This window comes from Tasmannia lanceolata, unplaced genomic scaffold (genome assembly GCF_043159265.1).
Source record: "Tasmannia lanceolata isolate RefF3 unplaced genomic scaffold, GAP_Taslan_0.1 ptg000012l, whole genome shotgun sequence".
NCBI classification, from domain to species: Eukaryota; Viridiplantae; Streptophyta; class Magnoliopsida; order Canellales; family Winteraceae; genus Tasmannia; species Tasmannia lanceolata.
In genome coordinates this window covers 52,903,553-52,975,641 of record NW_027518689.1, presented here as the reverse complement: position 1 = coordinate 52,975,641, position 72,089 = coordinate 52,903,553, and the positions used below count along the sequence as shown (strand labels likewise).

At 41.6% G+C, this 72,089-nt stretch overlaps 2 protein-coding genes across 3 annotated transcripts in view; one reads left to right on the top strand and one right to left on the bottom strand.

The window, feature by feature from the left end:
* Positions 1-45,970: 45,970 nt before the first annotated feature.
* Positions 45,971-58,911, top strand: LOC143888453 (calmodulin). The gene is made up of 2 exons (XM_077392899.1): positions 45,971-46,188; positions 58,174-58,911. Exons 1-2 carry the CDS (start codon positions 46,113-46,115, stop codon positions 58,545-58,547), a joined length of 450 nt encoding a protein of 149 aa, XP_077249014.1. The 5' UTR covers positions 45,971-46,112; the 3' UTR covers positions 58,548-58,911.
* A 3,985-nt stretch (positions 58,912-62,896) lies between these two features.
* The window catches only part of LOC143888452 (ubiquitin-conjugating enzyme E2 22-like), a 24,396-nt gene continuing 15,203 nt past the window's right edge, over positions 62,897-72,089 (bottom strand). For both annotated transcript variants that reach the window (XM_077392897.1, XM_077392898.1), the window contains exons 3-7: positions 71,592-71,736; positions 71,417-71,494; positions 71,183-71,295; positions 64,388-64,491; positions 62,897-63,397 (exon numbers count right to left, since the gene is read on the bottom strand). In XM_077392897.1, coding sequence (XP_077249012.1) covers positions 63,064-63,397; positions 64,388-64,491; positions 71,183-71,295; positions 71,417-71,494; positions 71,592-71,736 — 774 coding nt within the window. In that variant the 3' untranslated portion in view covers positions 62,897-63,063. The remainder of the gene's footprint in view (positions 63,398-64,387; positions 64,492-71,182; positions 71,296-71,416; positions 71,495-71,591; positions 71,737-72,089) is intronic.

The following is a 72,089-nucleotide window of genomic DNA, read 5'->3' as shown; positions in this document are numbered from 1 at the left end:
TTTGCTTCCCTCAATCTTAGCTGGAATTTGCAGCAAATATACATCGTATCCTGTGGTGACGTTCTCATATTATCTTATAGGCCATGCCATCCCGATCTGTATTGATGATCTCGAGTAGTTTGGGAGGGAATAAGAGAGGGGGAAGATCCCATCCTTTGCAGGAGGTGTCTCTCTTCGAAAGGAAGTCTGAAACTCCATTGCCTTCATGCCATATATGTGATATACGACATGATTTAAAATTTTTAAGAGTAGCTCTAGTTTGGTTAACCACATGAACTTTGCTCCACCGGGGGGTCACCTTTTCCCAACATTACATCCACAGCGAATGTTGAATCTGATTCGATCCAGAGGTTTTGGATTTTGGATGAGTTAGCAAGATTTACACCATGGACGATCGCATTGATTTCAAGCTCAAATATTTGTTCTTGGGAAACTTGAATGGAATATGCCTTGACCACTGATGGGGTATGAAAAGCAACGACCAATTAGCTGTCGACACGTGGCCCTTAGAGGGCCCACCATGAATTTGGCACCTGCCCAGGGGTAGTCTGGTAATCTGCCAAGAGCATGTAAACCTAAACCCACAAATGGGCCGACACCGGTCCTCGGGTAGGTAATTCAACCACCCCAGGGCCCTCTCTATAAAAAGCCTCCTAAGGCTCAAAGAAGGGGCTAATAACTTCTGAACTACCACTATTAAAGTTTTGGCTCTGCACTTCTGCTCATACTGACTTGAGTGTCGAAGGGCCCGTTCGGAGCAACGACTCCGGGTTTCTTCTGACCTAGTGCTCTCTTGTACAGGGCTTAGTTCCTTCAGCTCAGTCCCTTGGGCCTGCCAGATCAGCACTTTCGTCACTGCCGTATCTGTTACCGATTTTGGGCATAACAGATTGGCGCCATCTGTGGGACTCGAACTAAAAGATGTTCAAATCCCCCTTTATAAAATGGTAGGACGGAGGAGTGCCCGGGTACCAACTGCCCGGACAGTCCGAGCCGAAGCGCCACGCAGGATTCGAAGCGAACGAATGGCCTCACAGATAGTGGCTCCTTCAGCAATAGCAGAACAGAGTCCGGCTCATTCGGAACATCTGAACCCTGCTCCTACTCCTGAACAAATCCAAACTCTCTTTCAACAGATGACTACTCTTGTTGATCAATACCAAAACCTCATCCAAGCGCCTCCCCAGAAGCTCCGCGACCTGTGCCCACAGGAGGGAACCAGCACTTTCCAGCAGGGACCAGACCCACCACTCCACAAGGCGAGTACATCATTCGAGAACCAGGCATGCCCATACAGAGCCTCACCACTGCCGGAGGTCACGATCTTGCTCCGTGCAAAGGCACCGACCCAAGGAGGACCGTGCGCCGCGGAAAAGATCCCGGCATCGTCGAAGGAGTTCGGAAAGTCACTCTAGCTCTGCGGCGAGCCCCTCAATGGAGAAAAATAGGTCCGCAGGCCGAGTAGACAAGGTGGCCGATCCGATGCTGAGAAGGATCGAAGAAATAGACCACCGAATAGAAGAACTGGAGAAAAATAAAGGCAGGCCTACTTCAAAGACATTCTCGAGCAGACTACCGTTCACAGATAATGTTATGAGCGCGCCGGCGCCCAAAGGGTTCAAAATGCTACCGGCTCCTCAATATGATGGAACCACTGACCCTGTAAACCATTTGGAGACGTTCAGAACGATGATGCTCTTCCACGGCGCTTCCGATGGTTTCCTCTGCAGAGCCTTCCCCACCACCCTTACGGGTGCGGCGTGAGATTGGTACTCACGGATTAAGCCAAACTCCATCAGCAATTTTGATGACTTCGGGGACAATCTGGTCCTGCATTTCATGAGCAGTCGGAGGCCAAAGAAAACAACATCGTCCCTAATGGCCTTGCGACAGGAGGATAATGAACATCTAAAAGCATTCGTCAGCCGTTTCAACAGGGAGGCCCTCCAGGTGCCAAACTTGGATCCCTCAGCCGCAGCAAATGAGCTCCTCGCGGGCACTAAGTCTAACAATTTTCGGCGATCAGTAGCCCGCCAAAATCCGCACTCATTGGCAGATCTAATGGCAGGGGCCGAGGAGTAAATATTCGTGGAGGAGACACTCGCCGCCTTAGATTCAAACCAGAGGATAACCTCCGAAGAGAACAACCGTACCAAGCAGCGTAGGGAAGATAAAGCCTCGAGAAGAGAGAGAACCCCACAAAGGAGGGAAGAGAATTACACCCCCGTCAACACCTCCAGGAGACACATACTGGCCACAATCAAGGGAGAAGAATTCGTAAGATGGCCGACCAGGATGATCTCAAAAGGAAACAAGAAAGATAAGTTGAAGTATTGTCGGTTCCATAGGGACCACGGGCACGACACCAATGAGTGTTGGCACCTCAAAGAAGAAATCGAGCTGCTGATTAATCGGTGGTACTTAAAAAAGTATGTTAAAGATGACGACGACAGAAGAGAGCGCAGAGGGAGAAGCCAACTGGGCCAAAGCCCTCGACGACCCCCGCTGTCTCCTGTGCGGAACAAATCTCTTCCCCCGGTAAGCCCACGGCCCGAGTCAATGCCGTGCACACACACAGCAAACAGATGAAGACAGAGAATGAGATCTCCTTCTCAGATGCAGATCTTGACAACTTGATACTCCCCCATGACAACGCCCTGGTCATAACCATGTTCGTTGCGAACTGGGAGTTAAAGAAAATCCTCATCGACAACGGGAGTTCGGCCGACATTCTCTACTATCATGCATTTAAACAAATGATGATAGGAGACGATCACTTGAGGCCGGCGAACTCCGATCTGTTCGGTTTCTCGGGAGAAATTGTCAAAGTGGAAGGACAGATTGAACTCCTGGTCCTCGTCGGGGAACCGCCCTATCAAGCTTTCGCAATGGTCAACTTCCTGGCAGTGAGGGCCACGTCAGTCTACAACGCTATCTTGGGACGACCGGGCCAGAATCTCATCCCTGCTGTTGCCTCCGCGTACCATCAGAAAATGAAATTTATAACTCCAAATGGTGTGGGAGAAGTCAGAGGGGACCAACACAGTCCAGGGAGTGCTATGATATGGCACTCAAAGGAAAAAATGCGTCGGAATCATTGCCAATTGAACTACTTGATCTGAGAGACGAAGCCCAAGTAAATGAGCCCGCCGAAGACCTCATCTCTGTTCCTCTATACGAAGACGATAGCGAGAAGTTCATTCAAATCGGCTCCTCTTTGGACAGTAGCACCCTGCAGAATCTCACCCAGTTTCTTCTAGACAACGCAGACGTCTTCGCATGGGCTCCCGCAGACATGCGTGGCATAGATCTGGAGATCAGTACGCACAGACTCGGTGTTGACCCCACCTGCAAGCTCGTGAAACAAAAGAAGAGACACTTTGCCCTGGAAAGGCGGCAAGCGATCAAGGAAGAAGTGGAGAGGCTGTTGAGGGCAACTTCATTCGAGAAATTCAATATCCGGACTGGTTGGCAAATGTGGTCCTGGTAAAGAAAGCCAACGGAAAGTGGAGGACCTGCGTTGACTTCACCAATTTGAACAAAGCTTGCCCTAAGGACCGCTATCCGTTCCAAAAAATCGATCAACTGATAGATGCCACCGCAGGTCACGAACTACTGAGCTTCATGGACGCCTTCTCCAGGTACAACCAAATCAGAATGTATGGACCGGATGTACCAAAAACATCCTTCGTAACGGATCAGGGCACATACAGTTACCGCGTCATGCCTTTCGGTCTGAAGAATGCAGGAGCAACCTATCAGAGACTCGTAAACAAGCTCTTCAAAAAATAAATTGGCCGCAACATGGAGGTCTATGTAGATGACATGTTGGTCAAATGCCAGAGCGCGCAAGATCATGTCTCCGACCTGAAAGAGACATTCCACGTCCTAATGGAGCATTACATGAAGCTCAACCCCACCAAGTACACGTTCGGTGTTAGCTCAGAAAAATTCCTGGGATTTATGGTAAGCAAAAGAGGGATAGAAGCCAATCCGGAGAAGATCAAGGCTGTGGTGGAGCTCACTCCACCAAAGACCATTAGGGAAGTGCAGCTTTAACCGGAATGGTGGCCGCACTGGGGCGCTTCATCTCAAAATCTGTAGAGAGATGCCTGCCTTTCTTCAATGCTGTAAAGGGAATCAAAACAGCCCCATGGACATCGGATTGTCAAGTTGCATTCGAAGAGCTGAAGCAGTACTTGTCCTCTCCGCCATTGTTAACCAAACCAGAGCTCGGAGAAGAGCTATTTCTGTACTTGTCAGTCAGCCCCACGGCATTGGCGGCAGTACTGATTCGAGAAGAGCACAACCAGCAGAAACTAGTCTACTATGTCAGCAAGGTCCTACACGATGCTGAGACCAGATACCAGCGAGTGGAGAAGCTGGCATATGCTCTCATCATGGCGGTGTGGACCTCGATCCGAGAGAGGCGGGGGGACGTGCCCCCAAACGAGTCTCAGGATCATCCACGTGAAGGAGAGCTCCACCAAGGAACTCTCGAAAGAGTGCCTCTCACAGCATGAGCGGCGATGTAAAGTGAGATACCTCTCGATTCGGGGACTAGCCCGGATTTGAGGCGCACCTTAAACAAAGAAAGAGTCGCCATCCAAGGAAGTAGGCCCTGGATCCCTTGCTGTGCTCTGTCGCAACAGATAACCAGATATACAGAAGGTCCGTGCCTGATGATGAATGGGGAAGGGGTTAGGCGCCCCCAATTCGCCCAAGTGCAAGCACCTGGTCTCTTATGCCATTTATTATTAACTTTGAAGAGTTTTGGGCAAAAATCATGTGAAATGGGAACAATCATCCCCGAGAAAATGTCTATCTAAGCATGCATGACCCAGGGATGGGCAAAAAAAATGAACATCCAAATCCTAACTCATCGTATCTAATCCTAACTCATCACATCTAAGAAAGCAATAAACAATCGCATACATAGCTACAACTAAGCAGATAATGACAGATATAACGAGATAAGGAAAGCAAATATCTAAGCTTAGACAGATAATCAAACTAAGACGAATGGATAAACGCTATAGCTAAGCAATCAAAGCAGTAAAGTAAAAACATTAGCATGCGAGCCTATGCAAGAGATGAGACTAAGAAAATGGCAATCGATCGCACGCTAGAAGAACAAACAAACTAGAATGCATGAGAAATCTAAGATAAGCACACAGCAAGCTAAAAGGTGAAAGAAAAGAAAGAAATCAGAAAATCAACGGCATGTGAGAACCAAAAATGCCAGAGGAAAGAAGATGGAACACACGATAGGCTCAGAGGGCGATTCAAAAGGAATCAAGCCCAGCGATCCTAATCTGCTGAAGATCGGACAAGTCTCGCGATTGTCATGACCTATCGTTGGGCTCAGCGAGGACAATCCCTGTAAAGGGGCCACGCTACGTCATCGCCCGTCCCAAAACCCGATAAAACGTCAGAAAACCGATGGAAACCGAAAAATCACAATGAAAATCAGAAATGGAATGAAAAGAGGGCTCCGAGTGACCAGGCAATCACCATCCTTGCCCATTTTTGCTTTTGATTTGAAATGTTTGAAAACATTTATTAAAAAGGTTTGACTGAATTTGGGTGGACCCAAGCTACCTACGTACCCTGCGGAGAGAGATCAAGCCAACGTAGTTCGGACGAAAAGGTGAGAAATATTTGTAAAATGGTGAAAAAAAAGGGTGATGACTGGACTCAGGATGCCAGCTGCACGCCTGAGCTGCCTACGTACCCCTCAGCTAGGGATCAAGCCATCCGTAGTTTAGACCAAATTTCCTAACTACACTCCTAATGACTTAAGATTTTTGAGATTTTTGATTTTTCAGATGTTTTTTATGTTTTTGACTCAACATGACAGAATCCTATCATCATAAGGGTAGGACAGGCTCCTGATATCCCGCAAAGGTTGGACAACATCCTATACTTTGCGGGGAGAAATGAAGAGAATCATGACTCTGCAAGGGTTGGACATCATCCTATACCTTCCAGGCGCGGATACAAATCACATGACTTGATGAGAGGATGGACAGAATCCTAACCCCTATGATGATAGGACAGACTCCTGAAAGACTGAATGACTGACTCCTATGCTGAAGACTGACTCTGAAAGATGGAAGGACAGAATCCTAAACTCTATAAGGGTAGGACAGACTCCCAAACCCTAGGATGGTAGGACAGACTCCTAAACTCTCTATGACTGCCTCTAAAGAGGAAGAAATCCCTTAACCTGCGAAAACTCTAAGGCAGGAAGGGAAGGGGTTGGCTCAAGAAGCATTCTGTCATAGCCTAAACCCAAGAAAAATGACGAGGTGTTCCCAGAATCGATAGGGTCTTGAAATGAAATGAATATCCCAAGGAACGTGAAGAGAGTAGTCCCAAGAAGAAGACAAGGTGGAACCCCTGAATCCCATAAGAAATGGCGACCTCAGAAAGAAGGGAAAACTCCGATACCCTGTAAGAATCCCACGAAGGGAAAGAGGATGTGAAGGGCAAAGGGTTGGCTCAAGAATCATTCCGTCATCGCCTGGGTGTTACTCCAAATATTTTAGGCTAATCTTCACAAAAACAGTGAAACCATTCCAACTCAAATTACCAACTAGCCATTGGAATCATTTGAGGAAAAAAGTTGAGTGCTGCCTAAACCATGATTATCTGCTATGTATGACTTGTACCCTTTAATCTTAGACAAAGCAATCACAAATGTAAATGGAAAACTAAACACAAGGCCATATACTTTATGCTTTGATACATGAAACTCATAGCAAAGTGTACAGGAAATCAGGGGAGAATGGGACTTTTCTCTGGTTCCTTGTTGATCCTAAGGAACAACTAACTGATGTAACCAATCTGACTATACTTTTAAATAAATCTCTGTGATCCAAATACCAAGAAGAAGAAGAAAAGTAGAATAAAATGGGAATGGAATTCCGACCACTTCAAAGTAGTGAAGAAGAAAGTATACCCCAAAGCCACACAGATTACCTGATGGAAATTATTGCCGGAGCTAACGATGACGATCGGGGCTTTGAGAGTGGTAACCGGAGATGCAATCGCAACCGCTGGATTTAAGGATAAATGATCAGGTTTAGGAATCCCGGCCAAACCCTTCACTTCTTCCCTTCTTTTTATAATTTCTTCTTCAAACCTCAACTCACATTTCTTCTTTCCTTTTTTTCTTAAAATTGTGAGATATATATATATATATATATATATATAGATCAGACCCTCTTCTTCATCTGGATTGAGTGGAGTTGCCGAGGTGTTGGTGACCGGATTTCGGCAGGATCGCCGGAATCAATGGCTGTAGAGGTGAATGCTAGAATTGGGTTTGCAGAAAAATGGGGTTTAAGAGGAGAGAAAGATGGGTTTCAAGGGGATGGCTGAGAGAAGTGAAGAGGGTTTGAAGATAAAAATCAAAGTGGGTTTTGATGAAATGGGTGGAGGAAGAGGGCGGACGGTGGTGGGGTTTGGCTGGCAAAATGAAGAGGGTGGTTCGGATATGGGCTTCAACGGGGTACGGTGGCTGGTTTTTTTTTGGGTTTTTTTGAAATGGGTTTGATTTCGAAAATGGGTTTTGGGTGGTGGTAGAGGATGGTGGATGAAAGGAGAAGGAATGGGGTTGGGGATGATGGCTCGGTGGAGGAGTGGCCGGAGTTGCAGAGGTTGGGGTCGAAGAGGATGGTCGGATGAATCTGTCGGAGAAGAAGGTGGAGGAGATGGGTTTGGTTCTTCGAAAATGAGTTTTTTGAGAGAGGGTTTAATGGTTGGTGGTGAAAAATAGAGGGGAAGAAGATGAAGTGGGAGATGGACAGAGGAAGTGGTGGTGGCTCGGATTCTGGTGGGTTGCCGGAAAAGGTGGGTTTGGTGGATTGGGTTTGCAGGATTCCGGCAAAATCTGCCGGAGGAGATGGAGATGGGTTTCAGATTTAATGGAGGTAGGTGGTTGGGGCGAAAATGAAGGGGGAGGTGGAGGTGGCCGGCCGGAGATGCTTGGGCTGGCTGGTGGGAAGGTGGTGGCTGGCGGCTGGGCTCCCTCAGCTTCTCCCTTGCTCTCTGTTTTCTCCCTCTCTCTCTTACAAAAAATGAAAAACCTCCTCAGAAACCCTCGTTCGATGCACATATAAAGAAAAATCAAAAATTTTCTTCCCCCCATCTTCCATGGACAGCCCCCCTCATAGTGTATTTGTGAAAAAAATTTAACCTAAGGGGGAGGGGCCAAGTAGAAAAACAGGGTGAAGATTCTCCTTTCTCTAAATGATCCTCACCCTTTGATTTGATCCAAAGGTCCCCAATGATTGCTTACACCGTAAGTAATACCAGATTTCCAGAATCACCCCTCTAAGGATGACAAATCACCATTTTGCCAAACAAAATATCTTGCCTTTTTTGGAAAAAGGAGGGTGATATCCACACAACCATGCTTTAATAACTCACCCTATCACAACCCAACTTTGATTATTGCACACACTTCGCCCGCCTTATTCTACATTTCTCGTCCGATTGCCATGAAATTTTGCAGGGGTATCCCTGAGAATACTAACAACCTCCTGGGGAATTTGTACCCAGGAATACGCACAATAAGATGCTCAAAGACTCAAGCCTTCCTCTCATTTTGGGCCTAGTCTTTCAGGAATTTTTGAGATTAATTTCGGGATATTTTGGGACTCGGAATTTGGGAATTTTATTGGATTTCGGCTCTTATTCCATTTTGGGGACTTTAGGGCCCGATCAAAATGGGGTGTCTACAGATGCCCCTGTTTGGCCGAGTGTGCTTGTTGCACGAAAGCCAAAGCCGAGCAGACAACACATTTTGACTGGCCTTCAAACAGAAGGGATGCAAGGGGCGACGAGATGGATCGACGAGACAGATTCTCATCGAGAATGAATGATAAGATGAATTGACGAGACAGATTCTCGAACAGAAAACTGAGATTGACTCTCAAGGGATAGTGAGACAGACTCTCACAAATTGCAGAATGGAATGATTAGACAGCCTCTAATTAAGCCACTCAGGGATTTGGGGATTATAAAGCGGAATGATTAGACAATCATCATGATCAAACCAAAATTAGGATCTGAGAAGACAGCATCTTGACAGATCGACAAAGCGGAATGATTAGATAATCATCATGATCAAACCAAAATTAGGATCTGAGAAGACAGCATCTTGACAGATCGACAAAGCGGAATGATTAGACAGTTATCATGATCAAACCTAAATTAGGATCTGAGAAGACAGCATCTTGACAGATCGACAAAGCGGAATGATTAGACAGCTATCATGATCAAACCAAAATTAGGATCTGAGAAGACAGCATCTTGACAGATCGACAAAGCGGAATGATTAGACAGTTATCATGATCAAACTTAAATTAGGATCTGAGAAGACAGCATCTTGACAGATCGACAAAGCGGAATGATTAGACAGTTATCATGATCAAACCTAAATTAGGATCTGAGAAGACAGCATCTTGACAGATCGACAAAGCGGAATGATTAGACAGCTATCATGATCAAACCAAAATTAGGATCTGAGAAGACAGCATCTTGACAGATCGACAAAGCGGAATGATTAGACAGTTATCATGATCAAACCTAAATTAGGATATGAGAAGACAGCATCTTGACAGATCGATAAAGCGGAATGATTAGACAGTTATCATGATCAAACCAAAATTAGGATCTGAGAAGACAGCATCTTGACAGATCAACAAAGCGAAATGATTAGACAGTTATCATTATCAAACCTAAATTAGGATCTGAGAAGACAGCATCTTGACAGATCAACAAAGTGGAATGATTAGACAGCATCATGATCATTCCTAAATTAGGATCTGAGAAGACAGCATCTTGACAAATCGACAAAGCGGATTGATTAGACAATCATCATGATCAAACCTAAATTAGGATCTGAGAAGACAACATCTTGACAGATCGACAAAGCGGATTGATTAGACAATCATCATGATCAAACCTAAATTAGGATCTGAGAAGACAGCATCTTGACAGATCGACAAAGCAGAATGATTAGACAATTATCAGGATGATTCCCAATTTGAAAGTTTTTTTCTTTTTCTTTTCAACAACTTTGAAAGATTTTTTTTTTTTGAAAGTGTTTTCTTTTTCTTTTCAACAGCTTTGAAAGATTTTTTTTTTTAAAGTGTTTTCTTTTTCTTTTCAACAGCTTTGAAAGATTTTTTTTTTGAAAGTTTTCCTTTTTCTTTTCAACAGCTTTGAAAGATTTTTTTTTTTACCATACCATAAATTGCAATGATAAGACAGTTGCTCATCATACAACCACTCAAGTTTGTGAGACAGTATCTCACCAAGCACACACTAAAATTGTGAGACAGTCTCTCACTAAACAAATTAAGAACACGAAACTCAAGAAAGAACAGTTGTGATTTAGGAAACTGAGATTTTGATCGATTCCATTACAGGATTGATTGTCTCTTGCCGAGAACTCTGGGAATGTGCGATCTCTGCTGAGAACCAGACACTAGCAACTTGTTGAGGTTTTGAGTATTGACCATTTTTTCAGAGAGAACTGAATTCTGCTGGAGATTGAAGGCTGTGAGAGCAAATTCTAGATTCCGCTGGGGAAACTGATTTTCTTGGAGAATTGACTCTTCTGAAGAGTGGACTCAACTAAGGAGTTTAGAGGTTTGGCTTGAGATGTGCTCGTACCCCTCTTATCTTAACTTGGTGGAGACATTATTACTGATTGCCTTTGTGTGCTTGACATCTTTTATGACGCAAGTCATAAAAGATGCCCCTAGTATATTGTGTTTCCATGACAAGAGTTTTAAGGAGGCTGGACAATGATGGTTGAAGAGAAGATGCATCGCTTCATGAAGGCTTGAGGTTGCGCAGTTTTTTTTGTATGGACAGAGTAGGACAATCACCATGATGGCTGAGTCTGAGAATCCCTTCTTTCGCATTGCTCACTTTTGGAGGCTTAAGGTCTCTGGTAGGTTTGAACAAGATGTCTCTCGCCCCTTCTGATACCTAAACCAGGATTTACTCTGAATTTTCTTCGCATTTTGGAGGACACACTCCCATTCTTCCAGCACCCGACAGTTTGGACTTTGCAAGGAAAGGGAACAAAAATATGAAGGAGGAACAGATTTCTAAGGACTGAATCAAAAGAAGATTCTTGTTGTTCGAATGACTCGACTCGCTTTCGACTCACTCTTGGATCTGATGTGTTATTTTCAAGGGTATGGCTTAGCCACTCTTAGAGTATTTTGAAGACCGTGTCAAGAGGCACTACTCTCCTCTTTCGGTGTTTATGTCATGATTATTATCCCTTTCGGATTTCTCGGTTTCAATGCCCCTAGTTTAGAGGAATGTTAAAGTAAGCTTGCTGGCACTACTTGGACTCCGAGATTTTACCCTGGTTGAAGACTGTTTCTCCATCTCAATGATTCGCTTTTTTGTTGGAAGTCATTGCAATTGACCAGATTGCCTTTTCAGGTTTTCAATCTGACGGACCGCTTGCCCTAACTTTTGCCTGGTTCGCCCTTTCGGGTTTTCAATCCAGCGGGCTTGATACCCTAACTTTTGCCTAAGCCGACTTTTCAGTTGTCAACTTAGCGGGTGAATGACCCTAAATTTTGCCTAGACCGCCCTCTCGGGTTTTTAGCCTAGCGGGTCTTCAGACTCCATCATTTTGTTTTCTTGACTTTGAACCTCTGCTTGTTCACCAGAAGGACTTTCTAGGCGGGCTTGGGTTCAAAAGGGTTGGATATTTCTTTTGGATTTCAAAGTTTCGACCGAACCTGGATTGGCCAGGTTGCCTACGTACTCCAAAAATGGAGGATCAGGTCTGTGTAGTTCGCTGGGGTTTGGAACAGAATGATTTGGCTTTAAGCTCAAAGGTTGAAAGGGAATAATTGGACTTTTATTCCAAAGGTTGAAAGGGAATAATTTGATTTTTATTCCAAAGGTTGACCGAACCTGAATTGATCAGGTTGCCTACGTACCCTGTAGAAAGGGATCAGGTCAGACGTAGTTCGGACAGAAATGCCCTTAGTTTGCGGGTGTTTGAAAAGAATGTTTGATTTTGTTGAGGCTCGAAGGTATTTGCAAAAGGATTTTTTTTAACTTGGGATTTTGGCATTTAAGGCTCAGGCGTCCAAGGATGGCCTTCTGATGTTTTGGCATATAAGCTTCTTGAATGGCCAAGGTTCAATGGCTTTGAACTTTTTCTCTTTCTTTTTTTTTAGGAGTCTGGCGGCATTTCCTAGCAAGACTTCATCTGCACTGTGCAAGCTAAACTGATTGAATTCCCACTTTGTCTTTGGGATCTTGGACCGATATTCGGGATTCTACGACTCTGGGTCTTCTCTGAATGCTGAAGATTTTGAAATTTTCAATCTATTTATCGACTCCGCTTCTTGCGATTCTAACGCTCTTGAGGAGTTGACGTGGGGCATGCTCCCTTCTCCTTTCTTCCCTGGATTCTATCTTTTTTTCACTTGAAATGCGGGAATGCCCCTACTCCTTGATTACTTTGACTTGAAATTCCATCGGAATGTATAGCCCAAGCATTCCTTTTGGGGTTCATGTTCTATGCTCATGACTTTGTTGTCCGAAAGTCTTCTCTCAATTTTTCATTAACTTCACTTGATGTCTAGTATTCTTCATTTGAAATTTTCACTTTTTCGACCTGATGTCTGAAGCTGAGGGTGACTCACGTTGAACAGTGCCAAGGCACGCTTCCGGTTTATCCTCATAGGACCAAGCAACACTTCCTTGAACCCTCTAAATAGGTTTATCGATTCTTTGCACTCTTCGAGAGATTTTGCCAATCCTTATTTTTCGAGTTCGGATTTTGATACCACTATCCACGGTATCGATTTCATCTTCAAGTGGCTTTGCTCGACACTCTTCCTCTCGTTTAATCATCTTTCAAATCTCGAGGAGAATTTCATCAGCATCCTCGTCCGAGGAGGGTGTCTTAATTTGTTTATTAACATTAGATCCAAGAGTGAACATATACAAGAATATTGATGACACTGGAATCAAATGTTCATTGCATTGAATGTTTGAAGTACATACAATGATTTTTGACGCGCCACGATAGGCTCTCCATCAAATTCAACAAAAGACTGGACATTGGCTCACAATGAGAGATACCAATAAACACAACGTACTTAGAATTGATATTGACATGGTTGGACTTACCAACTTTGACAGGAGAGTTAGTATACACACTTCAAGACAAATTTCAAAGATGAGACACTTCATCGGAGGCAACGGATTGGCGCTGAATGTTCAAAGGCAACGCGCCTTCCTTAGTGATGATAATGATTGAAGAGATCGACCCTAGAGTTAGAATCTCAGAAAGGACAGTCCTATAATGTCCTACCAACTTGGCTCAAACTGATTCATTGACATTGGTGGGATTTTCCTTGGCGCGTGATTTCTCCTGAATTTCAAGCTCTGACCTATTCCCTTTTCCCTTTGCAATCAATCTACTTCCTAGCCCCAGGGTGGTACAGGTAAAGGTGGTAAGATATATGAAGGGTTGAATAGGTGAAATGGTTCCCATGGTGGGTTAAAGAGGTGCAACACGGTTAGGTGTAGGGTTCTTGGAAGCACTTGAGTTCAAGAATAATGAGGGGATCCCTGTCTATCAGGTCATGGATATCATCATCATCTCTCTCATTTCTCTCAAGACGAGACTTTCAGTATACTCAGCCATCTGGGCAATGTGAAAGGAAATAGGTACAACGGACTAGCTAGACCAAGCGAGTTCAGAGATGAAAGCTCTTTTGGGGTTGATGGTAGACGAGTGACTAAGACTCCTGTCATGGATACCATAAACACTAGGCTCAATGAGAATTAATTGCATGACAATGTAATATGCAAGTTGAAACAAAAGGTAGCACAAACACATCCTTCCCTTGGATAAAATCCGACAGCATAACTATACATAAAGATGTGGTACGGTAAGTACATGGTTTGTCAACAAGCCTAAAAGGATGATGACCACACTCCAGGTATTTGGATAAAATTAGGCAGCATAACGGCTATACTAGGAGATGTGGTAAGGTAAGCACATGGTTTGTCAACGAACCCAAAATGATAATGATTACGCTCAAGGGTTCTGAAAAAAAATCGACAGCATGACAGCTACACTAGAAGGGTCTCAGCAACTAAACATGAAGAGTATGCCGTCATGGTCAAGATAAAGCAGGGCTCTCAGCAAGAACACACACTCTGGTAATGATAATGGTAAGCTAGACTCATAATCAACATGCGGAGTACATCTAATCAGGATCAATCAAAGGATCAAGCTCATGGGAGATAGATCATGGCTAAAAGAGCCAAGCATCTGATGATAATCCACAGAATGGATAGAGAGGAATAATTGATTAGATTATGAAGGAAAACTTAACTAGGAAGTAAACCCTAATCTAATAACAAATATGTATACATATATATACATATACACAGATATACATAGATCCTAACCAGGGGCACCATCCCTAGTCTAACCTAGCGGAGTCAAGGATGTCTTGACTCAAAATTATCTGTGAGTGTACTAGACAGTGCGGCGGGTAATCACGGTGTGATTTACCCTTCTACACTACAAGGGTAGACTGACTTCTATCCTTGGCTCACACATGTCAGTCGTACATGTTCGTCCTATATGAGTACATATATATAGTGTCCTAGCAAGGGTTCCCTAATTCTGGTTCTAAAGGGAGCAACTAATATATATATATATATACATAATATAATAAAATGAAAGTAGGGCCCAAGCATTTCTGCAGGGTACTATGCTTTGAAAGCATTCGCTCCAAGCGTAGAACCCATTTCTTTCTGAAAGCATTTCGCTCCAAGGGTAGAATCCAATTTCTCCTGAGAGTTTTTGTCCTGAGCGTGAAATCAAAATTCTTCCTGAAAGCATCCGCTCCGAGCGTAGAAATCTGAGAAGTACCAAAGCCTATTCCATCTCAAGACCCCTGAGGCATCCATTCCATTTCAAGACCCCTGAGGCAACCTTTTCAAATAAAGACCCCTGAGGCATCTCTTCCATTTAAAACCACTGAAACATTCATTCCGTATATCATAACCCCTGAGGTATTTGATCCTTTCAAAAGTCCAATATTCACTAAATCATCTTCTTCATTCTTCTTTCTCTCCAATCAATTTTGGGCCAGTCAAAATGTGTTGTCTGTTCAGCTTTGACATTCGCGCGACAAGCACGCTCTGCCAAAGAGGGGCATCTGTAGACACCCCATTTTGACCATGCCCTAAACCCCCAAGTTTGAGCCAAAATCCAACCAAATCAATCAACTAAGGCCCCAAATTTCACCCCAAGGTAGATTCGGGTCTCTTTTAACCCCCTGCAAAATTTCATCATGATCTGAGCGCGTTTGCCCAGCAAACGGGCTGAAATGGTGTGTGTAGTGTAATGGGGGGTGGCCCACTAGGTTTTCATTTTACCCTAAAAACCTTGTATTTTAGGGAAAATTCAAGTTATCCAAAGACCCTAAGTACCCATGAATACATTTTTGGAAACCTTAAGACCCCAGAAAAATCCCTGCAAAACTCCAGAAAGATCCGACGAAAAAATTCGAAAAAGACAAGTGGAGTTAGTGCAGTTATCAAGCGTGGGGAGGGTGCATTAGCCAGCTGGGGTCGCGCAACTGTGCGCCTATCAAATTGGAGTGTGGATATCAGCAACTTTTGTTTTCATATAAATAGAAAACTATCCCTCTTTAAAAAAGGAGAGAGGAAAGAGATATTTTCATTTTTCATATTTTGTTTTCTTGTTAGAGAGAGAAGCTCTCGGTTTTTTTCTAGAGAGAAGAAGTAGATCTCGTGCGAAACCCTAGTTTTGTTCTGCCATTTCTTCTCCGATCTTCCCCGGCAATACTCCGGCCGGCCATCACCAAAGCCATTCTCCTTCTGCTCCGGTCAACGATCATCTTCTCTGGTAGAATTTCACTCCTTGGCCAAACATCTTCTATTTTCATTTTGAGAAACCTCAGATCTACTCTCTTCCATTTCTATTTTGTTCATTTCACTATCTTGCCCTCTCAGATCTGCTTTAGAAGTCTTAAAATTTTTTATTTCTAAACTTGGAACCTTAATCCCTCCGATCATCTTCTCCGATCGATTCTCCCGGAGATCCGATTTAATTCCTGCTAATTCGTTTCTCTCTGAATCATTTAGTGTTCTTTTTTTCTTTAATTCTGTTCTTTTCAAGCTTTTGAACCCTAGATCTGTCCTAAAAATCCTTGAAAAGAGGGAAATTTGCAGAGAGAGAAAGAATGAAAAAGGATCTTTGCTTGAAACCCTATCTCATACTCTCATCTTCTCCGGCGAATCCTGTTGGATTTCGGCTAAAGCTCTGTTAGCTTTTGTTGCTGTTTCGAAGTGTATATTTCAAAACAAAGGTTGTTCGTTCATTTTTGGAGGATTTGTGGTTATTTTCTTCGTGAACAAAGGTTTTCGAAGACGATCGAAGTTTCAGATAGCTTATTCTGTTACAAGTAAGTTTATTGACTTTATTTTTATTAGATCTGCTCAAATGATTTAGGATTTTTGTATTTATAGATATTGTGTATAGATCTGTAGCTTAAGCTCTCTGTTTTAGTTGATATTGAAAGTCATTTGCCTGTCGGATTCATTATTTTTTTTTAGAACAAATGAAGTCTGTTCGAGTATTTCATTGATTAGATAACAGGTATAATATAGCAAAAGGTTATTTTCTTCATATTTAAAGTGTAGATAATTTTGTAAAAGAAGTGAATTTTGAATTTATAATGTCAAAAATCGAAAGTCTCTTTGAAGAAATTGATTCATCTTTCTGAACTTGCAGAGAATTATATTAGGTGTGAATGAATCATTAGTTAATATGAGCAATTTGTTTTAAATATATACGGACTTATGAACTTTGTGTCTTATGTTTTTCTGATTATTTTCTTAGAATTAGGAAAAAGAGAATTTATGATTATGAATAAAAGTGTTGATAGTTTGTATGAGTTATTAATTTGTGTAATATTTTTCTATAAGCTGATTTTATTTTAAGGTTTTGAATATGAAGAATGAACTGAAAAATGCTATGATTTGAAAAGATTTTGGAGTTGATGTTTAGTTCAGTTGAGATCGAAACATTATTGAGATTTATTGTTGAGGTTCATTCCATAATTTGAGTTGAATGTGATTTTATTTCGTAATATAGAAAGCTTTGTATATTATATGTAGCCTTTTGAAATGTTTCAAGTACATAAAGTACACTTTCTTTTCCTTTATTTATGTCTGTTCATATTGAATTTGAACCTTTAATTTACAGGTCTTTTGGTTCACAATGTATTGTTCGTAGCTCATTTGAGCATAGTTATTCTTGTTTTAAAGGCTAGTAGTGTCATCTGGTAAATGTTAAATCTTAAATGTTGTTTAATTTCAGCTGATTATGATTTATCATAGAGTCTGTGAATTTCTATTTGTCATCAGGTTGGAGAGATTGGTAAGATCCAAATTGTCAAATAATTCCTATTGAAAGGCTCTTAATTCATATGTTTAGAAATGTATACTGCATTCATCTCTCCATCGATTTTCCCTTGCAATCTTAAGGTGTGGTCGAGTAAAGTTTGGGCTCATTAATTGGTTTCCATTGAAAACTTTGAATTAATTCATCTGAAAATCCTCATTAGGTTTGTCCATTAAATGATCTTCATCATAGTTGTCACTGTGGTTGAATGGTTTTGATCCTACCAATTGATGATCAAGCAGGGCCGTGAGTTTACCCATTTAGATGTGTGTGTGTGTGTGAGTATTAAGAGTTATAATATTAAGAAGGTACTTGTTTTTCATTTATTTTTTTTAAAAAAAAGAAAGAAAGAAAGACCCTGTTAATTACACAAGATTGGATTGTATTTGCCTTACAAATGGATAAGCTCATTGCCTTATGTTATACTATTTGTCTTTTGCTCATAATGTTAAATATTGTGATGACATTCATCTAGTGTAGTTCCTAGGTTTGAATAATTATTATGCATTACGAGTAGGGCTGTACCTATTTCAAGACCCTAACGGTATCATTGTATCTTCATATTCTTCAGATTTTGTTCCCACTGGTCTGTATATGCTTCAATGTTTCTCAAAATAGCCCTCTGTGGTACCCTGATCCCGCGAGAGGGGTGTGGGGCGCGAGCCGCCGCTCTCTCTCTCTTGGTCTCTCGTATCCACGCGATTGGCGTGTGCATTTTATTATTGATTTGAATTAATCTTTCCTGTGAACTTGGGATCACTAAGGCAATCCGAATTCCACACGAAAGAGACTGACAGAGTTGCCACCTAGATGTGGGATCTAGGACCCGTAATTAACCAGAAATCTAGACTCGCTACCTGGTTACGAGAATGGAAGGTATGGGGAGTTATCCACCACATGCACCATTCTTGCCCGATAATCGGTCTTCGATTCCAAAAGCTAACTCTTTTAAATTTATTTTAAATGGCTCATTCAACTCTATGTTAATGTGCGAACTAAGTGACATGCATCCTATGATCTAATTTCAATGTGAATCCTAAATGTGTATCTTGATTTATTAATTTGTCTGGATTCAATCTATGTGAAAGTTCTCCTAAAATTCTAATTTCATGGAAAGTCCTAAGTGATTTGATTAAGCATTTACAAGAAAATTAATATACAAAACACCACAATTTGTTTGTGGTGCCGACTCGCGGGTGGTATGCCATCAGACATCCAAGCTGCCTACGTACCCAAGCCTCACTGGGATCAGAGTCGACGTAGTTCGGTGCACCTAAGCTAAGTTACATATGCCTAACTCAACTAAGACACCGACCTGGACGTGATTGACTGTTTCAACAGTTTTAAGAGAAGTTATTTAATTCAAGTTGAGGATTTTATTATCTTAGGATTTCATCGAAGATGCTATATGATTCTTATCTAAATGCAAGTTGTCCCTTAGACTAATGCAGGTTAGCCTACATCCTAGTTTACTAGGCTTGTCCTATGGAAAAGATCGGGTGACTAGTGTAACTAAACCTATGGCACGGTTGCTATACATAGCAAACGTCCGTGATGAGGCTGGACTCCTGACTCTAGGACTCCCTAAAACCTAGGACTCCCTAAAACTTAGGACACGACACGACACGACACCAGTGTTCCTAAATTGGGCTCTAAGGGTTCCTAAAGGAATTTTGAATCCACCGGCTCTTGGGAATCTCGAATTCTTTTGGGTTTGTGGAAACTTTTAGAGTTTTCTTGAAGCTTTTATTATCTGAAGGTATTTAGTGTGTTTGGTAGCTTTTAAAGTTGTTTATTTAGAAGGTTTTAGTTTCATTTGAAATTTTTAGTGGTCTTTTGGTTAATGGCTTTTAACGGATTTTTATCAGTGGATTTTAAATGGGTGAATTTTAGTTTTGTTAATTTTAGGTTGGATGTACTTTAGATTAATGTCTTTCGATTTTGGTTTGGAAAATGACGTTAACACAACCAAGTTTTGACAATTGCACAAATTCGACAAACCATTGACCATTAAAAGATCTGACAAATGCAGCCCACTAAAACTGTCGTAACTCTTTAACCGCTTGGCCAAATTCAACGTACAAACATGCGTTGGAAAGATCTTTTATAGGGCTACAACTTTGTAGTTCTCCATTGTTTGTAAATCTGTGATTTAGAGGTTCGAATTTGTGTTGCAAACAAAAGGACAGCAACATTAAACTGGAAATGCCTAAAGGTGTGCCGCAACCATTTTGGACTTAACTTTTTAACCGCTCGCTGTCTGATCTAGCACGAATACTCGTTGGAAACGGCACGAAAATATCTACTACTTTGTAGTTAACCATTTCCCACGATTCTGTTGTTTAGAGGTTGAAAAATCTGTTTAAAGTCTAACAGCTAGCACTATGACGGGAATGATATTGGCACCCCCATGTTTTCTTTTGATAGTTCTTATTTTTTTAGTGATTAAAAGACGGTGAATATGAAAAATGGCTTGAATGGGCCTGAGATTAGATTCAAATGGGATGTTTGAAAAAGGGGTTGTTTTTATCTACTTGGCAAGGTGGGGTATGGATATTGGGTTCTTGAGATTGAGTGGGGGCTGTTGTTATCAAATTGGAGTGGGGGCTGTTGTTATCAATTGAAAGATGGAGGTTTTGTAAGCCAAATTAAATGGGTTTTGATAATTCATGTAAAATTCAAGTTTTCTTTCTTGTAAATGTTCAAAATTTTTAATGAATTGTTTTCCCAAAAGAAATCTAAATTCCCTAACAAGCCAATGATTTCAACATCCCATCGCAAATAGGTTCTAATGACCCTAACACATTAATTATATTTAGCATAAGTGAGAACATGACCAAGGCCAAACTAGTACAAAATTAAACATGACATCAACCAAAATATACGCAAAACAACACTCAATCCTACAAATATAGAAAAGAAAATAAAATTCCAAAAGACATACCTTTTTGTAGACGATATTCCATGCAAACTTATGGAGAAGAGGGATTTGGTCTAGAGAGAGGGCTTGAATTTTCTAAGAGAGGGGTTCTCTCCTCTTTTCTTTTTTTTCCTCCTTTTCTTTGGTGAGATGAGAGGGTATTTATAGGAGAATGGGATAGGAGGTTAGGTGAGGTTAGGTGAGGTTAGGTAAGGTTAGGTGAGGTTAGGTGATGTTAGGTGAGGTTAGGTGAGGTTAGGTGAGGTTTGGATGGTTATGATGGGAGGAGAGGTTAGGTGAGGTTAGGTGAGGTTTGAATGGTTAGGATGAGAGGAGAGGTTATGTGGTTTTGGATGGTTAGACCCAGGTCATGATCTGCCATTGATCTAACGATTTACGGAAATCGGGTCTCGGAATGGAATCAGGGTCCGGGCTATGAAGTGACCCTAGCTTATTTTGTCCCGATTGATGATCCGTAAAGTCAGATCAAGATATTAATGACCTAAAACATATAAATCAATGATAGAGGGGGTTCTCACATGGATTTAACACACTAATTTATTTGTTGATTAAAACAAAACAAAATGGGGTGTCTACAGATGCCCCTCTTTGGTAGAGATGACGTAGTCATTGAATACCAAAGTTAAAAATGACAGAACCATTTTGCGTAGCTTTAATCGACAAAGGACTCTCTAGACACAACGCACCTTAACATAATGCAAAACCTTAGATGAAACCCTAGAACTTGAATAATAAAAAAAACTCGATGCGGCGCCGTTCACAAACGGGCAATTAGAGAATGAGATATCATTTTCGAATGGATTCTGAAGGGAAAGGACAAAGATCGCTCTCAAACAGTTTTTAGAAGGAGATGAGACGCCGCTCACAAGCGGGTTCAACGAGGATAAGAAGCATTCCCAAATGGACTTGGATAATGAGGCACCGTTCACAAACGGCCTCAAGGAGGATAGAAAACCATTCACAAATGGACTCGAGAAAAGAGGCACCGTTCACAAACGGGCTCAAGGAGAAGACAAGACCATTCACAAATGGACTCGAGAAATGAGGCACCGTTCACAAACGGGCTCAAGGAGGAAGATACCATTCACAAATGGATTCGAGAAAAGAGGCACCGTTCACAAACGGGCTCAAGGAGAAGACAAGACCATTCACAAATGGACTCGAGAAATGAGGCACCGTTCACAAACGGGCTCAAGGAGGACGATACCATTCACAAATGGATTCGAGAAAAGAGGCACCATTCACAAACGGGCTCAAGGATAAGACAAGACCATTCACAAATGGACTCGAGAAATGAGGCACCATTCACAAACAGGCTCAAGGAGAAGACGAGACCATTCACAAATGGACTCGAGAAATGAGGCACCGTTCACAAACGGGCTCAAGGAGAAGACGAGACCATTCACAAATGGATTCGAGAAATGAGGCACCGTTCACAAACGGGCTCAAGGAGAAGACAAGACCATTCACAAATGGATTCGAGAAATGAGGCACCGTTCACAAACGGGCTCAAGGAGAAGACAAGACCATTCACAAATGGACTCGAGAAATGAGGCACCGTTCACAAACGGGCTCAAAGAGGACACGAGACCATTCACAAATGGACTCAGAAAATGAGGCACCGTTCACAAACGGGCTCAAGGAGAAGATGAGACCATTCACAAATGGACTCAGAGAATGAGACACCTGTTCACAAACGGGTTCGAAGAGAAGACGAGACCATTCACAAATGGACTCGAGAAATGAGGCACCGTTCACAAACGGGCTCGAAGAATTTAGGGATTTTTTTATGAACTTGAATTTGACGTAGGAATGGATTTTTATTTTTATTTTTTAATTAAGGATTTGGATTTGATAAATTTTTTTATTTTTGGAAAATGAGGTACCGTCCGCAAACGGGCTCAAGGAGAAGATGAGACCATTCACAAATGGCCTCGAGAAAAGAGGCACCGTTCACAAACGGGCTCAAAGAGGACATGAGACCATTCACAAATGGACTCAGAGAATGAGAAACATGTTCACAAACGGGTTCAAGGAGAAGACGAGACCATCCCCAAATGGCCTCGAGAAAAGAGGCACCGTTCACAAACGGGCTCAAAGAGGGCATGAGATTTTTCATGAACTTGAATTTGACGTAAGATTGGATTTGTTTGAATCGGGGATTGGTTTTGATGAATTTTTTATTTTTGGGAAATGAGGTACCGTCCGCAAACGGGCTCAAGGAGAAGACGAGACCATTCACAAACGGCCTCGAGAAATGAGGCACCTTTCACAGAAGGGCTCAAAGAGGACATGAGATTTTTCATGAACTTGAATTTGACGTAAGATTGGATTTGATGAATTTTTTATTTTTTTGAACTCAATGAAATCGGGGATATTACGGATCGTGCCCGACAAAGATGTTGGAAACTAGGACTTTGACGAATGATGAAACGGCAAACCTTTGGAACGAAGAACCATTACTAGCAAGAATGGATTAGGAACATTTTTATGAAACTTCAACAAGATTTTTCTCAAAGAGACTGCTGGTCTTGTCTTCTGGGGATTTTGATAACTGAAACCTTGAACAAGACATTTGAGATTGGTAATTTAGAACAACGACTCTCTTGGATATTAACATGGAAAAGCGGGATCTGCTTCTTGACAGGTGTTTAGATAAACATTTCTTGACCAGGATAACTAACCGGAAGGGAATTATGAATTTGAATGGTTCATCTTTCTGAGAAATTGGCTCAACCACCATTGCATCTGAGGTTCTTCCAAGCTTAAGGTGCCTTCCTGGGGTATGATCTTTTTACGGAAGCTGGGCTTTCTGATGTTTCTACTTCTGAATTTTTCTGAGCTGATCTTCTTTGAAATGAAGTTGTTTGACTAAATTCTCGAGCTCTTTCAGGTATAATTGCAGGGAGCTGCCTAGGCCTGGCCTCCTTCACCAAGACAGTTACATCATTTGGACATAGGAACGACAATTGACTCTTTCTAAAGAGAAAACTTAGATGAAAGGCACTACTCAAAGGATTGAGCAGCCCTGAAGGAGTGAACTTAGAATAATAAAGATTGACTGACTATACTGACAAACATAGTGATGCTTCTGACTTAGTTAATGTTTTGTTTGGTAAGTCTATCCTTTCAAGGAATAGTTTTTCAATTGGTAAACACCGGACTTCTTCCTCGAAACAGTAATGCCTCAAGAATTTAATTACGACCCCTAAGATTGCTTAGCTTCAATGCCCCCAGTTTTGAGGATATCACTTGAATTTGCTTGAACTTCAGTTGATCTTCAGTCTTGATACCGGCTGTTGCCTTCTTATACTGATTCTCTTACCGTGACCAAGTCACCTCTTCAGGGTTTTTAACTTGGCGGACCGCGCTAGCCTTAACTTTTGCCTGAACCACCTTTCTAGGTTTTCGATCCAGCAGGCTATCCCCTTAGCTTTTGCCTAAGCCGCCCTTTCGGGTTTTCAACTTAGCAGGGGAATGATCTTAAATTTTGCCTAGACCGCCCTTTCAGGTTTTCAGTCTAGCAGATCTTCAAACTCCGTTATTTTTCTTATTCATCATCATTTCATTTTTTTATTGTATCTCAGGACCTAGCTCATTAGTTCTGAACACCAGAAGGACTTTTATAGGTAGGATAGGGCTTTTCAAAGAATGGCTTAAGGCTCAACAAAGATTTCGACCGAACCTGTGAACAGGTCGCCTACATATCCCAAGGTAGGAATCAGGTCGTGTGTAGTTCAGGGCGAATGCCCCTAGTTTGAAGATAAATTGTTTGATTTTTTTTTCTTTTTTCTTTTCTTTCTGGAACAATTAACTTCTCTTCTTTTGGAACTTGTCCCTCTCTTTTTTTTTTTTGAAAGGATTGAATTTCTTTTCCTTTTTGAATCGACCGAACTCGGTTCAACCGAGTTGCCTACGTACCCCAGTATAGGGATCAGGTCTCGCGTAGTTCGGGGGAATGCCCCAAGTTTGATGGGTTTTCAAGAAAATTTGATTTAGGCTCGAAGGGTTTGCAAATCGGTATTCTTTTGACATTGGGTTTTGATTTTGGGATTTAATCGGCCAAAGGAGGCCTTTCGATGTTCAGTTTGGGAATCGATCTAGGTTACTAGAGTCCCTCTGGTACTGATTATTTTTTTTTTCTCTTTTGTTTTTTTTTTTTTTCGCGGAGTTTGACGGCATTTCCAGGTAAGAGATAATGGATCTTCTTCTTTCAAGATTCTAATACGTGCTTTTGACTTTCATAGAGCGGAACTTGTTCTTTGACATCCTCCATCTATGGATTCGTACTCTCGATATCTGATGATCACTTTTCATTGTTTGCTCTTGAACTTTTCATCTTGAATTTGTTGGCTTTATGAATTTGAGAACCAAGGTCATTGATTGGAAATATGAAAGTTGTTTCCACTCTATGCCCCTTGTATAGCATATATCTTCTCACTTTCTTCATTTTCTTTGAGCTTTCCATCTATGTCTTGCCCCTGGTATCGGTTGTAGCTTTTCTAGACAATCTTCTTATTCTTGAAATAATTTTATCAATTCTTCACACTCTTTAGAGGGTAATGTATTTTCAATCGGCATTCACTGAATCAAAGTTTCAGTGCCAGTGTTTATCATTTCAATTTCATCTTTGAAAGGTTGGGATTGGCGCTCCTCCTCTCGTTCAAGTAATTGCTGTGACTCAAGTGGAGTTTCGTCAATTTTGTCCTCATTTGAGGAGGGAGTCTTATTTTAAGATCAGAAGCACACTTAAGAACAGACACAAGTGAACTTTTTGGAACTGACTGAAATTTTATTTAAAGAAAAGCTATTACATCAGACGACCTATCCTGAACATGCTCACGATTCACAACTCTAAATAAGAAAGAGAAACAGAAGATAACTTGCCTGGACTAGGCATTGACCTTTAACTGTAAGACCGGACTCAACAATTATACTGACCATGATGACTGACTCAACATAAAATAGTAAGTGACTAAAACTTTAACTGCTGCAACTGTTTGGCGTTGAAGGCTCGGCGAAGGCTGGTTCGTTCTGAACATCATCATGGCTGATACTTTCAATTTTGGACAATGATGACTGATTCGCATAGGGAAATGCCCCTAGCTCAATGATTCTGAGAGTGAACTCTGAAGGACTTAGCAAAATAATCTTGAAAAAGGTAACCCCTAGAGGAGGAACAGACCAGGGGTACAAGCAAGATTGGATTATCTGGACCAGGCATGATCAGATCATGAGAACGCATAATCGAAAGATTGTGAGATTCTGCATCTGCCAGTTAGGGGATGGCATGAAGATACGATCGAATCGTATGACAGAAGAACGAAAGACGCACGATCAAAAGATTAGATGAGATAGCATAAGATTGCTTTCAACGGATAGATCATGAATGACTAATCCTATGAGATCTTTGAAAATTATGGGATTTATATCCTAACCCAAAGGGAAATTTTTTTTTTTTTTTTTCACATTTTATCAGTGTTACCTGAAGGCATCAACCCTAATCCTAATCTATCGGAGTGGAGAGAGAATCTCGACTCATGACTTTGTTCGTGTATCTAAGGACCGATCGTGACCATTGGAAGATGGACCACGGCCTAATCTAGACACCAATGGGTAGGATATCCTAAACTAGGCTCACACACATGATGCACATGTGTTCGTATACTACATGCATGTGTGGGTTAATCTAGGGGTAAGGCCAAGAGTTCCCTTAGCGCGAATCCCTGTTCGATATACTGTACCAGTGTCCGGCGTATCAGTACGTGAACAAGAGATCCGTTTACGTACCATAAAGGTACTAGGCTAAGGGTGGAATGCTTCTCTAGCACAGAGGCACCAGGTGATGAAATCCCAGTCAACCATGCTAGATAACACTCCGGGTTCCTAAAATAGGACGTGTGTGCACGTGAGATGCAAGAGTTTAGATGCAAGTGATGTAAGTGTGTGCAATATGTTTGCGCAATCTATGATGCCCTCAGGTTTTGTTAGATTAAGTTTGAGTAAAATGTGATGAGAAAATAAAACAAGACAAACTAATCTGACAAGTATACAAGAGATAGAGTTCTTATGAGCCAGTTAAATTAAATTCAAATGAATTATCTTTTGGAATTTTAATGAAGTTAGGTGATCCCCAGCAGAGTCGCCAGACTGTGGTACCCTGATCCCGCGAGAGGGGTGTGGGGCGCGAGCCGCCGCTCTCTCTCTCTTGGTCTCTCGTATCCACGCGATTGGCGTGTGCATTTTATTATTGATTTGAATTAATCTTTCCTGTGAACTTGGGATCACTAAGGCAATCCGAATTCCACACGAAAGAGACTGACAGAGTCGCCACCTAGATGTGGGATCTAGGACCCGTAATTAACCAGAAATCTAGACTCGCTACCTGGTTACGAGAATGGAAGGTATGGGGAGTTATCCACCACATGCACCATTCTTGCCCGATAATCGGTCTTCGATTCCAAAAGCTAACTCTTTTAAATTTATTTTAAATGGCTCATTCAACTCTATGTTAATGTGCGAACTAAGTGACATGCATCCTATGATCTAATTTCAATGTGAATCCTAAATGTGTATCTTGATTTATTAATTTGTCTGGATTCAATCTATGTGAAAGTTCTCCTAAAATTCTAATTTCATGGAAAGTCCTAAGTGATTTGATTAAGCATTTACAAGAAAATTAATATACAAAACACCACAATTTGTTTGTGGTGCCGACTCGCGGGTGGTATGCCATCAGACATCCAAGCTGCCTACGTACCCAAGCCTCACTGGGATCAGAGTCGACGTAGTTCGGTGCACCTAAGCTAAGTTACATATGCCTAACTCAACTAAGACACCGACCTGGACGTGATTGACTGTTTCAACAGTTTTAAGAGAAGTTATTTAATTCAAGTTGAGGATTTTATTATCTTAGGATTTCATCGAAGATGCTATATGATTCTTATCTAAATGCAAGTTGTCCCTTAGACTAATGCAGGTTAGCCTACATCCTAGTTTACTAGGCTTGTCCTATGGAAAAGATCGGGTGACTAGTGTAACTAAACCTATGGCACGGTTGCTATACATAGCAAACGTCCGTGATGAGGCTGGACTCCTGACTCTAGGACTCCCTAAAACCTAGGACTCCCTAAAACTTAGGACACGACACGACACGACACCAGTGTTCCTAAATTGGGCTCTAAGGGTTCCTAAAGGAATTTTGAATCCACCGGCTCTTGGGAATCTCGAATTCTTTTGGGTTTGTGGAAACTTTTAGAGTTTTCTTGAAGCTTTTATTATCTGAAGGTATTTAGTGTGTTTGGTAGCTTTTAAAGTTGTTTATTTAGAAGGTTTTAGTTTCATTTGAAATTTTTAGTGGTCTTTTGGTTAATGGCTTTTAACGGATTTTTATCAGTGGATTTTAAATGGGTGAATTTTAGTTTTGTTAATTTTAGGTTGGATGTACTTTAGATTAATGTCTTTCGATTTTGGTTTGGAAAATGACGTTAACACAACCAAGTTTTGACAATTGCACAAATTCGACAAACCATTGACCATTAAAAGATCTGACAAATGCAGCCCACTAAAACTGTCGTAACTCTTTAACCGCTTGGCCAAATTCAACGTACAAACATGCGTTGGAAAGATCTTTTATAGGGCTACAACTTTGTAGTTCTCCATTGTTTGTAAATCTGTGATTTAGAGGTTCGAATTTGTGTTGCAAACAAAAGGACAGCAACATTAAACTGGAAATGCCTAAAGGTGTGCCGCAACCATTTTGGACTTAACTTTTTAACCGCTCGCTGTCTGATCTAGCACGAATACTCGTTGGAAACGGCACGAAAATATCTACTACTTTGTAGTTAACCATTTCCCACGATTCTGTTGTTTAGAGGTTGAAAAATCTGTTTAAAGTCTAACAGCTAGCACTATGACGGGAATGATATTGGCACCCCCATGTTTTCTTTTGATAGTTCTTATTTTTTTAGTGATTAAAAGACGGTGAATATGAAAAATGGCTTGAATGGGCCTGAGATTAGATTCAAATGGGATGTTTGAAAAAGGGGTTGTTTTTATCTACTTGGCAAGGTGGGGTATGGATATTGGGTTCTTGAGATTGAGTGGGGGCTGTTGTTATCAAATTGGAGTGGGGGCTGTTGTTATCAATTGAAAGATGGAGGTTTTGTAAGCCAAATTAAATGGGTTTTGATAATTCATGTAAAATTCAAGTTTTCTTTCTTGTAAATGTTCAAAATTTTTAATGAATTGTTTTCCCAAAAGAAATCTAAATTCCCTAACAAGCCAATGATTTCAACATCCCATCGCAAATAGGTTCTAATGACCCTAACACATTAATTATATTTAGCATAAGTGAGAACATGACCAAGGCCAAACTAGTACAAAATTAAACATGACATCAACCAAAATATACGCAAAACAACACTCAATCCTACAAATATAGAAAAGAAAATAAAATTCCAAAAGACATACCTTTTTGTAGACGATATTCCATGCAAACTTATGGAGAAGAGGGATTTGGTCTAGAGAGAGGGCTTGAATTTTCTAAGAGAGGGGTTCTCTCCTCTTTTCTTTTTTTTCCTCCTTTTCTTTGGTGAGATGAGAGGGTATTTATAGGAGAATGGGATAGGAGGTTAGGTGAGGTTAGGTGAGGTTAGGTAAGGTTAGGTGAGGTTAGGTGATGTTAGGTGAGGTTAGGTGAGGTTAGGTGAGGTTTGGATGGTTATGATGGGAGGAGAGGTTAGGTGAGGTTAGGTGAGGTTTGAATGGTTAGGATGAGAGGAGAGGTTATGTGGTTTTGGATGGTTAGACCCAGGTCATGATCTGCCATTGATCTAACGATTTACGGAAATCGGGTCTCGGAATGGAATCAGGGTCCGGGCTATGAAGTGACCCTAGCTTATTTTGTCCCGATTGATGATCCGTAAAGTCAGATCAAGATATTAATGACCTAAAACATATAAATCAATGATAGAGGGGGTTCTCACATGGATTTAACACACTAATTTATTTGTTGATTAAAACAAAACAAAATGGGGTGTCTACACCCTCTAACTATCCTGTTAATGAAGAAGCACCTGGACATATTTTTGTCCTCATTTAGCATAATGAATGAGCATAATGAATGATACAGCCATGCTCAGATAATGCTGGCTGCATATGTTTGGTGATTAATGAGATCTTTTCTATTCCAATATTATATAATAACAGTTGCCATTTCTTTTATGAACTCACTAACTATATAAGATTATTACAGTTCTTGGTGAATCTCGAGAAAAAAGAAAGAAAGAAAAGATAAGTGGGTTTTGAATAATTGCATAAGCATAGCAGTACTGGAACTAGAGACTTAAATATATGTTTTCTTTTATGCCTCTTCTTATGGTCTGTTGTCCCACACTCTGTCAGTTATATCGTTACTTGCATCATCAATTAACATTAATTGAAATATTTTTCTTAATTGGTAATTCAAAACATATATAGTACAGCTTATGTTTGTCTGTAATTATGTCTCTTGAAAATAATTGACAAAACTTAGCATTTACACTGTCACTTGTAGGATCCAGTTTTCCCCATAACAGTTTACATTGTCACTTGTATATTTCAGTTTTCCTCTTAACTGTTTGTATCACTACTTATATGGTCCCGTTTCACTCATAACAGTTTACACTGTCACTTATATGGTTCAGTTGTCTCTAAAAACAGTTTACTTTATCACTAGTATGGTTCAATTTTTTTTATATATAACAGTTTACAACATTGCTTGTATAATTCAACCTTTTCTTTAGTTGCCAAGTCATGACAGCCCTCATACCCCATTCCATTTGTACATGTACAGCCCTAACCCTTTTTATGTGCAACCCTCTTATCCTCTTTTTACATAGAAAGCAGCCCAACAAATTTCATCTCATTATTTGATGCCATGTAGCCATGTTTCGGTGATAGTATTCAATTAGTTTTAATGTTTTTGTAGACATTAATAGCTGCTCAACCATGTTTTGTGAAATCCATAAATACAGCTTGTTGAAACCATGTACCTTTTGGATGATATTGAATCTACATAACTACTTTCCATCACTGCACAATTGCTGTCCATCACTGTACTACTGCTGTCTTAAAAGTTGTATGATCTGCATTTGTGTCATTGGTTCAATTCAAAACATATAACTGCTGTCTACAGTTGCACATTACTTGCTGTCCGTAGTTTTGCACTTTGTCAATAGCTGCTGCCCATTAGTTTTTGTACTTTGTCATTATAATTTATAATTATGGTTCACAAGGCTCATAGCTGCTGCCCATAGTTTTGCACTTTGTCAATAGCTACTACTCATTAGTTTTTTGCACTTTGTCATTATAATTTATAATGGTTCACAAGGCTCACAGCTGCTGTCCATAGTTTTTGCACTTCGTAGTTATGATTTGGTAATGGTTTAAAAGCCCATAGTTGCTGTCCTATAGTTTCCTTCACTTTACAACCGTGATTTGCATTTGTTTAAAGCATAAAGTAACGGTACTTGTAAGATTTTATCTTCTCCAGTCATGTTTCACCTTACTATCCTTATTGACTCATTATTCTTGTTGGATATATTTGAGATCCAAGTTCACATTATTTTGTTATATCATTACCCATAATCTTTTTGTCTTTGTCTTAATATTAAAGCTTCATGATGACATTGAGGTCATTTCGGACTTTAATAGAGCTTGTCATGTCTCAATAACATTTGGCTCATTTTCTTTAGGAGACTTTCCTAGTCTAGTAGGCATAAATCTTAGGTAATAGACTCTGTTCATTGCAAGGGCAATGATAGCGCTAGCTGGAGCCTACCCTTTTTTTTTAGAGACATGCTATGTCTCAGCAGAAAATCAAACCTTTTAGGGAGACAAGCTATGTCTTATGCAGAGAAAATCATTTTTCTTTGTCTTGATAAATATATAAAAAAAAACTGAATAAAGAGTACTTTGAAATAAAATTTGAGAAGATTTCGATAAGGATTTCCAACATTAAGCCTATAGTCCAGTATTTATAAATTTAATACTTCTCTTTCATACTAAGCTTTGAGTTAGGGTTCGAAGACGGTAATAAATGGATTGTTCAGGTGAGAATATCTCAAAGCTTATTATACTCATTCCTTTTTATTTAAATAAATTGTTTAATAGGAAGAAGGAGATCAGATGACTACTCTATTCGATATTATCGACATGAGTACTGTCTGATTTCAAGGCGGGATATAGAAATATTATCATGTGTATATGATATCAGATGATTACTTTAGCATCATCTGATTTCATCCCCATATTGGGGTGGTGTTTGTGGTTGGGCATAGAAGTGTTTGATATTGTTTTCTTTTACTTTATTAGGCTATCCAGCGGCTGGTCTGGACTAATTAATGTTGTTTATCATTTTATGATTGCTATAAATTGTGTATTTTTTTATTGAAAATTCTTCTTTGCTTAGCACTTGATTTATTTTTATAAGAATAGAATGGAATTTGCGATTATCTGGTAGCCTTTTCTTCTCTCTTTGATAGACTAACACAGTCTTATAGATTTCTGTTAAATTTCTTTAGATACTAGAATCCCCTCTCATTGCAAGGGCGATGAAGGTGATAGCCCAAGCCCATCCTAGGAGACTGGCCCAGTCTTGCTAGCATTTTTCTCTATCTCATCTCTGTGCCTAGGAGACTTGCCTAGTCTCGTTAGCAATTTTCTCTATCCCACCTCTGTGTCTAAGAGACTTACCCAGTCTCATTCTCTTACTAAACCTCCTCTTTGTGTGTCGTTTGGTTTTGGGAGAACACCTTACTCGGCTTGGCAACATACCCCTACCCTTATGGGTATTGGGTTGCACATTTGTTGCACCCTAAGGGCTAGGTAGCTGTCCGGCCCGGCTGGGTGTTTTACCTTTACCAAATATGCACAAGGTCTCTTTTTCCTTATTACTTGTGAGCTTTATCTTAGTTTGATAGTCCACTAGCATAGGAATTCGTCCTTAGTCTAGAGAGTCAGTCCTCTTGTTCAGGAATCAAATTCTATCATCATAGGGGTTAGGATTTTATCCAACCTTTCATCAGATCATGTTCTTCTATCCACTCTTGCAAGGTATAGGATGCTGTCCAACCCTTGCAGAGTCGTATTTCTGTCTTTTTCCCCCGCAAAGCATAGGATGCTGTCCAACCTTTGCGGGATTTCAGGAGTCTGTCCTCCCCTTATGATGATAGGATTCAGTCATCTCGTGTCAAAAACATCAAAAACATCTAAAAAACCAAAAATCTCAAAAATCTTGAGTCATTAGGAGAGTAGTTAGGAAAATCATTTTCGAACTACGTTGGCTTGATCCCTTTCAACAGGGTACGTAGTACAGCTTGGGATTCACATCCCAAGTCCAGCCAAACCTTTAAAAATAAACTCATTTCAAATCTTTCAAAAATACAAAAATTCTTCAAAACCTTTTTCAAAAGATCTTCCCCTAGAGTTAGGATTCTGTCCTAGACATTTAGGGTGTTTTAGAGTTAGGAGTCTGTCCTGATTTGTTGATATGATGTGTCTTGTCGTGTGAGTGTCCCTAGAGTTAGGAGGCCTCAAGTCGATCGGTTAGACATTCAGTCGAACCGATGGCAAGAATAGGAAGCATATAGTCAGCCCATGGTTTTCCTTAGGTTGCACAGCCTAGTTACACATAGGTTGTAGGGCCCACCTGCATTAGCTTAAGGCTAACCAACTTGCATTAGTTAGGGTATATAGAGAGTCCTAAAACTTATAATTCACTTGAACTTATGCAATCATACAAAAAGCTTTAAAAATCAGTCAGGTCTAGTGGAATCGAGTCTAGGATAGCGGCTCTAAATGGTTAGGCATCATAGTTAGAATAGGGCATCGAACTATGTTGACTCCGATTCATCCCGAGGCCGGGATACGTAGAGCAGCTGGGATGGACGGCCATCTTGGTCCGAGTCAGGTCGCATTAGAGTTAGGACTCATTTTGTCCAGTCATGTATAGAATTGAATTGTGTTGTGTGTTTTGCTGTGTTTTCTTACTTTCATGTACAGATCCTATCTTGATGTATAACGCCAGCACACCCAGCATTATACAGAGTATGTTCATTGCTCATCGACTGCTGTAGAACACCAGCACACCCAGTGTCTACGGCTGCAGCTCCGGCGCATAGTTCAGAAATAGATACAACGGTTCCCTCAAGGTCATAATTACCCATCTGGTACGCGTCATATCTATTCCCTGGGCCCAATAATGAAAATAATGAAAGAAATAAAGAATATGACAATGCATGATGTGCAGTGTGTGAATCCCTTGTTTTATTTACGCACCTACTTGGTGCCCCTGGATTTCTAACGATAAAGTTCCCATTTAACTTGGTTTTTACCCAAATTTCTTCAAAATTAATTAAAATGGCATTTTTACAGAGTTAGGCAATGTTTCAAGAATTCCCCAGCAGAGTCGCCATCCTGTGGACCCCGATCCGAGAGAGGCGGGGGGACGTGCCCCCAGACGAGTCTCAGGATCATCCACGTGAAGGAGAGCTCCACCAAGGAACTCTCGAAAGAGTGCCCCCACCGCATGAGCGGCGATGTAAAGTGAGATACCTCTCGATTCGGGGACTAGCCCGGATTCAAGGCGCACCTTAAACAAAGAAAGAGTCACCATCCAAGGAAGTAGGCCCTGGATCCCATGCTGTGCTCTATCGCAACAGATAACCAGATATACAGAAGGTCCGTGCCTGATGACGAATGGGGAAGGGGTTAGGCGCCCCCAATTCGCCCAAGCGCAAGCACCTGGTCTCTTATGCCATTTATTATTAACTTTGAAGAGTTTTGGGCAAAAATCATGTGAAATGGGAACAATCATCCCCGAGAAAACGTCTATCTAAGCATGCATGACCCAGGGATGGGCAAAAAAAATGAACATCCAAATCCTAACTCATCGCATCTAATCCTAACTCATCACATCTAAGAAAGCAATAAACAATCGCATACATAGCTACAACTAAGCAGATAATGACAGATATAACGAGATAAGGAAAGCAAATATCTAAGCTTAGACAGATAATCAAACTAAGACGAATGGATAAACGCTATAGCTAAGCAATCAAAGCAGTAAAGTAAAAACACTAGCATGCGAGCCTATGCAAGAGATGAGACTAAGAAAATGGCAATCGATCGCATGCTAGAAGAACAAACAAACTAGAATGCATGAGAAATCTAAGATAAGCACACAGCAAGCTAAAAGGTGTAAAAAAGAAAGAAATCGAAAAATCAACGGCATGTGAGAACCAAAAATGCCAGAGGAAAGAAGATGGAACATACGATAGGCTCAGAGGGCGATTCAAAAGGAATCAAGCCCAGCGATCCTAATCTACTGAAGATCGGACAAGTCTCGCGATCGTCATGACCTATTGTTGGGCTCAGCGAGGACAATCCCTGTAAAGGGGCCACGCTACGTCATCGCCCATCCCAAAACCCGATAAAACGTCAGAAACCGATGGAAACCGAAAAATCACAATGAAAATCGGAAATGGAATGAAAAGAGGGCTCTGAGTGACCTGGCAATCACCATCCTTGCCCATTTTTGCTTTTGTTTTGAAATGTTTGAAAACATTTATTAAAAAGGTTTGACTGAATTTGGGTGGACCCAAGCTACCTACGTACCCTGCGGAGAGAGATCAAGCCAACGTAGTTCAGACGAAAAGGTGAGAAATATTTGTAAAATGGTGTAAAAAAAAGGGTGATGACTGGACTCAGGATGCCAGCTGCACGCCTGAGCTGCCTACGTACCCCTTATCTAGGGATCAAGCCATCTGTAGTTCGGACCAAATTTCCTAACTACACTCCTAATGACTTAAGATTTTTGAGATTTTTTATTTTTCAGATGTTTTTTATGTTTTTGACTCAACAGGACAGAATCCTACCATCATAAGGGTAGGACAGGCTCCTGATATCCCGCAAAGGTTGGACAGCATCCTATACTTTGCGGGGGGAAATGAACAGAATCACGACTCTGCAAGGGTTGGACAGCACCCTATATCTTGCAGGCGCGGATAAAAATCACATGACTTGATGAGAGGATGGACAGAATCCTAACCCCTATGATGATAGGACAGACTCCTGAAAGACTGAAGGACTGACTCCTATGCTGAAGACTGACTCCGAAAGATGGAAGGACAGAATCCTAAACTCTATAAGGGTAGGACAGACTCCCAAACCCTAGGATGGTAGGACAGACTCCTAAACTCTCTATGACTGACTCTAAAGAGGAAGAAATCCCTTAACCTACGAAAACTCTAAGGCAGGAAGGGAAGGGGTTGGCTCAAGAAGCATTCCGTCATAGCCTAAACCCGAGAAAAATGACGAGGTGTTCCCAGAATCGATAGGGTCTTGAAATGAAATGAATATCCCAAGGAACGTGAAGAGAGTAGTCCCAAGAAGAAGACAAGGTGGAACCCCTGAATCCCATAAGAAATGGCGACCTCAGAAAGAAGGGAAAACTCCTATACCCTGTAAGAATCCCATGAAGGGAAAGAGGATGTGAAGGGCAAAGGGTTGGCTCAAGAATCATTCCGTCATCGCCTGGGTGTTACCCCAAATATTTTAGGCTAATCTTCACAAAAACAGTGAAACCATTCCAACTCAAATTACCAACTAGCCATTGGAATCATTTGAGGAAAAAAGTTGAGTGCTGCCTAAACCATGATTATCTGCTATGTATGACTTGTACCCTTTAATCTTAGACAAAGCAATCACAAATGTAAATGGAAAACTAAACACAAGGCCACGACTATATACTTTATGCTTTGATACATGAAACCCATAGCAAAGTGTACAGGAAATCAGGGGAGAATGGGACTTTTCTCTGGTTCCTTGTTGATCCTAAGGAACAACTAAGTGATGTAACCAATCTGACTATTCTTTTAAATAAATCTCTGTGATCCAAATACCAAGAAGAAGAAGAAAAGTAGAATAAAATGGGAATGGAATTCCGACCATTTCAAAGTAGTGAAGAAGAAAGTATACCCCAAAGCCACACAGATTACCTGATGGAAATTATTGCCGGAGCTAACGATGAAGATCGGGGCTTTGAGAGTGGTAACCGGAGATGCAATCGCAACCACTGGATTTAAGGATAAATGATCAGGTTTAGGAATCCCGGCCGAACCCTTCACTTCTTCCCTTCTTTTTATAATTTCTTCTTCAAACCTCAACTCACGTTTCTTCTTTCCTTTTTTTCTTAAAATTGTGAGATATATATATATATATATATATAGATCAGACCCTCTTCTTCATCTGGATTGAGTGGAGTTGCCGAGGTGTTGGTGACCGGATTCCGGCAGGATTGCCGGAATCAATGGCTGTAGAGGTGAATGCTAGAAATGGGTTTGCAGAAAAATGGGGTTTAAGAGGAGAGGAACATGGGTTTCAAGGGGATGGCTGAGAGAAGTGAAGAGGGTTTGAAGATAAAAATCAAAGTGGGTTTTGATGAAATGGGTGGAGGAAGAGGCCGGACGGTGGTGGGGTTTGGCTGGCAAAATGAAGAGGGTGGTTCGGATATGGGCTTCAACGGGGTATGGTGGCTGGTTTTTTTTTGGGTTTTTTTGAAATGGGTTTGATTTCGAAAATGGGTTTTGGGGGGTGGTAGAGGATGGTGGATGAAAGGAGAAGAAATGGGGTTGGGGATGATGGCTCGGTGGAGGAGTGGCCGGAGTTGCAGAGGTTGGGGTCGGAGAGGATGGTCGGCAGAATCCGCCGGAGAAGAAGGTGGAGGAGATGGGTTTGGTTCTTCGAAAATGGGTTTTTTGAGAGAGGGTTTAATGGTTGGTGGTGTAAAATAGAGGGGAGGAAGATGAAGTGGGAGATGGACAGAGGAAGTGGTGGTGGCTCGGATTCTGGTGGGTTGCCGGAAAAGGTGGGTTTGGTGGATTGGGTTTGCAGGATTCCGGCAAAATCTGCCGGAGGAGATGGAGATGGGTTTCAGATTTAATGGAGGTAGGTGGTTGGGGCGAAAATGAAGGGGGAGGTGGAGGTGGCCGGCCGGAGATGCTTGGGCTGGCCGGTGGGAAGGTGGTGGCCGGCGGCTGGGCTCCCTCAGCTTCTCCCTTGCTCTCTATTTTCTCCCTCTCTCTCTTGCAAAAAATGAAAAACCTCCTCCTCAGAAACCCTCGTTCGATGCACATATAAAGAAAAATCAAAATTTTTCTTCCCCCCATCTTCCATGGACAGCCACCCTCATAGTGTATTTGTGAAAAAAATTTAACCTAAGGGGGAGGGGCCAAGTAGAAAAACAGGGTGAAGATTCTCCTTTCTCTAAATGATCCTCACCCTTTGATTTGATCCAAAGGTCCCCAAGGATTGCTTACACCCTAAGTAATACCAGATTTCCAGAATCACCCCTCTAAGGATGGCAAATCACCATTTTGCCAAACAAAAATATCTTGCCTTTTTTGGTAAAAGGAGGGTGATATCCATACAACCATGCTTTGATAACTCACCCTATCACAACCCAACTTTGATTATTGCACACACTTCGCCCGCCTTATTCTACATTTCTCGCCCGATTGCCATGAAATTTTGCAGGGGTATCCCTGAGAATACTAACAACCTCCTGGGGAATTTGTACCGAGGAATACACACAATAAGATGCTCAAAGACTCAAGCCTTCCTCTCATTTTGGACCCAGTCTTTCAGGAATTTTTGAGATTAATTTCGGGATATTTTGGAACTCGGAATTTGGGAATTTTATTGGATTTCGGCTCTTATTCGATTTTGGGGACTTTAGGGCCCAGTCAAAATGGGGTGTCTACAGGCGGCCAGAAAACTGAGGCTGTATTTTCAAGCCCATACAATAAAAGTCTTTATCGATCAACCACTCAGACAGGTTCTCCACAGGCCGAACACCTCGAGGCGACTTGTGAAGTGGGCCGTGGAACTGAGTGAGTTTGATATCCAATACTTGCCCAGGCCGGCGATAAAGGCCCAAGTGCTGGCAGACTTCGTAGCCGAATGCACTATCCCCCGGCAAAGCATCGCATCCAAAACTGTCCAAACTCCGGTTGTAGAAGAGATAACTACACTGGGGGACAAGCAGAAGTTGGGGAGACTGAACCTGTAAGAACAAAAAGCATCTCTATACCAGCAGATCGGAATCCGTCGTCTGATGAGCCGCTCTGGGAAGTATATGTGGACGGATCTTCAAACAAGACTGGTTACGGGGCCAGCCTGATCCTCACCGGACCTGAAAACTCTGTTCTAGACTACGCACTAAGGTTCGGATTCCGCGCGTCCAAAATGAGGCAAAATATGAGGCTCTCATCGCTGGAATGAACTTGACAGTCCAGACCCGCGCCGAAAGGCTGAAGGCGTATTGCGACTCCCAACTGGTCGCAAACCAGATCCAAGGAGTCTACGAGGCCCGCGACGAGCGCATGATTAAATATCTTTCCAAGGTCCGCCAGCTAGCCAGCAAGTTCAAAAGTTTCGAGGTCATGAGAATCCCTAGAACAGAAAATGCAAAAGCAGATGTGCTATCCAAACTGGCAGCATCCGGTTACACCGCTCTTGGGAGTATATGTATGGAGTTTCTGACGAAGTCCAGCATCGAGAACGAGGCAGTGGGAGTAATGCAGGTCGAGCATGAGCCATGCTGGTTGGACGAAATCATCGATTACCTGCATAATGGGAAGCTTCCTGAAGGGAAGAAGGAGGCCCGCAAAGTGATACAACGAGCAGCAAGGTTTTCCCTAGATGGTGAGAGCCTGTACAAGAGGTCGTACACCCTTCCATACCTGAAATGCCTCCGGCCGAGCGACGCCGCATACAATCTACAGGAAACACACGAAGGAATTTACGGAGAACACTTGGGGGGCAAGGCCCTGGCCATCAAAGTACTGTTGAGAGGCCTATGCTGGCCAACTTTGAGGCGAGACGCCCTCGACCTAGTCAAAAAGTGCGAGGGATGCCAAAAATTCTCTCCCACCATTCATCAACCGGCTGTACTAATGGCCCCAATCATCAGTCCACTCCCTTTTGCCGTATGGGGGATGGACATTCTGGGCCCTTTCCCACCCGCATCGGGGAGATGTGAGTTCGTCGTAGTCGCTATAGACTACTTTACCAAGTGGGTGGAGGCTGAACCTCTAGCCCAAATCACGGAGCAAAATGTGCAGACCTTCTTTTGGAAGTCCGTTGTTTGCAGATTTGGGATACCCCGTGTCTTGATAACGGACAACGGCAAGCCATTTGATTGCCAGAACTTTCAAAAATTCTGCTCAGACTTGAAAATCGAACAAAGGTTCACCTCCGTGGCACACCCTCAAACGAATGGGCAGACCGAAGTTACGAACAGAATCCTGCTCCAAGGGATCAAGAAAAGGCTGGACGAGAAAGCAGGGCGATGGGCTGATGAACTCTATCACGTCCTATGGGCGTATCGTACCACCCCACGCACCACAACGGGGGAGTCGCCTTCAACCTGTCCTTTGGGACTGAGGCAGTAATCCCCGTTAATGTTGGTGTCCCATCTCCCAGAGTCACCAACTTTAATGAACCGCTCAACGGGGACAGACTCCACGCAAACCTCGACTTGCTGGAAGAAGTCCGGGAAGAATCCCGAATCAGGGTCGCAGCCTACAAGCAGAAAGTGTCCAACTATCACTACATGAGGATACGCGAAAGAGAATTCTAAGCGGGTGATTTAGTTTTAAGGAAGGCTGCCATCTCTCAACCAAAGAAGGTAGGCAAACTCTCCCTGACCTGGGAGGGGCCGTATCGAGTGAAAGAAGTCATTCGCCCGGGGAGTTACAAACTGGAGACACTTGGCGAGCACCTACTACCCCATGCCTGGAACTCGAAGAATATCATAAAATATTACCAATAGCCTGCCACTTGGTGCAAAAGCGGATGTCGTTGTAATTACGCCTGAATGTGGATAATAAAATAGGCCACTGTTTCTTTGCAAGCTCTGAGTTCTTCGTCTCAAATCATACTGATGCTTGGTTCACCCTGGTTCGTCTCCACAAAGACCGGAAGCTCACTTCTGGTCAGGAACGGGCCCGGGCAGAAAACCAAACCCTTGCAAAAACCCAAGTTCAATAAAACTTGGGTATCCGTCGCTCGGTTCACCCCGGTTCGTCGCCAAAAAAGACCGGAAGCTCACTTCTGGTCAGGAACGGACCCGGACAGAAAACCAAACCCTTGAAAAAACCCAAGTTCAATAAAACTTGGGTATCCGCCGCTCGGTTGACCCCGGTTCGTCTCCAAAAAAGACCGGAAGCGCACTTCTGGTCAGGAACGGACCCGGGCAGAAAACCAAACCCTTGCAAAAATCCAAGTTCAATAAAACTTGGGTATCCGCCGTTCGGTTCACCCCGGTTCGTCTCCACAAAGACCGAAAGTGCACTTCTGGTCAGGAACGAACCCGGGCAGAAAACCGAACCCTTACAAAAGCCCAAGTTCAATAAAACTTGGGTATCCGCTGCTCGGTTCACCTCGTTTCATGCCCAAAAAGTCCGGATGTGCACTTCTGGTCGGGGACTGACCAGGGCAGAAAGCCAAAACTTCGTAAAAACCCAAGTTCCACAAACTTGGGTACATGCTGCTTGGTTCACCCCGGTTCATCCCCAAAAGTCCGGAAGTGCACTTCCGGACGGGAACAAACCAAGGCAGAAAACCCACCATGAAAATCAAAATCCCATAACTTGGCAGCCTAAAGTGCTAAGTTAACCAGTCTTTAGTAAAAACAAAGAGGAGCGCAAGCAAAAGCGATAGAGGACAAAATATGACTTCTATTCATAAAAACCCATATGGGCAGATGTACAAAAAATGGGCCTTCAGGGGCCATTACAAAAAGAATTCAGGAGTCATGCCAAGTAGGAAAGGATGGGGAGTTCAAGACTCCTCGTGACCCAGCGCCTGCCGAGTGTCTGCCTCATGAGAATCAGCTGCTGGGAAGGCGCCCTGCTCGTCTGCATCCCCGGCCACCGGCTCAGGCAAGACAAGGCCTTCTAGAAAGACGTTTGGGTTGGACCCCTTGACTTGCTCCAGGCAATCCATGAATCCCAACTTGTAGGACTCGGTGGACAAACTAACGAGCTCGTCTTCCTTCTTCTGCACGGCCTCTCTCTGCCGCTCCCGAGCTCTCTCCCTCTGCTGGTTGAGGGCATTAATGGCCTTCTCCTTTCGGGCGGCCACCTCGCTCCTGAGCTTAATGATCTCCTGGTCCCTCTCCTGAAGGGCCCTATTGAGCTCGAGGGCATCCTTCTTCAGCTTGCCATTTTCGTCTTTCGATTTGGGGATTCCAGCGGAGAAGCCCAACTTTTCTGGCGGAGGTCATTATAGTAGCATCTGATCTGTGGGTTAAGCAAAAAAAAAAAAAAACCTGATAGATTGAGGAGAACATGGCATCATTGGCCGTATCCGGAGGCTCGTTAAGAACCTTGAGCTTGTCCTGCTTCAACAGGCCCTTAGTAACTATCTCCCTGGCCACCCGGCTGTCACCCAGGCCGGTGTCATTCCTTTGAACGACCCAGTTGGGCAGAAAAACATTGTCCACAGGCCTTGCGAGCGGGGGAGGGGGATTGGATGCCAAGGACCACGTCCGCAGGCTGCGAAGATCTGGCTCCCTGGCCGAAGGCGCCAACGATCTTTACTGATGGCCTGCACCCCTGGGCGGCACGTCCTGCACTGGTGCAGGACTAAAAGTCTCGCGGGCCTTCCTTTTCTGGCCCTGGCCCCTCCCAAAGGTACTCTGCCTTACCTTCTCTAGTGCGGACTGCTTCTGCATCTCTGAAATTCGACAAGACAAACCGGTCAGTAAGAACAAAAGAAGACTCAAGATCAAAACTAGCCTAAAACCACATACGTGCCCGGGTCGCAGTACTATTGCTGAGCTCGACCAGGATCTCTTCCTTGGAGAACTCCACACAGTAAATCAGGCCCTCTCGTTGTAGCTCCTCACAAACCTGAGAGAATGTAAGCTTATCCTCGCCCTCCAGGACCGACTTGCGACTTAGCGCAAGCGTGTCTGGGGTGTCCCATTTTAAAGGAACCTGCCAGGGCTCAGCAGTTCCACTGTCCTCGACGTAGAAGAACCTGTTCTTCCATGAATGTATGGAGGATGGAATGCCGGTGATCATCTTCACCTCAGGACGTTGGCTTATATAGATCCAACCTCTGTCCTTATGCCTTTTCAAGTGCGCGCACTTACAGAACAGCGGAATAGACAAGTTTCTTTGGAGCCGGCCCTGGACCAGGTACATAAATCCGACTAGCGTTCTCCATGAGTTCGGCGCAACTTGAGCTGGGGCTAGGCCGTAGTATCGGAGAACCTCCACGAAAAAGGGGTGCAGAGGAAACCTAAGCCCGCCTCTTAGGGATTCCTCATAGATACATACATCAGTGCTATCGTTACAAGCCCTATCTCCCTCTATTGCCGCCCTCAACCTGAACCGCTCGGGAATGCAGTACCTATTCTGAACTTCCCCTAGTTTGGACTCCTCAAGGTGATTCTCCTCGTAAAGAGCCTGAACGTTGTAGTGAGGATTAGCGTCCATCCGAGCCTCAGCTATGACCTCCGCGGCCCGGCCCGAGATGAATTTGGTGGATGCCTCGGCAGCATCACTACCTCCACTCGCCTCTGCACAGTGGAAGCTGCCCGTTTGGACCGGGGTGGTGTTTAAGTCTAAAATCACCTCGTCCCCGCTACCTACGGGCTCATCAAGGGCAACTACATCAATCCTAGGACTTGCCATATACGGGCCAGGAACCCTGGTCGGATTAGTTTGGGTCATCTCCGACGAACTAGACCCTGAACTACTAGAAGATGCGGACTCCCCTGAAGACGACCTAGAACCGGACTCAGAACTGGAAGTACTACCGGACATAAAAGACACAGAAAAAGAATCAAATAAAGACGTGCTAAAGAAAATTACCAGTCAGAAGAGAAAGGCTCCTATTTCACGAACCGCAAGCTATCAAAAGCCGAGCAGGCAGAGCAAAAAAAAAGGCAAAAGAAAAAAATGAAAAGTGAAAAGTGAAAGGTGAATACCTTTACTTATAGCCTTGGGGGCTTGAGGCGGTTCGCACCAGCAAACCAGGGGGCTCTGTGTGTCCCTCATAAATGAAGGAGGGCACACGTTGCGAGGTGAGCGTACGTAAACGTATATTGAAACGTATAATACGCACGTATATATGGTATGTACACGGCTTCCTTGGATACGTGCTTCAGGGCAAAAGGGGAAAATCTTCCAAGTGTTTGGGCGCGAAAAATCTCCCAAGTGTTTATGCTTGTCTCAAGCCGACAAAAATCTGGGCGTCCCAAGCCGGCCAGGATATGGCACATGTAGAAAATGACAAAAATTTGGTCGTCCCAAGCTTGCCAGAATATGACGTGTTTCGCAAAACAACAAAATCTGGTCGTCCCAGGCCGGCCAGAATATGACGCGTTTCGCAAAACGACAAAAATCTGGGCGTCCCAAGCCGGCTAGGATATGGTACGTGCAGAAAATGACAAAAATTTGGGTGTCCCAAGCCGGCCATGATATGACACGTGCAGAAAACGACAAAAATCTGGTCGTCTCAGGCCGGACAGATGGCTTGGCCGGACATATTTTCCACTTCTCATCTCTGCTCGTCCCAGGCCGGACAGATTTTTCACTTCTCGTCTCTGCTCGTCCCAGGCCGGACATATTTTCTACTTCTCATCTCTGCTCGTCCCAGGCTGGACAGATTTTTTCACTTCAATTTTCTGCCCGTCCCAGGCTGGACAGACGGCTTGGCCGGACAGATTTTTTCACTTCTCATCTTTGCTTGTCCCAGGCCGGACATACGGCTTGGCTGGACATATTTTTTCACTTCTCATCTCTGCTCGTCCCAGGCCGGACAGCCTGCTTGGCCGGACAGATTTTTTCACTTCTCATCTCAGCTCGTCCCAGGCTGGACAGATTTTTCACTTCTCATCTCTGCTCGTCCCAGGCCGGACAGACGGCTTGGCCGGCCAGACTTTCCACTCAATTTTCTGCTCGTCCCAGGCCGAACAGACGGCTTGGCCGGACATATTTTCCACTTCTCATCTCTGCTCGTCCTAGGCCGGACATACACGGCTTGACCGGACAGATTTTTCACTTCTCATATCTGCTCGTCCCAGGCCGGACAGATTTTCTACTTCAAACTTCTGCCCGTCCCAGGCCGGACAAAGCGCCGACTCTCTCAATCGCTCAGGAACACAGCCTTATACTTCTCCAAATCACCACAATGACTTGGAGAACTGGGGGGCAACTGATGGAGTATGAAAAGCAACGACCAATTAGCTGTCGACACGTGGCCCTTAGAGGCCCCACCACGAATTTGGCACCTGCCCAGGGGTAGTCTGGTAATCTGCCAAGAGCATGTAAAAATAAACCCACAAATGGGCCGACACCTGTCCTGGGGCAGGCAATTCAACCATCCGAGGGCCCTCTTTATAAAAAGCCTCCTAAAGCTCAAAGAAGGGGTAATAACTTCTGAACTACGACTATTAAAGTTTTGGCTCTGCACTTCTGCTCATACTGACTTGAGTGTCGAAGGGCCCGTCCGGACCAACGACTCCGGGTTGGTCTTCTGACCTCGTGCGCTCTTGTGCAGGGCTTAGTTCCTTTAGCTCAGTCCCTTAGACCCGCCAGATCAGCACTTTCGTCACTGCCGTTTCTGTTACCGATTTTAGGCATAACAACCACCATCCCAGCTTCTGACTTCATCTTGAATGACTCCATCCGAGTTTAATTTGAACTCCTGCATTCCAGGCTTTACCCAGTTGTAGAGTCTGCCGCTTTTTTTGATTGATTCGAGAGTGTAGCCAGAATTTAAAGCAACTCTTCTGTTCGTCGCGCTGTCTTCATCCCTGCATTTAGTGGCTCGCATTTTGTCTCTCACAATGTGAAGGATGTCATTAAGGATCACTGACTTATGCTTCTTTACTTTATCTCTTCGTATCAATTCGTATAAAACTTTTCAATACGCGGTCAATAGAAAGTGAAACAAGCATTTAATTAACGAAAGAGTGCCATTATCAAAACGAGGGAGCCGGGCATTATTTCCTACACTCAAATATATTATTGACACTTTATTGTTTTAGGAATGGCACTCCCCTCTTGAAGTTATACTTTCTTATCAATTCGTATAAAACTTTTCAACACACTGTCAAGTGTCAACAGCAACACCTATAAAAAAAATTAAAAAAATAAAAAAAATAAAAAAAATAAAAAAAAATGTGTCAACAGCAAATGATACAATCACTTAATAATTAAGTAAAGAGCGCTATGATCAAAAGAAGGGAGCGGAACATAACTTCCCTCACTTCAGGCTTTTCCTTTGCTGAGGGTATTATTGTCCTTTCATCCCCTATTTTCATAAAAATGATTGAAAAACCCAAGCGATGATATCCCGCCATAGAGTCGGACAACAAAGGGCATATTTGTAATATGAGATCTCAGATTTGAGAAAGCGATTCGATCTATTCTCCGAACAATATATGCTCTCTGAGCCCTCCACTGATATAAAAAGCCCTAATTGTCCGGTTTATAGAGAGAGAACAGAAAGTGCGGTTTTACCTCTTCTCTTCCCTTCCCTCTGCAATATCTAGCTCTAATCCCTTTCTTTCTCTGATCCTTTTCACCCGCACAAATGGCGGATCAGCTCACAGACGAACAGATCTCTGAGTTCAAGGAGGCTTTCAGCTTGTTCGATAAGGATGGAGACGGTCAGATTTGTTCTCCCCCTCTAAATCTATTAATCCCTCATTGTTGCTCTTTTTATTGGTTGATTTAAGTTGTTTTTGCTCAGATCTGATTGTAGATTAGTTCTTTCGTATGCGTCTTCGATCATTTTGTTTGAAATCTGTTCCTAGGATTACGTGTTCTTCTGTTTTTTTTAATGAAAAACTTGGTGATTGTTTGGGATTATGGTTTTTGTTGTTTTATTTGTAAGTGATCTTTTATGTTTTATTATTTTGCCTTTGTATTTGTGGTTTGTCTGAAGCACGTGAAATTTAAATTTTTTTATCATGTAGCTCTAAGAATCTCTAATGGATTTTGAATTATGTGTTTGCTTGTGGTTTGTAATTCATCGTGCGTAGAATCGGATGGATCATGGAACTTGAAATGAAGTTTATTATATTTATATGAAGATAATGATTTCCGACATGTGAATTTTTGGGGTACATATTGGTACTGGCGTACTGCTTCTAATTTCTCAAGAACTGATTGATATGGATGTTGTAGGGCTTTTTTTTTAATGAAGTTTCAATGTTCTGTTATATCTGGGTCCTATTAGTTTGGGTGTTGCATTCAATGTTTCCTGTTGAAGGTTTCTGGTCTGGATCTTACGTTGATCTGATACCTAACTTGTGTTAAAAAATCAAGAGGGCATGGGGGATTATTTTGAAGAAGAAATCGAGTGGAAAACTGCTTTCAAGCCATTTACTACAGTCGCTTTCCTTAATACAAGATGCAACAAAGGGCTTTTGCTAATTTACCTCCCTTTTTATTGGATGTATCCGTAGAGATAGCTAATTTGCCTCAATTACTACAGTCGCTTTCCTTAATACAAGATGCAACAAAGGGCTTTCGCTAATTTACCTCCCTTTTTATTGGATGTATCCGTAGAGATAGCTAATTTGCCTCCCTGATTAATGAATTGACGTAGGTAGGGTTTTCGCTAATTTCCTCCAAGATAGAACGAAGCCCAATTTAAGGACTATCTGTTGATGTTATGGGCTTCTAATCTTTTTTAGACCTACTGGTGGCTTTTCAAGTTGAATTATTTAATTGCACTTGATCAATTTAGGCTAACATCTGACCGTTAGGTCATGCCCGACAACAACTTAATGGTCAAGATTGCATTCAAATCACATCGTTACGCGAGTTTATAATCCAGATTGAGTAGGGGCGGTTGACCATTAGATTGCAACTGATTGTGAATTTGGGGTTCAGATTATCCCTTTGACTGTGGGTATACATTTAGTTGCTATTATGGTCCAAATCATACGCGTTTGTGCATGCCTGCAATAGAATAGTCTGACTATCGCAATGCAAATTTATTGATGTCATATCTTTAATACAAATTAGAATTTCTAACAATAAATTCCTTAGTCACTATGCTTCATTTACAACAAGAAGCTAATTTAACAAATTCTACTACCATAAGGAATCATTCATGTATGTTTGCTTCTTAGAGCCATCACTCTAGCTTCTTAGAGGCTCATAATACATCCCCTACCAAGAGTGAATATCCATCCACTCGTTGATGTATGATCATCACGCCCAATTATCCAATTGGCGTATGTGTATTTTTCAATCACTGTAATATACTATAGAATGATCCATAGTTCATATTTCTTTTCAGATATTTTAGTGCTCTATGTACAACATTCTAGTGAATTTGACTAGGATTACTAGTAAATCTACTAAGTTTACCTACTGCGAATGTAATATCTGGCCTAGTACAAGTCATATCATACGTTAAGCTACCAATACTCTAGCGTTGTTCTAGCAGTATTATGAACAATATCAAATTTGAATCAAACGGTGTGGAAACAAGTCTATAATAGAGTGATTAAACTTTTTAAGCAATTTTTCTATGTGATGTGATTGGGTTAGAATTATGTCACTGAATATTCTTATAATTCAAATACCAAAAATTATATTTGCAACACGTCTTTCGTATTTGTTGAGAGAAAGAGTTAGAGAGATGAATAAGTTGGAGAGATCTCCCTCTTACTCATGTATTTATACTAAATCATAAAAGAGTTCAAAGTCCATTATGCCTTTAGGCATGTTACATATTCCAACACTCCCCCTCAAGCAGGAATGTATATATCATACATTCCTAGCTTGTTACATATATCACTCAATTTAGCCCTGTTCAAAGACATTATAAACATATCGGCTAACTGATCCACTGACCGAGTAAACACAATGCATATCTCTCCCTTTTGGATTCTCTGACGAATAAAATGACAATTCACTTCTATGTGTTTGGTGCGCTCATGAAAGACTGGATTGGTAGCAATGTGTATTGCAGCTTTGTTATCACCGTACAACTGCGATGGAGAAGATGAAACAAAACCAATCTCAGATAGAAGTGAGCGCAACCAAATGAGTTCGGTGCTTGTGTGTGCCATTGCTCTATATTCCGCTTTTGCACTGGACTTATCTATGACATCTTGCTTCTTGCTTCTCCATGAACTAGGTTACGTCCTACAAATGTACAATACCCATTAGTGGATCTCCTATCTGCTGGAGATCCAGCCCAATCTGCATAAGAGAAACCTTTAATCTTCATGATCATGCCTTTGAACAACAAGCCCTTTCCTGGAGCCCCTTTCAAGTACTTGAGGATTTGGACTACTACAGCCGAGGTACGTGGAGAGTTCATATACTGATTGACTACTCCTATGGCATATGATATGTCTGGACGAGTTACTGTAAGATATATGAGCTTATCGACTAGCCTTCGGCATCTGCCATGGTCTTCCAACAAAGCACCTTCTTTTGGAACAAGCTTTACATTAGGGTCTATGGGTGCAAAAGCTGGTTTGACCCCAATATTGCTTGTCTCTTCTAATAAATCCAAAACATACTTCTTTGTGATAGTGACAAGCCTTTGAAAGTACAGGCTACCTCTATCCCAAGAAAGTACATGAGATGACCCAAATCCTTGGTGGAGAATTCCTTTTGCAAGAAGACTTTTAATTGCTGTATACCTCGTGAATCACTGCCTGTGATGATGATGTCATCAACGTACACTATCAACAAAATGCACCCAGCTGAGGAGTGATGATTGAAGACCGAGTGGTCTATTGCACATTTTTTCATTCCAAATCACATGACTGTCTCACTAAACCTCCCAAACCACGCTCGTAGAGATTGCTTGAGGCCATAAAGTGATTTGCGCAAGCGACACACATAGGAGGACGTCTTCCCCTGAGCAACATACCCTGGCGGTTGCTCCATATATATACCTCTTCAGTGACCATGAAGAAATGTATTATTCACGTCCAACTGATGCAGAGGCCACCCATGATTCACGGCCAGAGAAAGAAGCACCCAAACAGATATAATATTCCTATCCCCTTTTTAAAAAATGACCACTCTCTAGTTCCTTAATATGTCCCTTATGCTACAGGAGGATGAAATTTTACCTTGCCTTGTCAAAGATACAAGATCAACTTTGATTTCCTTAACAACCCTCCTCCTGCCTTATTTTCTCTAAAAAATATTGGCATTCCTTTCTTTTCAAATGTGCCATATAATAGCAAAAGGTGCTAAACCCCAAAGAGATCGCCCTACTTTTTCATAAGTACACTACTCCAGTGCAAGATGGTCTTCTTTATAGATGCATGGAATACTCAAGCTAGCCTGAAGTTTTTTATAATGGCCCGCCAAAACCAAGTAGCAAATGGACAATGCAATAAAATATGGTCTAAGTAATCCTTATGTTTGCAGAAGATGCATTAGTTGGCTCTGTTCTAAAAGGCGGCCGCCTAGGCGCTGGGCGTAGAAAAAACGCACCGCCCAGGTCTTGGGCATTTAAAAAAACGGTCTCACCGCCTGGGCGTTATTAGGCGGCTGCCCAGGCGATAAAGCGGCGCCTGGGCGCTGAGCGTGGGCCTAGGCAGGGCGGGTTTGAAGACTTAAATGAAGATAAAGTCTTGGTCTTGGAGGAAGAGGACAATGATTGGTGAAGACTGAAGAAGTGCTTGGATTTTAATCTTTTTTTGGTCATGGATTTGTGTTTGTTAAATACTTAAATTATTAAGTACTTTATTCTTAATTTCTTATTATGTTTTTGACTTTTTGTTATTATTTAATGTTAAGTGCTTATGCATAAAATGGTTTGGATTGTTATGTATTCAAGTATTTATATTTTATATAAAAAAATGCAAGATATTATGAAAATATATTAATATCTAAAAAAAAAATGAAAAATGCATGGGCGTTGGGAGGTCAGTCAGCCGCCCAGCTCCGCCCAGCGCTTTTTAGAACACTGCTAGTTGGCGAGATTTTTTTTTTGAATAATGATATTTTATTAATTAAAAGGGACGGTGGCTGACCAAGGAAGTCGACGGGAAAACAACAAAAAAAGATATAAAAAGAAAAGGGAAGATACAGAAGGGATGTCGGAATGCCGGATCAAGGAGGAAGGAAATCAAAGATATTTATCGGAGTCCGAATAATCCCAGCTTTGGCCATGTGATCCGCCTCACTATTGTCTGATCGTCACACATGGATGAATGTCATTGGGCGATCGGCAAGATGATCTTGAATCTCGTTAACAAGCTTCGCAAAATGCCATGGAGGAGAGTGCGATCCATCCATCCATCTAATAACATTGAGATAGTCTCCCTCAAAGTAGAAATGGTCCAAGTCCTCCCTATCAATGATCCAAACTCCTTGAAGAAGAGCCCTGACTTTTGCCTCGTTTGAATCCTTGATATCAACGGCGCCTGAGAATGTCTATCTAGTGCCGATAGTCTCATCTCTAAGAACAACTCCAGAACCTGCCAGATTTGGGTTGCCAATGCTGCAGCCATCAAAGTTGAGCTTGCACTAGCCTGGGTCAAGAGGAGACCATCTAAGAGTAATGCGATTCTCCATTTCCATAGTGAGACATTTCCTTCTAGCAACGCCTTACATCTGAATTGGAGTACAAGTTGAAGCATGACATGATCCTCACCCAAGATATAATAAGTGAGACGATCTTCATATAAATGAAGTGGACGCTGTTGGTTGCATTCTTGAATAACCAGGTATCCTCTCCTTCCAAAGAGACCATATAGTAGCTAATAATGCAAGCTTCCACAGGAATCTCCCCTTGCACCACAGAACCAAATACCAAGAGGCAAGGAGATCCCTCAAATGATGCAGAAACACCCAAGAAATACCAAATTTATCTAGAATCTTGCACCACGCTCTCTAGCAAACCTGCAATGCATAAGGAGATGATCAGCTGACTCCCCAACTATCACGCATAACAGGCAATGATCAGCAAATCCCTTTTTTGGAAAGATGCCAAAAAAGGGAATGATGTAGATGTACATTGCCATATAAGAGTGAAGTTGGGGTCAATCTGACCATCTCTTGTCAACTTCAAAAAGAAAGAACGAATAGAAAAGGATCTAGTAGAGTCAAGGGTCCGCACTCTATGATCAGGGCTAGAGGGTGAACAATAATGGGATACTAGGACACCAAGAAGGGAGGAAATACTACATATCTCACTATCCTTGAGGTTTCCTGTACGTCTAACAACCCAATTCACCTCACCATCCCCCTTTTCGTGTAGTCCCAAACTCCCACCCCCTCTATCGGCCACTAAAAGTTACAGGTTCAGGAAAGCATGGCTCTATAAGATCCCACCTAACCAGAGATCTACCCAAAATCAAATCCTCTCTCTCATTCTCACACCAAATTTGTCTAAAGGCTCATACAAGGGTCTAAACTAGGGGTGTGCATTCGGTTTAAACCGAACCGAAATAACCGAAATCAAGAAACCGAACGTGTTTTGGTTACCCAAAGTTTTGAACCAAAACCGAAAACCGATTTCGGTTTTAACCGAAAACTGAATTCTGAGAAGGAAAAAAAAAACAGAAACAAAAACCCTAATCTACAAACTCTAATATGTAAAATCCATTAAATTTGTAAAAAAAAAAGAGAACTGGAGAAGGAGATCCTGTGAGAGAGAGAGAGAGAGAGAGAGAGAGAGTGTGTGTCGGAGTCCTACCAGGAGCCATCGAGCCGTGGAGAAGATTCCCGCCGGAGGAGGAGGAGGAGATCCCGTGAGGAGAGTCGGACGGAAGGCGCGCAACTGTTTCTCTTCTCAAATCTAAAAGTCAAAAATAAAACCCTAGAAGAACAGTAGTAGAAGACTAGAAGTGGGGGAAAGCCAAAGCCCAAAGAGGGGTTTTCGTTTAATAATTTATAATTTTAAACCAAGAAAACTCTATTTTACATTTTTACTTTAACATTTTAACTTTAGTGTGTGGGGGTTGTACGAAAGGAAAAAAGGCCCTTTCCATACGTGTGTCGGTCGTGCATGACGGGCCTAACGAGGATATGGATGCCAACTCTCAAGCACCCTCGCCCGTTGCCTAACAGCTGTAGGAGGGACACACAGGCGCATGTCGTTTCACGTCATAAGCTAGTATTCACCACGCCTTATTCTGTTATTCACCACCCTTTAGAGTTTAGGCTTTAATCGGTTTTTGGTTTAACCAAAATTTTTAAACAGGAAAACCGCAACCGAAACCGATAACCGAAATTCTGAATTTTTTTTAAACCGAAACCGAACCGCAATCCCCAATAACCGAACCGAAATGACCAACTGACTTCGGTTCGGTCGGTTATAACCGATTTATGCGCACCCCTAGTCTAAACACAAAAATATACTTCCACGCTCCCGACTCTTTTCCTCTTGATGGGTTCCTACTCTCCCAATCCACTCAACTCTGCGCATACTTGTCCATGATTCTGTGCCATACTTGTCCGTGATTCGACACCATTATTTTTACAACTGAAAGTGTAGCAGGTTTGAAACTAGTATTCTTGCAGTTGATGCTTACCAATGATCCCATCTATGGATTGGATCATGGAACACAGGAGTGCAGAAAACACTGCAACTGCCACATCTTTGATTCAGAAACTTATGAACTGTAAAATACACCTGCAACTTACGATTTCTACAAGAACTTGCAGGTTTCTGCATGCAAGGTTTGTCCAAATAAAAAAGAATCATCAATGCTCTCACAATTCCCCTCCAAAAAGTAATAGCTGAAATGGTCAGCAGTTCATGGTTCTGTCCAGAACCAAACTGCATTCAAATGGCAGCAAAACTCTCCTCTAATTGCAGCTCAGTTCGAACTGTATAAGGTGAAACCTTGCAAATGTGAACCGATGTTGAAGGAGCTGTAATTTCTTGTCGGCACACAACTTTACTTCAGAAAACTCTGAACTAAAGACTAATTGTTTAGGTTTTCAGTTTAATTTTTTTTTTTTGAACTATTCACGGTTTTCAGTTGATTCAAAATTAACTGAACGGAATCAGTTTTAGGGCAAATGACTCAAAATCGAAGGAAATTTCAGCTTCAGGTCGCAACAGATCTGAAATATCTGCAAGTGACTGTTAAATTGTATTGGGACAAGGAGAGCAGAGCAGAACACAACTGTGAACTTTAACTTCAGTTCAACTGTACTCAACTAAGTTACTGGAATCTTACAATATGAATGGGATAGAGAGCCAGGATTTACAAAGCGTGGTGACATCCAGGTCAAAGATCTCAGCAGGTTCAGTTCATAGAACAGAATTGCTGCAGAAATGTAATTTTCGGTTTGAGGAAATGGGAACAGTAGGATGCAAGCGAGCAGTTTATGATGGACTTCAGTCACCTCTAGCATCACAAAAGTAGAATGTATCTAAGGATATGTTTGGTTGCACGGGGGTGGCTCCGAGCAATAGAATAAGAAGTCAAAAAGGAGGAGACAAGCATTTGATTTGTCTATAAGAATAGTGGTAAGTAGTGTTCGGTTGCGCTGCAGTTCTCTCGGAGAGTAGTGGAAAAGGTAGGGGTGTCGTTACCAAAAAAAGAGTGAAGAGAGAGAGATATGGAAGAGAGAGAAAGATAGAAAAGACAAAACCTTTTCCACTATTCTTCTACCAAAATTTAACATTTTGGTAGAATTTGGGTGGAAGATGAGTAGAGTGGACATTAGTGCCGCATGGGCGTGGCATGTGCAAACAAAGCAATAATGATCTCTGGAACATGTTGGGGAGTCAAATGGAACTTCAATGCAATATTAGCTACAAAACAAGGAATCGGTATTCATTGGAATTTGAAATTCCAATGAATGCCGAGTGTTGGTGCAACCAAACATATCCAGTTTGACTGAATTATTGCAGAGGTAGTTTCGGCTCAAACAGAGGATCTGTCCTGTTGAGTTAACAGAATCTGCAGAATATTAATCGTAAATTCCAGATCTATGAGAGTATTCAGAACAGATCTGAAGCTTTAAATGTATGTTTATTGTTAAAACCAAGTCTGAGAAGAAACAATACACATGTAGATCACTGTTTCTAACTGTTCCACAGTTCCAGCTACAAAACTTCCTGGTCTGAGTTGGACAACTACAGAATACGCAGAAAGAACCAGATCCATACGAAGAGGAATCTATAAAGTACAGAATTGGATTTAAGAAAATAGAAGAAAGAAACGATGCTTATTCAAATGGATTTTGAATTATTGCATTCAACAAGATAAGAAAGATACAAAGGAGGTGATTGAGGATCTTACATCTATGAATCCTTCAAAACACGTCCATGGAGGGTAACTTCCTCTTCTAGAGTTCAAAGCTCTCTCCAAAACTCCACAACTTCTACATTTTTCCAAAACTCAAGACTGCCTTAGGTGTGCTTCTTGGCCTTCAGCGAGTGTCAACTTATAGCCAACTGTCATTGACAGCTCATGGAGTGATAGGGACAGCCAATGGTCAGCTAATACATGTGATGATGGGCAAGAATGTCCAGCTAATATCCAGCTCATCACATGATACTTGGAAATGCGTGTCATACCACATCTTGCGGCTGTTGCATGGCTGCCACATGATACCCAAACTTTCACTTCTTCCCTTTGAAGCCTCTTGTAAGTTTTGGAGTGCTTAAGGCACTTGTTATTCTTTTCCCTCAGTTATTTAATATCTACTCTCTAACCTTCGCCCTTAAACTCCTCGACCGAATTCTATGTCTACATCATTTATGTGCACCTATTCTGTAATTAGTTATGCGCTAAAATGCACCAACTAAAGAGGGGGAGTGAGCCATCTTTGTGTATTAGAGAGACGTCTAACTTAAGTGAGTTGCTAAAAGTGACATATGTTAGCAAATAAAGAAGAACAAGGACGAACTTGTGGGTTCATGGATTTGAAAGAGTATTTATATGGGTCATCTTCCAGCATAAAGCGTTCGACGTTTTATCGTTTTTATTTAAGAGATTTTAGGAATCTTTTGGCCACTATTACTCAAAGAGTGGCTTCAGTGAGGCATTTAAGTTACCAAAATATCAAATCTAATTTTCTCTTTAACATAAATTGTGGTTCTTTTTTTCTTCAGAATTCCCATGCAAAACCTACATGGTGAATTACCATTCAAATACAAATTACATGGTGAATAAATTAGGTACAGATGGTTGATTGGATCTGACATTCTCATGCTTTACTGCACATTACCTATCGTTTCTATAATGAACACCTACAACGAAAATAAATAATAAAACATAATAGATATTATGATTATATTAGTGTAAAATCCGCACAATTTTCTCAATATTAGAGAAAAATAAAGAATAAATAATATTTAAAAACTAAGTGTTTGCTCCCTTTTAAGGTGCTTTCAGAATGTCTGGCTGGAGGCTATGTCACAAATATCTCCAATATTTTCAAAATATAGCGTTTTTATTGCGAGATTTTGATAACATGACAAAATCCCGAGAGAAGATTAAAGTGTTTAATTTTGATGGAAGCTCGATAGGCAACCCTGGGATGGCAGGTATAGGAGGGCTGATAAGGGACGATAAAGCAGCTATAATTATGTCGTTCTCAGGACTGGTGGGGATATGTGATGCCAACGAAGCTGAAGTGAAATCTCTGCTTTTTGGTCTAGAGTGGGCATATGAGAACAATCAGCGGCCGCTAATAGTGGATGGCGACTCGACCAATGCAGTCGCATGGGCATCTGAGTATTCGAATGGCCTGTGGATACTCTAAGATCTATTAGCGGAAATCCTGGACTTAATCCGAGTTCTGGATCCTGAGATTGAGCACCGGAGGCGATCAGCTAATGAGGCAGCGCACATCTTGGAAAAGGCTGGAGCCCTCAGAGATGAAATGATGATTGTATCTTCTTTGTAACTTACATGTTTTGAGTTATTACGATGAAATGATGATTGTATCTTCTTTGGAACTTACATGTTTTGAGTTATTCTTGGAACTTTGATCCACTCTCTGTCATTGGAAGGGACAACTTGTCCCGTCCTATTTTACCTAAATTTAATAAATTGTCAATTTTCAAAAAAAAAAAATCAGGTGAAAAAGGTTTTTTTTTTTTTGATGACATAGGGTATCCCCACCCCATTTTTGGGGTGGGTCTAATCCCTATGGATGCACACAATCATCCGTAAACCACATGCATTGGGAAACTCCGAGGGGACTCGTACTCGCATCTATGGGGAGCAAACCCACGAGGCTAGCCGACGTGCCAAACCACAGATTTTCAGCTGGTTCATTTTTCAGTAACATTAAATAGTTGTTTTCTAACCAGGCCATCCAGGGGCAATCAAAGGCCATAATACAGGTTTAAGAAGCCCTAATATCCTGGGCCAGATGGCAGGTGAAAATCACAAGATTGAACCATCAAATGGCTTTAATGGTGCTGGAAAGCTCATTCTTATTTTTGGGGAAGGAACTGAAGCCCTTCAAGCCCAGATTTTCAGCTGGTTCATTTCTCCGTTCCGTTAAATAGTTATTTTCTAACCAGGCCATCCACACCGAACATGCTTTTCATCCACTCTCTCTCTCTCTCTCTCTCTCTCTCTCTCCCCCCAACAGAATGCAGTTTTCCTTTTTTTTTAATTTCATTTTGCTTTCTTTTTTGCGACGTCAGTTCCTCGGGTTTTCCAAGCCAAGGAACGTAATGGAACTGAGCCTTAGAGTTTCCTTCCATGTCTGGCTATAGAAGGCCAGGCTCTATTCAGTGTCACCTGGTTTGAATTGGATATACTTCGTGGCATGTTCGACCTCTACCGTGTGGAAATTGCTGAATCTTTTTGGATGGAATACCTACTCCCTTTACCATCAAGTAATGAAGAGTGTGTGATGGTCATTCCTGGTGAACATTTTGATTTAAGTACCATAGAAAACCTAGAAATTCTTGGTGTAGCAGAGGTGGGGAAACGGTTTTGGTAACTGGATGAGTTGTGTTGCTTCAAAAGTCTCTGAAGTGTACTCTGGCCCGCATGCAGGGTTGCGCAGACAGAGGCCTTCCTTTCCTGAGTTCCCCTCCGGCATCTTTAATTCATTTTCCTTTTCTAGTATTCTCTGATATCCTACTGACAGAAATATCACACATATCATCTGTTCACCGGACAAATAGACCGTAAGAGTATCCAAGATGTCACATTCCCAAATCTTACACCAATGGTTGGGAGTTGGGACTGATGGCAGCAGTCTGGATGTTCCCAAACTTATCCATGATGCATAAAGCTAACATTTTATGTGAATATGCTATCTACTCTAATGAGTTTTCTGTTGGAGGACCACCTAAAGCAATATTAATTTACCTCAAGACATTGTCTCACGACAAAGATTTTAGAAGTAGCTCAAAACCATTTGGCAGCTACTTGATGAAATATAATTACCATCATTGCATATTTCTCGAAACACTAACATAGTAAGTGGAAAGAAATTCTTCTCTTGATTTCTTTACTTCGTTCTTAGAATGTAGCTTATTGATAAACGAAAACAACTGCATATTTTTTTTGTGATCTAATCCATCAGATTGTTTTTGAAGATTCCACATTTGTTGCTAATGGTTATTATAAACAAGAATTGAAGCATCATGTGAATCTCTCAATATTCAGCAATGGCACAAAGGTTCTATTGTTATATAATGTCATGTTTAATAATCTTCCAAAACACTGCAGGCTGCATCACGACCAAGGAGCTGGGCACAGTAATGCGATCCCTCGGACAGAACCCGACAGAGGCAGAGCTCCAGGACATGATCAACGAGGTTGATGCAGATGGCAATGGAACGATCGACTTCCCAGAGTTCCTTAACCTCATGGCTCGGAAAATGAAAGACACCGACTCCGAGGAGGAGCTCAAAGAGGCATTCCGGGTGTTTGACAAGGACCAGAATGGCTTCATCTCTGCAGCTGAACTGCGTCACGTCATGACCAACCTCGGAGAGAAGCTTACCGATGAGGAGGTTGATGAGATGATCCGCGAGGCTGATGTTGATGGAGACGGTCAGATAAACTATGATGAGTTCGTCAAAGTCATGATGGCAAAGTGAGGACTCATCCTAAATGAAAAAGAACGAAAAAAGAACAGGGCAGATAAGTATAATGAGATTTTCAATTCCTTTAGGAATTATTTGGTAGATCTAAAAAGAAAGGTGGTAGTAGTAGTAGTAATAGTGTCCGTCTTGTTGTGGTTGCCAGCGTTCCTTATCCATGTGTGTTGTGTTGTGTAATTGTGTTTTCTGTTCTTCCTTTCCTGGCTTTTGTTTGTCATTTTGTTGGGATTTCAGGCTCTTCTTTTTCATCTGAATTGCAAACTTTGAACAGTGCATTGTCACGTCCTTTTTTTTTTTTCTGGGTGACTCAAATTTGGTTGAAATCTTAATTTTAAATTTAAATCTTAATTTTTTTGGCCTATTAGGGTTGACGTTTCTGTTGCTCTTTTTTTTTTGTACTTGGAATATTTCTGTCTTGTTTGTAGTCATAGGGTGTATTAGTAAGTACTTGGATAAGAGATGGGTGAGTATATTTATTTAAGATTATCCACTAATTCTGTGACTGTTGGGAGATCCTCTAGGGAAAAGGAATGATTGGTGGATGATTTACCATTGATCTACTATTTATCAGTCCTCTATTCTCTAATTGAAGTCATGATTTGTCATTTATAGTTAGTAGAACAGGATGTCTGATTTATATTTGGTCAATCAGAAGCCCTGTAATTATCTACAGCTCTGTTTGGGGTGCAATGTGGTTTTATATTGCAACACCCAATGTGCTCTTTGTATTTTCAGATAATTAGGCAATTTCGTGGAAAGCCATTTCGCGGCTGGCTTTTGCATGTGAGAACAGCCACCTTAGATGAATTAAATGAATGAGACAAAATCTGCCAAAAGGTCAACCTGTGGCTGTTCTCACATGCAAAAGCCAGCCGCGAAATGGCTTTAGGCGAAATTGCCTATCAAATCCCGAATTAGTGTGTTTGAAAACTGTGATACGTTTAGGAAACAAAAAACAATGGCTGAAAATGATCAATATACCCTTTATACAAGTTAAATTTTCAAAAGTATTCCACTGTTAAGTAGCCATCAGTTGTGGCAGCTGTGTTAAACAAAAGGCGACCAGATCCTCTCCGCCCGGCCAGTATGATGTAGAATAGCCGGCAAAAGGTGGCTCACCGAACCAAATCCAAAGCTTATGTTGTATTGGAAAATACTTCGAAAATGAGATTAAGTTTAGCTCTGTTTGGTTGCTTGAATATGGCTGGGAGATTAGTAGAAGAAGTCGAAGGGAAGAAGACAAGCATGGAAGATGGGGAGAAGAATAGCGGAAGATTGGTAAGTATTGTTCGGTTACGCGACAATTACGAGATGATTAGCGGAAGATGTGGGGGTGTCATTACCAAAATAGAGAGTGAAAGAGAGTGAAAGAGAGAGAAAGAGAGAATAAGATAAGAATCTTTTCCTAATCTTCTCCCTAAATTTCACCAAAATGGTAAAAGATGGGGAGAAGACTAGAGGAGGGAACATTGCCATCATGTAGGCGCCACGTAGGAAAAAGGGTAATAATGTTGTATGGAGGTTGTCTGGTGAGTTTGGGCAACCAAACATGCTTTGGCCTGAAATGCCGACGACATTTGAGCAACCAAACATTTGAAAAATAAAAAGGGGACTGAAATGGCCGTTGATTTGACCCTTTTCAATGTGTATTTATTGCTGTTACGGGGATTTGAGCTCCCTCTATTTGTCTTTTAGTGGAGGTGGCTCCACTGGTTGATGCCCGTTTTTTATCCCAAAACAGAATCCCGTATTCCTAGCACTGATCTTTTGTATTTTTGATCAGTTTTTTTTTTGTTGGCCGCATAGATCCGCAGATTTTTCTAGGAAAATTTACCTTCAGTAGTGGGGAAAGTATGATGAAAGCTATATTTGACTACTACTGCCATTGCAATTTTTTGCTGTCTTCTTGTGCACATTTCATGCCTTATTTCCTAAGAAAATGAGTTTTTGTCTTCCTTGCTGCTCTTATTATTACTATTCTTAGGTTCAGTTTCGTTGTCTTAAACTGTTTTCTCGTACATTAGTAAATGATTGTGAAATTGTCTTTAGATAGTTTTTAATTACTCTTTTTTTCCAAAGTGTTGTTTGGTTGTCAGTTTGAAGGCTAGTAGAATAATTGAAAGGTAAGAAGATGGTACATTTGTTTGTGGCACCACAAGTCTTTTTCAGGTATTTTGCGAGTTATGGAGGTTAAGATGCAGGGCAGTTGGCGCCCTAAAATTGAGAATAATATATAGTATAGCCAAGATTTTAGGAAACTAAACAGAGCCTTGGGTCTGTTTGGATGCACCACTTGTCCTTAGTGCGTAAGTAATCAATGATAGAGAATGGGTCTGGTGGAGGTAGCGCTGTGGTGTGTTTGGTTGTATAGGGTGGGTTAGTGCTCTCTTAGTACTCTCCGGATCCCACAATTCTACTACCAAAAGACTATCATTTGAGAGAGAGAGAGAGAGAGATGTTATTTGGAAAATTTACCACACTTGTCACCTCTTTAGGAAAATTTACCCACACTTGTCACCTCTTTAGGTTCTGTTTCTTTCAAGGTAAAATGGGCATAAAACAAATCTTATGCTTATTTTTTCACTTAAAATGGGCATAAAAATTTGTTTTACACCCATTTTACGTTGAGCCAGTTTCTTTCGATGTAAAAATGGACTTAAAATTTGTTTTATGTTGAAAAATGAATATAAAACAAATTTTACGTCCATTTTTACGTCGAAAGAAATAGAGCCCGAAAGAAACATACCCTTACCATCAAATTAGGATTCGACCGGGCGACGAATAGAAGACGTCTTTTAAGAATCGGGTAGGTCTCTTAATGGATGGTAATGCCATTCGGACTTTCAAACACCCCTAGTACTTTCATGAGGGTTATGAACCAAGTCTTGCCATTTTTCATATGGGTATAGGTTTTCTATTTTGGTAGCTGCTCTCTTATTAATGGGATTTGCTAGTGTCCATCGGAGGAGGCATTTTGCGGAAGGGCTTGCATGTGAGAGCAGCCAACTCGCAAATGAAGACAAAATCTACTGAAAAGTGAGCGTTTGGCTGCTCTCATATGCAACAGCCCATCCACGAAATACCTTTCGCGATGGACGCTAGCAAATCCCCTTATTTATATTATCCTTAGGAAAGTAGTATTTTTACTCCCTTCAATCTCTGTCTTACTTCGTAGCAGGTCTCTTATTATTATTCTTAGGAAAGTGATATTTACCCCCTTTTGTTCGTCATTTTCTCCCTGTTTTGAAAAAACACAATTTGTTACATTTTCGATCAGTTTTTCCGGCGGCAAGAGAGCTACCTTTCGGCTTTCGCCCCGCACTTCAAGCCAAGAAAACGGTCCCAGTTTCCTAGCATCTCTTAATATTCTTATTAGAGGTATGCTTTCTCTGGGGTGCCCTTTCAAAAATGGGCCGAAAGGGCACCCTCATTGGATGCTCGTCACCATCTGCACTTAATATTCTTTGACTTGAGGTCATTATAAATGCACAAAGGTGACATGCAGCAAATGGGGGCACCCTTTCAGCCCAATCTTGCAAGGGCGCCCTTGACTTTAGCATTTCCTCCAGAGGGAAGTGGAAATCTCATTTCTCTTATTGCTATAATTCATGATTCATTCTCAGGAAACATTGAATAAAATAGTTACTGCTGTGACTAGTATGGAAAGTCTGATAAACTGTATGTGGTTTTTCTGCTTCCTTCGTGCAGAAAGAGGCGGAAGAGGATAGAAGACAGGAAAAGAGGAGTGGGGGATTCAGCATCATCACCTCCAAAGGCAAGAAAGAAGGGATACATATATGCAGCCCGCATGCGTAGAAACTGTGTACTGCTCTAGGACAATACCACTAATACCTTTTCCTTAGTTTACTACTCTCTTTTGTACAATAATATTGTTGTATAATGGGACTACTAAGATCATTATGACTGCTACCTCTACCTTTAAAGACAACATCTACTATCAAATTGCTTTTGGGGAGATTCAGATGTCTTAAAATGGCTTGGATCATTGAATAAGTGGCTTTCACTTCTTCCCCAGGTCATACTTTTTCCATTTAAAAACTTTAATTTGCTGGCAGTTAAATGGTACGGTCCACCCAGATTGATGGTCAAGATTGCAGAGAAGCCATGGGTGAAATCTTCAACACTTCTCATTCTCCTATCCAAGGAATGGGTGAAACAGAGAAAATAACAGCTTTGAGTGGCTCTGTTTCACTCTGAGAAATCAGTGCAAATCCAAGGCATTCTACTGCTTCAAAGTTGAATGTCTGAGAAATGGGGGGAATGGGTGAGATTTGCCTAAGATCCCCTATTAGCACTAGTAATAGGATTGATATAAGAGAATGATGAATAAAGAAAAAACAAAAAGATGGAAAAGATAATTTATCCTTATCTTCTTGTTCAGTCCCCAGGACCCCTCTTTGTCATGTTATTTTTGCCCCCACTGTCCCTTCGCAGATTCCAAGTAAATAGTTTGTTAGATTGACATTCCTGACATATTCCACCCCTATTGTCTTTATAATCTCTTCAAGCTCTTCTTTCTTGCATCCATCTTCTTCTTGTCTACCTGGGCTGCTTTAGCAGCTGAAGCTGGTAATCCTTCTTTCCTTTGGAGTGTTGATGCCCCAACTGCTCCTGTCTCAGCTGGTGGAGGGGCAGCAGTGCCCACAAGCGGGTCTGGGTTCATGATTCCTCCTTTGCTGGAGGACAATGGAACAGGCAATGACATAGAGGTCATCTTGCCAGAAACCGTGTTCGTCTGGTCCACGTTCAGGGCAGTGGTAGACTCACAGATAGCCCCCGTTTTCGACTTGGATTTCGGTTTAAGGGCGTGGATTCCAGTGTACAGCCTGTATTCAACACCAGAAAAATCTTAGCAGAGCATCCATCATCACTTGTTATAGTCTACATATAGTTTAAGTCCGAAATGTGAAAATGCCAAAATGCAATTGAGAACACCTTGATAGGATGATCTTAGGCTGTTGAAGAAACCATCAATCAAGCCTTGTTAAGGGTTCCACTGAGTAAAGTAGAACTGTCACGCATATGATTTTCATTTGGTATGATCGGTCAAGTGATGCCATAAAGCCACATAATGTTCTATAGTTCAAGTCTCGAATGATACCCAAAAATTGATCATTGGCATTGATCCCAATGAGGGCGATTGTCGTTCTCTGGAAAATTATGTATAACAAAGTCCCACTACTGGTGGTGAATCTCATATGGTGGAAATGGAGCTCATTACTAATCCCAAATCAAATGAGGCCGATTTAGAGACAACATTGGTTTCCAACACACTACACAAAAAGGCTCTCGAAATGCATTTAGCAATGGGGATAAAAGACACAAAGGTCAATGCTAGACCTCGGTTTTGCTGATATGAAGTTATACCGTGAATGCCATACATGCATTGTGCACACTTGAATGCATACATTGTATCTGGCATGTTTGTCCTGGTGAGCATTAATGCATGTGTCAATGTGTCCTGATGAGTGCAAACGATGAGTGCAAACGCAAGTTACTCCATGAATGCCATACATGCATTGTAGACACTTGAATGCATACATTGTATATGCCACGCATGCCCTGGTGAGCATGAATGCATATCTGTTATATGCGGATGTCAATGTTTCCTGGTGAGTATGAATGCACATCTATCACATGTGGGCGTCAATGTGTCCTGGTGAGTATGAATGCATCTGTCAGATGTGGGCGTCAATGTGTCCTGGCGAGTGCGAATGCATACATGTAATGGATGATGCCATATGTGGGCATCAATATTTTATCTCAAATAAATCATCAGTAAGTGGTTCTACCAGATGTGAGATGAGATGGATCACCTCGCATGCCTTGCATACTCCTCGTAATCTTCCAGCAACATCTTGCCAGCTTGTTCATTCAGGGCGGATTCTGGGAAAGGCTCTATCAACAAACACCTGACCACCTGTCATCCACAGAAATACTGGCTTAATCTTCTGTATTGTCATACTTAGCATGCTGCAACCAAACCAAACATGACATGTGATAACCATGGTTTTAAATTTCAGCCGAAACCCGAAATTTCGGATTTTCAGTTGAGACCAAAACCGAAATTTCAGGTTTTACCAAATTTTGGCCGAAATTGAGGGCGAGCCTTAGCCTTGGCACAACGGTAAGGTTGCTACATTGTGACCGGGTGGTCACGGAAACAGCCTCTCTACAAAGCAGGGGTAAGGCTGCGTACATCTAGCCCTCCCCAAACCCTGCAATGCGGGAGCCTCGTGCATTGGGACCAAATTTTGGCCGAAATTTCCGAAATTTAGGAATTTCGGACATCTCAGCCTCAATTTCGACGAATTGATATTTTTTTTTAAATATAGAAATATTCCGAAATTTCGGCCTAAATAATGTTTTTTTTATTATTTTACCGGTTTTCGGCCAAAATTTCGGTTTCAGCCAACACCGTCCGAAACCGAACTTAAAACCATGGTCAAATGACATGATATTGGAATGGATCGGTTCAAACTTAGAAGATTTGGATCGGTTCAAGAATACTACAGGAACTGTCAATATGTTACATTCAAGTCTATCGGGCATCTAATAATCCCAATACGTGCATTACTATGGAAAGCCGCTAATATGTTACATTTGAGTCTATTGGCATCAACACGCGTGGGAAGCATACTCTTAAGTGCAGACAGTGAAAGCCTCTAATGAAAATGCAGACAGTGAAAAGCTCTAATGAAAATAAAGGGAAAACGCGTGGGAAGCATCACTGTAAGTCAACAAGAAGCATGTAATAACCTTCGTTGGAAGCTGCTAACAAGAAGTGTATAGAAAGAATGGGACTATGATAGGTTTGGGTTAATGTAGGTACGGATTACAAATAGTAAAGAGGGAATTCACGACTTATTAGAGTTATGAGCTGCCAATATTTTATATTCGAGTCTATTGGCATCACCTATGAAGCACGGGTACGGGTGGCGGGGTGCGGGTACGACACGACACAGGTACGTGATTTTCCAAAAAAAAAAATGGCTGCGGGTACGTTCGGGTACGCCGAATATAATAATATATTTTATTATAAATTTATAAAAATTAAAAAATAAAAATTGGAGAGCAATCAAATAACAGTAACACCACCAAAATGGAAAATTCTAATATTACTCTTAATTTCATAAGTGATTAAGTTCCATATTTCATAACATGAGGCATCAATACATCATTCATTAGTAAAAAAGTCTGTCGCCAGTGTGTTGACCAGTGCCTGACAAGATGAATAATTTTTAGAGACCAAATTATGAGATTTTTTATACAGGACTTTTGGGATTTAATAATGTTTGGATATGATAGATTTTATAAATTTTTAAAATTTGAAAAATACCCAATCGTTTGGAAGTTAAGAAAGTTAAAATTTTGACCTTAAATTATTACATCAATAGACAACAAAAACATTGATGGTGGACTTTTAGTCCGACTTTGGGACAGAAAGAAATAATACAGTACAGAGAAAGGGGCAACCTTCAGCCAAATTTCGTAACAGAAAGAGATGGATAGGAAGTTAACTATTTATTCCATGGGATAATTACTTTTACACCCCTTCAACTATGGACAAATTCAACTTCTAACCCCGTGGTATCGACTTCAAGGGTACGGGAACCTCGGGAGAGTATCCGTGCTTCCTAGGGCATCACGTAAGCCCCCGTATATTCTCAGCTAATCTTATATTTTATTTCATTCAATCAAAACAAGTGCATGAAGAAGAATAACTACAAAGAAAATTGATTTACACAATACCTGAGATGTCCATGAACTTAAATTACTACATCAATAGACAAGAAAAACATTGATGGACTTTTAGTCCAATCTTGGGAAAGACAGAAATAATACAGTACAGAGAGAGATGGATAGGAAGTTAGCTATTTATTCTTTGGGATAATTACATTTACACCCCCTCAGCTATGGACAAATTCCACTTCTGACCCCGTAGTATCGACTTCACTAAAGACACCCCCTCATCTTTCCGTGGGTTTTTTTAACGTGACAGAGTGGACGGAGAGGAGGAAATGACTATAATGCCCTCGTCTTCTCCAACTCAAAATTAGGGTTTTCATACTTGAAAACTGAAAATTGGGATTTGATTCAAACCCTCGTTTATTGGGAGCAGTAGGATCATTGAGTTAAGATGAATGACAAAAACCTTAAACCATTTTTAGGGTTTGGGGGCAAGGGAGAAGGAGAAAAACCCTAAACCATTTTTAGGGTTTGGAGCAAGGGAGAAGAAGGAGAAGAAGGAGCTGCAAAGGGAACCGTAGCATTTCGATTCCCGTGCTTCCTAGGGCATCACGTAAGCCCCCGTATATTCTCAGCTAATTTTATATTTTATTTCATTCAATCAAAGCAAGTACATGAAAAGAAGAATAACTACAAAGAGAATTGATTTACACAATACCTGAGATGTCCATGAACTTAAATGGCTACATCAATAGACAAGAAAAACATTGATGGTGGACTTTTAGTCCAATTTTGAGACAGAGAGAAATAATACAGTACAGAGAAGGGGGCGACCTTCAGTCAAATTTTGAAACAGAAAGAGATGGATAGGAAGTTAACTATTTATTCTTTGGGATAATTCCATTTACACCCGCTCAACTATGGACAAATTCCACTTCTGACCACGTCGTATCGACTTCACCAAAGACACCCCCTCATCTTTCCGTAGGTTTTTTTAACGTGACGGAGTGGACGGAGAGGAGGAAATGACTATAATGCCCTCGTCTTCTCCAACTGAAAATTAGGGTTTTCACACTTGAAAACAGAAAATTGGGGTTTAATTCAAACCCTCGTTTATTGGGAGCAGTAGGATCATAGAGTTAAGATGAATGACTAAAACCCTAAACCATTTTTAGGGTTTGGGGCAAGGGAGAAGGAGAAAAACCCTAAACCATTTTTACAGTTTGGAGCAAGGGAGAAGAAGGAGAAGAAGGAGCTGCAAAGGGAGCCCTAGCATTTCGATTGCCTCCCGTACCCGTGTCGGGTACGGGAGCCTCGGGAGAGTACCCGTGCTTCCTAGGGCATCACGTAAGCCCCCGTAAATTCTCAGCTAACTTTATATTTTATTTTATTCAATCAAAGCAAGTACATGAAAAGAAAAATAACTACAAAGAGAATTGATTTACACAATACCTGAGATGTCCATGAACTTAAATGGCTACATCAATAGACAAGAAAAACATTGATGGTGGACTTTTAGTCCAATTTTGGGACAGAGAGAAATAATACAGTACAGAGAAGGGGGCGACCTTCAGTCAAATTTTGAAACAGAAAGAGATGGATATGAAGTTAACTATTTATGCTTTGGGATAATTACATTTACACCCCCTCAACTATGGACAAATTCCACTTCTGACCCCGTGGTATCGACTTCACCAAAGACACCCCCCCATCTTTCCGTGGGTTTTTTTAACGTGACGGAGTGGACGGAGAGGAGGAAATGACTATAATGCCCTCGTCTTCTCCAACTGAAAATTAGGGTTTTCATACTTGAAAACTGAAAATAGGGGTTTGATTCAAACCCTCGTTTATTGGGAGCAGTAGGATCATAGAGTTAAGATGAATGACTAAAACACTAAACCATTTTTAGGGTTTGGGGCAAGGGCGAGGGAAATAAACCCTAAACCATTTTTAGGGTTTGGAGCAAGGGAGAAGAAGGAGCTGCAAAGGGAGCCGTAGCCATTTCGATTCCCTTCCGTACCCGTGTCGGGTACGGGTACGGGAGCCTCGGGAGAGTACCCGTGCTTCCTAGGGCATCATGTAAGCCCCCGTATATTCTCAGCTAATCTTATATTTTATTTTATTCAATCAAAACAAGTACATGAAAAGAAGAATAACTACAAAGAGAATTGATTTACACAATACCTGAGATGTCCATGAACTTAAATTACTACATCAATAGACAAGAAAAACATTGATGGTGGACTTTTAGTTCAATTTTGGGACAGAGAGAAATAATACAGTACAGGGAAGGGGGCGACCTTCAGTCAAATTTTGAAATAGACAGAGATGGATAGGAAGTAACTATTTACTCTTTGGGATAATTACATTTACACCCCCTCAACTATGGAGAAATTCCACTTCTAACCCCATGGTTTCGACTTCACCAAAGACACCCCCTCATCTTTCCGTGGGCTTTTTTAACGTGATGGAGTGGACGGAGAGGAGGAAATGACTATAATGCCCTCGTCTTCTCCAACTGAAAATTAGGGTTTTCATACTTGAAAACTGAAAATTGGGGTTTGATTCAAACCCTCGTTTATTGGGAGCAGTAAGATCATAGAATTAAGATGAATGACTAAAACCCTAAACCATTTTTAGGGTTTGGGGCAAGGGAGAAGGAGAAAAATCCTAAACCATTTTTAGGATTTGGAGCAGGGGAGAAGAAGGAGAAGAAGGAGTTGCAAAGGGAGCCGTAGCATTTCGATTCCCTCCCGTACCCGTGTCGGGTACGGGAGCCTCGGGAGAGTACCCGTGCTTCCTAGGGCATCACGTAAGCCCCCGTATATTGTCAGCTAATTTTATATTTTATTTCATTCAATCAAAGCAAGTACATGAAAAGAAGAATAACTACAAAGAGAATTGATTTACACAATACCTGAGATGTCCATGAACTTAAATGGCTACATCAATAGACAAGAAAACATTGATGGTGGACTTTTAGTCCAATTTTGGGACAGAGAGAAATAATACAGTACAGAGAAGGGGGCGACCTTCAGTCAAATTTTGAAATAGAAAGAGATGGATAGGAAGTTAACTATTTATTCTTTGGGATAATTACATTTACACCCCCTCAACTATGGACAAATTCCACTTCTGACCCCGTGGTATCGACTTCACCAAAGACACCCCCGTGGTATCTTTCCGTGGGTTTTTTTAACGTGACGGAGTGGACGGAGAGGAGGAAATGACTATAATGCCCGCGTCTTCTCCAACTGAAAATTAGGGTTTTCATACTTGAAAACTAAAAATTGGGGTTTGATTCAAACCCTCGTTTATTGGGAGCAGTAGGATCATAGAGTTAAGATGAATGACTAAAACCCTAAACCATTTTTAGGGTTCGGGGCAAGGGAGAAGGAGAAAAACCCTAAACCATTTTTAGGGTTTGGAGCAAGGGAAGAAGGAGCTGCAAAGGGCGCCGTAGCATTTCGATTCCCTCCCGTACCCGTGTCGGGTACGGGTACGTGAGCCTCGGGAGAGTACCCATGCTTCCTTGGGCATCACATAAGCCCCCGTATATTCTCAACTAATCTTATATTTTATTTCATTCAATCAAAACAAGGACATGAAAAGAAGAATAACTACAAAGAGAATTGATTTACACAATACCTGAGATGTCCAGGAACTTAAATTACTACATCAATAGACAAGAAAAACATTAATGGTGGACTTTTAGTCCAATTTTGGGACAGAGAGAAATAATACAGTACAGAGAAGGGGGCGACCTTCAGTCAAATTTTGAAACAGAAAGAAATGGATAGGAAGTTAACTATTTATTCTTTGGGATACATTTACACCCCCTCAACTATGGACAACTTCCACTTCTGACCCCGTGGTATCGACTTCACCAAAGACACCTCCCTCATCTTTCCGTGGGTTTTTTTAACGTGACGGAGTGGACGGAGAGGAGGAAATGACTATAATGCCCTCATCTTCTCCAACTGAAAATTAGGGTTTTCATACTTGCAAACTGATAATTGGGGTTTGATTCAAACCCTCGTTTATTGGGAGCAGTAGGATCATAGAGTTAAGATGAATGACTAAAACCCTAAACCATTTTTAGGGTTTGGGGCAAGGGAGAAGGAGAAAAACCCTAAACCATTTTTAGGGTTTGGGGCAAGGGAGAAGGAGAAAAACCCTAAACCATTTTTAGGGTTTGGAGCAAGGGTTTGGAGCTGCAAAGGGAGCCCTAGCATTTCGATTCCCTCGTATCCCCCCCCCCCCCCCGCCTTTCCACCATTTTTAGGACCCTAAACCTACGGCGGCGTCCCTACTCTGGCCATCTCCATCCTCAACCCACAACCAATAAGGAGGGTATTACTGTCCTCAAAATATTAACCATGGTTAGTTTAAGTCATTCCGTCAGGTTAAACTAACGGACCGTCAACGGAGGGGGTCTACTTAAAAATGTCAGAAAGATGAAGGCGCGTCTTTTGGAGAAGTCGATAGCACGGGTCAGAAGTGGAATTTGGCCATAGTTGAGGGCGTGTAAATGTAATTATCCCTTATTCTTTTCTTTTCATTGGTTTGACAATATATTATGTGATGGTGCTAAAAATGTCAATGTATTAGAACCACACTTTTTTGCATTGACATCCCTAAAAAGTCTAAGGCAAGCATGGCAGATTGGAAGCAAATTTATTATTCAGACAAATATAATATTACTATCAAAGAAAAAGGGTTGATAATTTTTACAATATCCCAATACAAAACGAGACCAGCTGTTATTATAAAATTTCCAGCCTAAGAGCACTTGGATGAGTTACCAAATGTCAAAGGAAAAATCAGAAGTTTTAAGTAACAATCTGAGCTCGAAATTACAGAAAACATAATAAAATCTTCTCACGTGGTCTATACCAACCATCTTGAGAGATTGAACTTACAAGGAGAACATGCCGCAACCCAAGATTTGGATTCCAATCCTTTTTTAGTGTATTGACACAGATCTCACCATTGGTGGCAATATTTGGATGGAAGATTTTCGTCAGAAAATAACCTACAAAGATTGAAGAGTAGATGATAATCAGACAGACACTCCATGCCTTGGAAAAACACACCTTACAACTTTGAATAAATATTTGAAAGCAAATATGTAGAAAGCATATATATTAGAAAACCTCTAGGAGGCGATTGCGGGAAGTCGTGAGATAATAATAACTTCATGCGGAAAATACCATTTTCGTATGGTGTTCCAGCTGCAAAAATGCAAGTGCAAACTCTCAAGCAATCAATAAAGAATCTCATAGCAGAAAGCATTTAATAGAAGAAAATAACTCCAAAGGAATCACATACCTGGACCTTCAATATCAGCGAATATGGTGGAAAAATCATCATCATTTATGGCCACTTTGATGCCTTCAGGTGGCGTTTCATCAAGATTCTTCAATTCCTTTGCAAGTTGTTTTATCACATTAGGTGGAAGATTTTCATTTGTCGCCTGCCATAGCGAAAGAGAAAGGGACCATTATGCCATTGAATCCAACACACTAGTAAATATCAGAGAAAAATGCTAAAAAGACCATGGATCTTACGCTCTTTCCTAACAGCCACTTTTTGGGTCCCACATGTGTGACATGGATGTAATTGGATCCATTGATCTGACTAGCAACCTCAAATACGACCCGTAACCATTGAACCTCGACCGGATGATCCTAACCCTTGATCTTAACTATTGATCCCACCCTTGACCGGATGATCCTAACCCTTGATCTCCATTCCCCGCCAAGAAAAAGCTATACTGTTGAATTTTTTGTAGTCCTTTACCTTACAGATTGTGTCTGCTTGGCAGGG

Bases quoted from the DNA above. Each gene is read 5' to 3' on its own strand.
- LOC143888453 (XM_077392899.1), top strand. From the start codon at position 46,113: ATGGCGGATCAGCTCACAGACGAACAGATCTCTGAGTTCAAGGAGGCT. The intron at 46,189-58,173 runs GTCAGATTTGTT...AAAACACTGCAG, and splicing joins GTTCGATAAGGATGGAGACG to GCTGCATCACGACCAAGGAG.